This window comes from Elaeis guineensis, chromosome 6 (genome assembly GCF_000442705.2).
Source record: "Elaeis guineensis isolate ETL-2024a chromosome 6, EG11, whole genome shotgun sequence".
NCBI lineage: Eukaryota > Viridiplantae > Streptophyta > Magnoliopsida > Arecales > Arecaceae > Elaeis > Elaeis guineensis.
This window is the reverse complement of record NC_025998.2, coordinates 118,853,715-118,925,803: the sequence shown is the minus strand read 5'-3', so window position 1 is coordinate 118,925,803 and position 72,089 is coordinate 118,853,715. Positions and strand designations below refer to the sequence as shown.

Genomic DNA, 72,089 nt, shown 5'->3' with positions numbered 1-72,089 from the left:
GCAATATTTATTATAGATTATTAAATTTCTCTTAATTAATTATAGTACATAAATTTTAATACTCTGCTTGGAATTATATATATTAAAATGAGACAACCCAACTACATGTCAAACGGAGGCTAACCAACATAGTTGCCCCATTTTAATATATATATATATATATATATATATATATATATATATATATATATATATATTAAAATGGGGCAACTATGTTGGTTAGCCTCCGTTTGACATGTAGTTGGGCCTTTTGGATGCCATGTGTCCAGAAAATCGCATGGAGAGGAGAAGAAAATTTGGAGATTCGGATCGAGAAGGACAAAGCGGCCATAAAGATGAGGACATCGTCAATGAAGGGGGAGAATTCGCGGATGAAGACCTCCAGCCTGCATTCGACCGTCACCCAAGGCTCGCTAATGACGAGCTTCCCTATCGGCAACCATCCCATCCTAAATAATAAAAAAAATAAAAAATAGAAAAGATGAGAGGAAGGACCTGTCGAATCTAGATAAACCAGTGGTCCTCCCTCTTGATTGTTGGGGAATATATGCCGGAGCCTAGGAGAGATGGCGGCAGTCCGCTGATCCAGACTTGTTCCGATGGCCGTCGATCATATTTTTGGGAGAAGCAGCCACAGTTTAACGCCTCCCTCCATCGATCTCCTAATGATCGATAGATCGCAAGCACAACTGTCGGAAAACTAGCTAAGAGCCTTGACAAGAGGGCGGTATTCCATTGATCGCGTGTTTTCGACGATCGTCAATTGAGATGCAATGGAGTGGAATGATGTTTCGGGCAGTCTTCTTTAACCGATCTCCCTCAAGACCGACAGTCATCGGGATGCCAATGGTTGGGAGAAGGCTATTGGTGGTTGGGAAGGCCTGATGACTCATCGATGGAGGTTAATCGAGAGTTTGATCAGCGGCCATGGGGGTTTTGGGTGATGATCGGGAAAAACAGAAGGGAGGAGAAAGATCTAACGGATTTGGGGTTTTGGGTTCACACCTGAAATCCAAAATTCAGTCGACCCATTTGCTTTAAAACGGGATGGATTCAGATTTTTAGATTTTAGAAATCTAGATCCATTAATCCATTAGTTCGTTAATAATTGACTTGATCAAACCACATTGAGTTAGTTTGACTTGGTTTGGGGTTATTTTATAATTTAGCCCCTGATGAAGAATTTATTATATAATATTTTTTTTTCAATTATTTTGCGAGCAGAGAGGGAGGCGATGGAGCCATGGGGAAGAAAGGAGAAAGAAAAAAAAATATTTTTTAAAAATAAAATATAATATATAAAAATAATATCATGTAATACCTTAATTATATTTTATAATAAAATATTATAAAAAAATACTATTGTAAAACTCTCTCTCTATATATATATAAAATAAACTCTCGATCGACAGTCATGGGGGTTTTGGGTGGTAATCGGGAAAGAAAGAAGGGAGGAGGAGAAGGGCCTAACAGATTTGGGGTTTTGTGTTCACACCCAAAATCGAAAATCCAGTTGATCTATTTGCTTTAAAAGGGGGTGGATTCGGATTTTCGAATTTTAAAAACCGAATCCATTAATCCATCAGCCTATTAATAATTGACTTGATCAGACCACATTTAGTTGGTTTGATTTGGTTTGGGGTTGTTTTGCGATTTAGCCTCTGATCAAGAATTTATTATATAATATTTTTTTTTAATTGTTTTGCGAGTAGAGAGAGAGGCGGTGGAGCCGCGGGGAAGAAAAGAGAAAGCAAAAAAAATATTTTTTAAAATAAAATATAATATATAAAAATAAAATTGTGTAATACCTTAACTATATTTTATAATAAAATATTATAAAAAAGTACTATTGCAAGACTCAAAAAATATATATATATATAAATAAAAATTTTATATAATAATAAAATATAATAAATAAAAATATTATTTTAAAATAATATATTTATTAAATAAAAATATGTGTGGATTTATATAATTGTGTATGCTAGACATGTACGTAGGCATGTATTATTGGTTAATTATTAGAAAGAAATAATTATATATTTATTTTAAAATTATTATTTAAAAAAATAATTATATACTGTATATCGTATTGAGTTTTAAGTTAGTATTGATAATTATATTTTAATAACCTGCGTGCATGCTGTTATTGAGATACCTTTTGGATTCTTATCAAAAAATAAAAAAAAAATCTTTTGGATACACGCGGCACTTGGTGCAAATACGTACAAACTGCAGGATAACTATTCCAACCAAAAAGAATTGGGGCGTTTAATGCTTTCCTGGTCCATGACAGTCCGACAAGGTCCACCATAACGCGTTTCCAACGTACCTCACCTTGGAGTGCATCTAATGGGAAATCTGAATCCCACCAAATTTTTGGTGGTCTGGATGGTGGTGTCTCTCGATCAGGACCACCATTCAGCTAGGTGGTCCATATTGACTTTCTAGTAAACGCCAGCACCTAACCCTAATATGCAATTGCTTATAAAACAACTTTTTCTGTTAGATTATTCAAAATATTCCTTTTTTTTTCTGAAAAATGAATAACTCAAAATAATTAGGAAGAATGATAGGTCTGTATTTACAGTTTGATCCTTTCAAAAGGCAGTCTTATTATATTATAGCCACAGTATCTAATTTTTAAACTCAGATATTTTATTTACTTATCAGTTCTTATATCGGTTTTGCACGCGTTAAGTGATCAGTTTTGCTTATTAATTTGCTCTAATATCACTAGCAGCAATGGTGATGACGGATTTCAACTTTTTTTCTGAAAAAATAATAAAGTACCTGAGCAAAATTCATCTTATTCATGCAATAGAAATCATTTGCTCTCTCTTAAATATTTATTTGTGACGTTGACGGCAAATTTTTTTTATCAAGATTCAGTTCACATAAACTTGCTTCTGTGAGAATTTGTATAACATAATTTAGTAGTCGAATAAGGAGGCCAAAAAATATAGAAATCATGCAAGGTGGGATCTTATTCCTCTACTATTCTAGAAGAAGAACAAGAAGAAACAGAATAGGAAGAAAGATCTTATATATGTTTCTATAAGCACTGCCTGCTTGAACAATGCAACATGGTTGCTACATTCATCTTAAAATTAATCTAGGACTCATCGTCTCGAAAAATCTCTGCGAACCCTCATAAAACCACTATATATGGATAATTCTCCAAATGGACTACTTTAGAAATACAATCTAATCTCTTACCTTTACGGGTACTTGAATGGCAAAGGATGATAGTTCTATCTCTATCAATTCATGAAGTTGCCTAGATATTTCTAGGAAGGAGTACAACCAGGATCTTGAAGTCAGAATAAGAACATCAAAAGCTCTGGAAGAGAAATAACTCCTGTTTTTGTTTTTTTTTTTGTTTTTTTTTTTTTTTGACAAGTTGGGAGAGAAATAATTCATGCTAATCTATTTCCATCGAAAGATTTCAAAACTGTCCGATCATCCAACTTCTATAACAATGAAATCGAGGAACAAATGTGATTTGATGAATCACAGCATATAAGAAAGCAACCAGCCAGCAGTTTATATTCCATTGTCATATTTAGGAACCAAAAAAAAAAAAATGTCCCAAGCCACCAAGAACCCCATGCATGTTCCATAGTCATCTGCCTTGGTCTGTCATCAAATCACTCTTTTGGTTCCTCAACATCAACAAAATATCAAATCTAACAAGCACATGAAAGAAAACCACAACACCAAATAGAAACACAAAACCATTAAAACATGTTGTAGAACAAAACATATGCAAAAGTTTTTAAACACATCACAACATCCAAAGAACCACAACAGTGTTCACAGAGATTATCCCACTACTCCATAAAAGCCTACCTAGCTCTGGAGCCTTTTCTACAATACCAAGAAACTACTACTAACAACTATACTAATTAAACACCGATAGTGGCATGAAAGCAGCATTGCGAGAATCCACGACCACCATGGCAACATCGTCGTCGCTGGCCTGACCACCATGCACTACCACATGGCCATACTGGTAGATTGGATAATCTGAACTGCCCAAATTCTTGGGATTCAGATGAGGATGCATCATGGTATTTGCTGCCGATGCCGTCGCCGCCGCCACCAGCGGCGGCCGCTTCCTCTTCCTCTTATCGTAAGTGACCCCTCTCGCCTTCGCCTGGGAGTCTTTTACTTCCCTGAGGTAGAGCCTCACCGCCCTGGCGCCGAAGGGGTTGGCCTCCCGGTGGCCGCCATTCTCCTCGAAGGCGGCGCGGAGGCGGCCGACGAGAGCGTCGAGGCTGCCCCAGGCCTGGCGGAGCGGGCAGGGGCAAGGGCCGGGGGGGCAGGGGTGGCCGAAGAAGGGGCAGCCGGCGGTGTGGACCTTGGTCTTGCCGAACTGGTCCAGGTAGCGCAGGAACTCGAGTACGTGAGCGCCGCTGCACCGCGAGAGCGCCAGCGGCGGGCGGTGGTTCCTGAGGTACTGCCCGAACGTGTTCCAGTCTCGCCGCTTCTGCGACTCGTAGCGGCTCGGCCGCCCTTCGCCGGCGCCGGCATTGCTCGAGCTGTCGGAATTGGAGACGGAGGTGGCGGCCGACATTCTTGCAGTGTTTTTTTTTTTTTTTTTTTTTGCAAGTACTTCTGGGGGTATTTTAAAGTTAGAGTTTCAGGGGGAAACGGAAAGGAAGGATCGGAATGGTGTCGTGGATGCAATTTTTTTTTCCAAGTACTTCCTGGGGTATTATAAAGTTAGAGTTTTAGGGGGAAACGGAAAGGAAGGATCGGCATAGTGTCGTGGGTGCAATAGGAGTGAGTGTTTGGGATGGAACGAAGATTAAATGATGGAGGGCTTGTAGAAAACAAAGGTTTTGGTGGAAATGGAAGATGGGTATGGTTCAAGAAGAAGAAGAAGGACAAGAAGGGGATTTTTGGAGATGAGAGGAAGTGAGATGTGGGTCAAGAAGAAGGGAAGATGGGTGCGGTTGAACCAGAAGAACAAGAAGAAGAAGGGGGCTTTTGGAGATGAGAGGAAGTGAGAGATAAGAAAGCTTTTGGTGGAAAGGAAAGATGGGTGTAGGTCAAGAAGAGAAAGAAGGAGAGAGAGAGCGGGGCGGCGGCGCTTGACTGGAGATGAGAAGAAGAGATGGGGTTGTCTACAATGGAGAGATATGGTACTTATGGTGATAGAGGGAGAACTACGCAGTGACTCTCTATCGCTACGTACTGAATAAGTATGCATCAATATAGCATATGCTATGAAAATTGTATGTAAATTTCGTCCATAATTTAGTAATTGTACGTCCAAGCCCGTAGACTTAGAGAGCGACTGGTCAAAAGATAAGTAAACGCAGAAAACAAGCCAGGAAGACGTATGTGGACAGGAAAACGGGACCCACGACGTAGGCAACCGTGTCGTTTCCGCCGGATGTGCCATCCGACGGTCACGTACTTAAACGGATACGAGATCTCCCGTGGTACCCAAAAAAATATCATACGATACTATGTGCGTATTGAAACATCTATTTTTTATTTGAAACTGAACACAGATCAAATTTAATCGGATTAAAAAAAAAAATTTATTAAATTAAATTTAATTAAATTAAAAAAATTCAATCTACTATCGATTATTTATCATGTATAAATCATTTGAACTCGAAATAAGTGATTTGTAGTAGGTTTAAATAGATTGTATCGGTTTGGATTTTAATATTGATTCAATATTGATTTAAGTCTAATATGATCTATTTAAATTAATTAATTAATTTATTTATTAATTTAATATAAAAAAATCTAAACTTTTAGAATGAAGTCTAAATGAAGTATTGAAGTTTAAATTACACCGTCCCAAAATGAAAGTGAGTTTATGAAATACTAAATTGATTGGATTTGATTTCATACAGATTAAAAGTATAGAAATCGAATCCAACCATAAATAATCGATTTTTTATAAATTATCTCAACCGATTCCATCTGGTTAATTATATTTTTTGGCTGACTAAAACTGATAGTTATTGGGATGAATTGGATGGGTTTCTTCAGATTTGGTTATTTGCCCAACCCTATTTCTTGCTCAAAATAAAATTTCATCAACTTAATTTGTATCTCCAAAGGCATTGGGCTATGCAAGCAATGAAGATAGATCATTGCTATTCCACTTCCATGATTGTAAACCAAATCGTGCTTTAGAGTAATGGCTGCTAGAACATTATAATATTTTTCAAGGGCTCAGATAATGTTTGGAAAATGTATAAAATAATATAGTTATTGTTCTACTGTAAAATGGTTACCATATGGCGAAAGTAATAGTTGTTTTTGGATTTTTACATTATGTAAAACCTTTTTTTCCTCGATGAACATTTACAAACAGCCATAAGTCCCAGTCAAGGACAAATAATAGTAAATGAAACTTAATTTTATTCAAACAACTCAAGAATTTGTTGTTACAATCAACTATATCTCATGCACTAGTTTATTTTTGGTTTTTGCTTTTGGATAAGTTTTTTTTTTTTGGTAATAACGATAAGGTTTATTGTTAGTATATTATATATCATGACTTTGAATTTTCAAGACCAAGTTATGATTGGGTTTTCTAATGTTCCTGCCTCATTGTGAGTTGTGACTAACTTTTAAAAGCAAAAATAAATTAACTCTAGCGCGCATCTGGCACGCACAATGTATCTGAGAGGATCAAATATGGGATCCTTATACATTTTTAGATTGTTTCCTTCATAAATCATGATTGGTGGAACTTATGGAAAGAAATGCAAAAGTCTCAAAGTTCGACTTAGACATCTAAACGCTAAGACTTTCCCGTTACAGTAGTGGAGATAATAATGACCTATAGATAGCGAAAGCTGATGGTTCGCAAATAGAGCATATAGCTAGGAATTTGCAGGGAAGACCTTTTAGTTAGAGTAGAACGTTGATGGTGATAACTGATATTGCATTCATATTAATTCCTCATTGAAAGTATAATTGGTTAAAAACATGTCTTAACAATTTTGTTCTTGTGAGCTTGTTCTGTATGGATTCCATGTTCTTGCAAGATTGTTCATGTAAGGTCAAGTAATAATGAAAGGGTCCAGTCACCATGGTTTTCTTTCTTTCAATGATTAGCTTCTTAAACATACACTTTTGACAAATTAAATCACAAGATTGATAACATAAAAAGGATTAACTGCAATAAAGAAAACTTTGCAAGAAGAAAAATAATTGGGTTCATATATGTTTTTCAAAATGATTCATTTTGTCTTTTGATATAAGTGGAATATTTCTTCACCATGGGACACAAATATCCTTAGCCCTTATTGTGCTAGCATAAGTGCCCCTTTTATGCTTGCATTACTTTTTTCTTTAAGATAACAGAAAAGGATTTCTGTCCCACACCCTTGCTATGCTTGTACAATTACATGCATATATTACCCAAAATTTTAAAGAATCAACTGCCAAAACTTAGGGAATGGTGACTGTCAAATTTAAACTGAGTCATTTTACAAGAAAAGTTGCACAAGTTTTAAACATCATTTACACATATCCTGAATATAAGTTGTACATAATTTTCAATTGCTAAACCAAGTAAATAGGTGGGTGTGCTAGCGTAATCAAGACCAAGGGCATAAAATGTGATAATGAAAAATCAAATCATTCATGCAAAAAGCAGGGCATGAGTTTATTTTATTATTTTTTTGGGTGTTGGTGCGTGTCTATAAGTGTTGCAAATATTGGAATCAACTACAACTTTTTTCATGATATGCCTTTGAATAGTATTTTTTGTACTAATATTCAAATCCTAAACAGATTTGGAAGTTAAAAAGCATCGAAGAGGCCTAGATAAAGTAGGCATTAATTCCTTTCATCTTGCAAAGAGAAGGGAAAAAGGAGATAGACTAACATTTTTTTTTGAAGTATAAGAACTAATAGTAAGTTTCAAACCTTCATTTGAAATGTGATATTTTTGTCTAAAAAATTAAAAAAAAAAAATGAAGAATTGTTGACCCTCAAAAAATATGGGTCCTCTTTTTTAAAAAAATTGAATTTACAAGAGGTTGTCTCCCCTCTTGGATTAAGTTTGCTTTAGTTTAACCGCCGTTTTAGTTATGCACAAGACTTTTGCAACTTTTGGATTATAAAAGAGGAGGTTGCCACGCCAGACTAAATTTGACGTTCAATCTCAAATGACATGCTATTGAAGGAACGAAGTAGTGGGAATGAGAGATCATTGCGTTCAAAGTTTTAAAATTTATTCAATTTTTTTACAGGATAAGGGAGAGTTTCTCTGTCATCCCACTAATGCAGTCCCGAACATGACTACTAGTTGAAGAGGAGAAAAAAAAAAAAAAAAGCACCAGGATAAGAGAGATATGAGTGGAAGAACTACTCCATGAGATTATTGTTGATCAAAAAAAATTCAAGTATGCTATCAAGCTAATTAATTTTAGACTGCCTTATTAAGGGTGACATTAAAAAAAGAAAAATGCAGGAAAGAAACTTTTGAAAATGGAAACTTTCTACTTCAGGGAATCTATTGATCCTTGAAATAATGGAATTTGACGAACTCTAGACTCATCAACTGTGTCATTGGCTATTCTGATGAATACTCCTTTTTTTTTTTTTTTTTTTTTGTGGATGAATACTACTTAGAATTGTCCATTTGTGATGTCAATTACGGCATTTACCATTCTTGAATTGAAAGAACCTTGCTTTGGACAAAAAAAAAAAAAAAAAAGGGGGGGAATGAAAAGCTTGCTACATTACGGACATTAGATGATATAACTCCGAAGGCCAAGTGAATGCCACAGCAGATTAGTTTGCCCAGCAAGGAAACGATAACAAGGATTATAGGACATGGCGGGATAGGGAGAGGAAGGGGGGTAAAAGCCTGCGTTCTTCTTCAGAGAAAACAAGATTAACATCATATAGCTAGGTACGTACATGTTAAAGTCATAGCTAGGTACATGATAAAGTCGGTGCACTGAATAGATCCAACAATCCCTGTGAATCATGTCCACGTTGCTGAAGGAACACTCAAGATTCATGAGGACCACTTGAATCCGCTTCATGGCCGGTTAACGTGTCATGCATCTGCAACCATCTTCCATTGGGGCCGGTACCGGCAAGGCAAGCTAGAACCACGTCCCATTTGGGAATTTCTATGAATAACGATAAAGGTGCACCAAAAAAAAAAAAAAAAAAATTGTGACAACGTTCAACAAATAATGCAAGAAATCATATAAATGTCGTAATATCACCGTATCGATATTTTTAACAAACATCGGATACATACCGTTTCAGTGAGCATCGTTAGTTTTTTTGGTGACAGTACTTACAAATATTGATATTTTATTTATGATGATGATTTATTACGATATTATACAAATATCACAAAAATATGTGTTATTATGATATTTTAAAATATTATTATAAAATATAATATCTGTTGATCACAAGTTTATAAAGATGTTTATAAATGTCAACTTAAGAGATTTATGGCAATGTTTAACAAATGTCACTTTTAATAATTTATTACGACACTTATATATGTTGATTTAGATTATTGACATTGATGTATATGAAATAAGTAACGACGATTGTATATGTCACTATAAATATGTATACCAACATGTACAGAAATGTTGATATAAATAATTTATTATGATATTTTTTAATCATCACTTTATAATTTTAGAGTAGATATAATATATTATTTTATTGTACTTATAATAACATTTGTAAACATCATTTTAATTATTTTTAATTAATTATTTTTTTAATTTATATTTATCATTAATCATACAATCTATTTGTAAAATATAGTAATGAATCAAATACTTCATTATTGAATACAAACTACACAGGCAATCAAATTTTACAAAATCAAAATCAATATAATCAAAGACCATTGAGTCAAAACAATCCAAATATTCATTTATGACCCAACTTATAATAAAGTACCACATTGATACAATAGGCTTTGCATTACAAAAGTCAAAACAAAGTACCCACATGTTGATATAATAAAGTTGTGCATTACAAAATCTAATATCTATAGTTTGCTTTATCGCACACTACTGACATAAAGCATCACCATAAATAAATTATTCTAATCAATCTTCATCACCTGTGAAATAGCAAATCAACTTATTAGTTATTTAAATATATATATGAAGTATATTCAACTTGCTCTTCATTTGTATTGTACCAATTGAGAATAAAAATAATAAATTACTTGTTACTCAAAACTAATGAACTCACCTCTAAATGTAGTAAATCTTTAATCAGTAGCAGAATGTGGAGATTGTAGTTGAACACTTGCATAGGCCAAACTACCAGTATTAAGAATCTATAATAGTTTTCAAAATTAATATTATCAATCAACATTCTTTACATATATATTATTATATATACTAACTAAAAAAATTATTCAACATACAAAGGATTCAACATACAAAGGGGTGTGACTATACCTGTCCAATGTGTTCGACACTTGAACCTAATAAAAAATCAGATAGACTAGCATGCATAGATTTCAAAATATTTTGAAACAACAGCGGAAATAAATCTATATTAAACTCTTTAACCCACATGTTATCGATCTAATTTACATCTGTCCGAGCTTTGGATCTAAAACATACATATAATCTGAAAATTAAAAATTAAAATTGAGATCGGATCTTAATACCTTGCGCGGGTTGAATTACACAGCAACGATGTTCATGGATCTGAAGGTTCTTGAGCCGCATACGTATCCGGTCTCTATAGACATCCATCGGGATCAATCTTGAACCTTTCTTCTTGTTGTAGATCTTTTTTCTCCAAGTAGGATCTTAATCTTTTGAACATTTGATCAATTTTTGATCTTGGACCGTAAACTCAATACTTGAATAGCAATCTTTCTCCTCGTTCTTGATGTAAATGCAATCACCTTCTTCAACTTGGGCATGTGAGAAGATGGGATGCCCAACTCTTAGGCATTGGAAAGAGAAGAAGAAGGAGAGATGGCGTGAAGAAGGAGAGAGAGATTTGAAATCTCAAAAATTCAATTAAAATCCTTAGAGACTATCTCATTAAATAGGTCTTTTCTTGATTTCAAATTATTATCCAATCAGGTTAAAAAGGTTAGTTCTTATCTTATAAGGTCATTTGCCTTTTAATTTGATTTTCTTTCCAAAAAAATCAGACCCAATTAAAAAGATCCTTATCACAAATGTCAAGTAGATGTGGTGTCCTTATCTTATAAGGCAAGATGAGGGACGCCACTTGATTTATAAGGTAGGTAGTTGGAGTGCCAACTCTTAACACCCCCTTAGGATTTTAAGTGCTTAAGAGAGGGGGTGTAGCCCCTCTCTCTCTCCTTTTATGCCTAAACAAAAGAAGGGTGGGCCACTCTTTCTTTCATCCACCTACTCCAAGGTATGCGCCCTTGGTCTTTCCCAAAAGGGAGACATGTGCCTACTCTTTCTTTTCAATGAATCCTCGCCATAAAAGAAAAATCAAGGGAGAAGATAAAAAGATTTGTATGCCAACTAATTGGCTTGATCCAATCTTTTTGGGCCCACAAATAGATGTCCAGCTAAATCCAAATCAAAATGGATTTAAATTAAGTTCAAGGCTATGGATTTGATTCAATCTTTATTTAATAAGGAATCAAAGTTTCGAGAAAAATTGGATTTAATCATGTGCTAGCATGATTCTCTTAAACTCAATAGGATTTCACTAAATCCTAATCCAATTAGAACTTCATAAGTTCAATTGGTTAATTCAAGATTAAATCTCTTAATATGTGACCTCATAGATTCTATTCTACCTCATAGTGAGATATATTGTGATTTCCATCACAATATCATCAAAACTTCTTTCGATGGATTGGAACAATTCCAACTCTATCTTTAAGGATCATTGATTATCAAGACAATGCCCGATGAGTCCCACAATCCACCAGTGATACCTAACAGTATGTACTGACAATCCAGTAGAATGAAAGTTTAAATCTCTAGATATAGTTATCATGTGATTTAATCATTCTATCGTGAGTCTTGACTTGACGGAGATCATAAAAAACTCATCAGACCTCATCGTCAGTCATATGCTAGATTGGCTCAATTCGAGTTTACTTATGAATTTCGTAAAAATTCTTTTCCAGTATTCACACTTGCTTTGGCCAAAGATTTTCTGAACTCAATCTCATAAACAGTATAAGATTTCTCTTTTTTTATCAAGGTCGATAGATTCTTTTTAGGTGCATCCTACTTCTAATAGCGAATTTGAACCTACTATAGCTAACATACACATCATGAAAAACTCATAAATCGAGTTTACTTGTGAATTTTGTAAAAACTCTTTTTCAGTATTCACACTTACTTTGGTCAAAGACTTTCTGAACTCAGTCTCATAAATCGTATAGGATTTTTTCTTTTTTATCAAGGTCGATAGATTCTTTTTAGGTGCATCCTACTTCTAACAGCAAATTTGAACCTACTATAGCTAACATACACAGTAAGATCCCAAATGGCTAGAGATCAAGAGAATATGTAGTCAAAATAGCCTTGCTATGAATAGTCGATGATATCACAGGTCAAATGATCGCTCATATTATTACAGCATCGAGACAATCAAAGATGAGTGAGTAGATATCCAAGTAGTTTTTTGTATTGGTCACGCTCAGTGCAAGTTATTTTCTAATAACCACCTGCACTCTCACCTCAGTGTCCCTACACTGCAGATCTGAGACTAATTTGCCCAAAAGAGAGGTGATCCATGCATCGATCTTTAAATGGATTGATCACTGTCCTCCGTGATGATCATTTGATCGAAAGTATTTAAAAACTAATCACTAATTAATATATGTTTCAAATCTCAATACTTTGAGAATATACAAAAATCATCATTATTAATTTCTAGGATAAATCATGGACACATAAATATGATTGAAAATAAAAATATCTTTTATTAATAATAAAAGTGTTACAAGTATAAAGTTAAATCTTGAAATTACATAATGTGTTAGCTAACAATTGGCTTCTAGGGCACCTGTCTAACAAACTTTCACTTGACCTAAAGCCAATTGGCCATATACCTAAGATTCATCTTCTCAAGATGAGCTTCGGTCTTCTACTGACTGAGAGGTTTGGTCAGCCTGCCATATTTTACATGAAGTCAACTTTTTACATCTTGATGAACTTCTTCTTGAGGTATTCGTGTATGACATAGAATCGCTGCTCTATGTACTTGACTTTTAATGAGATCTGGTCTCCTTAGCAAGAGCTATGGCATCATTGTTGTTGCAATACAATACAATCGTAACTGATGGCAACATATCTAGCTCCGCAATGAACTTTTTGAACCAGAAAGCTTCTTTAGCAGCTTTAGAGGCGGCGATGTACTCGACTTTCATGATCAAATCTGTAATGACCGGCTACTTGGAACTCTTCCAACTAACTGATCCTCCATTACACAAAAAAATATATCACGATGTAGATTTTTTATCATTGACATCAGTCATGAAGTCTGAATCGATGTATCCCTCTACTTTCAGCTCTGATACTCCACCAAAGATCAAGAATAAATCCATAGTTCTTCTCAAGTACTTAAGGATAGTTTTCATAGCAATCCAGTGTTCTTCAACCGAATTTGCTTGATATCTGCTTATGACACTCACGACAATGGCTATATCAGGTCATGTACATAACATGACATATATGAGACTCTCTATTGCCAAAGTATAAGGGATCTTGCTCATGTGCTGAACCTCCTCAGGTGTGTCAGGGCACATCTTCTTGGAGAGATGAATGGCATGTCTAAGGGGCAAGAGTCTCCTCTTAGAGTTTTTCATATTGAACCTCTTCAACACCTCCTCTATGTACATTCGCTATGAGAGTCCTATCATTCTCTTAGATCTATCCCTATAGACCTTTATACCAAGAATGTAGGAAGCTTCTCCTAGGTATTTCATGGCGAATTCTTTTGACAACTATACTTTGATCGATGTCAGCATAAAAATATCATTTCCAATCATGAGGATGTCATCTACGTACAATATAAAAAATGTGATAGCACTCCCACTGATCTTTTTATACTCACATGGCTTTTCTTCATTTTTGATGAAATCAAATATTTTGATCACATCATTAAAATGAGTGTTCCAACTCCGAGATGCATGTTTGAGTCCATATATAGATCTTTATAGCTTGCAGATCTTGTGATCATATCACTAGATGTAAAATCGAAAGATTACTATATATAGATATCTTCCCCAAGATATCTATTTAGGAGGGTAGTTTTCACATCTATCTGTCAAATTTCATAATCATAAAAAAGCTGCAATCACAAGCAGAGTTTGAATAGATTTTAGCATGGCCACGAATGAAAAGATTTTCTGATCGCATTGACTTTAACCTTTTGTAATTAGTCTTGCCTTATAGGTCTCTACCTTACCATCTGATCCAATTTTTTTTTTTTATAAATCTATTTACACTCAATAGGTACAATATGTTTAAGTGAATCTACTAAGGACCAAATCTGATTGAAATATATGGAGTCAATCTCTGACTTTATTGCTTCTATTCATTTCTCAAAGTCAATATCTAATATTGCCTCATCGTAGGTCTTAAGATCATTCCTAATGTCTCTAATATTGCCTTATCGTAGGTCTTGGAATCATTTCTAATATCCCTATCTCTCACAAGGAATACTTTCTCTAGATCTTCTGTAAGAATATCCAAGTATCTTTTAAGAGGATGGGAGATCCTACTTGATCTATGAGGTGGAGAAGGTACCACATCTACTGACTTACTATTGGGTTCAGGTTCTTAGACTCGATGCTCTTTAGAGACCTTCTCTTCGAGCTCAATCCTCCTACCACTATCTCCATCTTAGATAAATTTTTTTTCTAAGAAGATGGCATGACGGCTCACAATCACATTGCGATCCTCAGGAAGATAGAAATAGTATCCCATGATTTTCTTAGGATATCCTATAAAGCAAGCCCTAAAAGATCTAGCCTTAAACTTGTCCGTCTGCGGTCGCTTGACATGGACCAGACATCCCTAAATATTGAGGTACCCAAGAGTCAACTTCTTACCATGCCATAACTCGTATGGAGTGGTAGAAACGGATTTAGAGGAAACCTGATTCAAAAGATGAATTGTAGAAAGTAGTGCATGTCCCTAGAGAAAGATAGGAAGGACTGTGAAGCTCATTATAGATTGGACCATATCTAATAGGGTCCGATTCTTCCTTTTAAATATCTCATTGAGCTGAGACATCTCTGGAGGTATCTACTATGAGACTATGCTGTTATTCTTGAGATAGATCCAAAATTTTTCACTATGATATTTTCTTTCTTAATCTGATCGAAGAACCTTTATGGATTTCTCGGTCTACTTTTCTACTTCATGTCTGAACTCTATAAACTTTTCAAAGACTTCAGACTTATGATGCATCAAATATACAAAATCATACAGTGAATAATCATCGATAAAAATTATGAAGTAGACATAGCCACTCCTGGCTTGTATATCGAATGGATCGCACATGTCAGTGTATACCATGGTTAATATCTCAGAGGTCTTTTTTTTTATCCCACAAAAGGTAGCTTAGCTATTTTTTCTGAAAGACAGGACTCACAAATCAGATAAGACTCGAAAGTCAATGGCTCGAGAAGTCCATCTTTCTCCAGTTTATTGAGTCTGTTCCCTCCTGTATAGCTTAGCCTAAGGTGCCATAGATATTTTTGGCTAATCCTATCTCCAAGTCTCTTAGATCCTACGATATTCACAGTTTGCTTGTCAATGTTAACACTCACATCCATATATAAATGATAAAGACCATCAATCAATAAAACACGTGCAACAACTTTATTTTTAAAATAAATTGCATACATATCTTTATTAAAATAAAAATTATAATTATCTTGTGCCAGCATAGATATGAAAATTAAATTCCTACTGGCTACAGGTACATAATAGCAGTCTTTTAAAATTGAACTAATTTCTAATGGTAATTACAGAGGATAGGTCCCGACAGTCATAGTAGCAACCTTTGCTCCATTATTTATTCGGAGAGTGATCTTACCTTTTCTCAGCCTTTAATTTCTTCAAGATCCTGTATAGAAGTGCATAAATGAGCACCTAAACCAGAATCTAAAATTCAACTAGAAGAAAAAAAAATCGTTAAATTAATTTTAATTATGAGCAAGTCAAATATACCTTCAGAAGGTCTATTCTTCTTCCTGTTCTTCACAGTCGTCAGGTATGTCGGACAGTTCCTACTCCAATAGCCTTCGACATTGCAATGAAAATACTTTTCTTTGTCATTAGCCTTATTCGGAACCTACTTTTTGGGCTTGACCTCATTCTTTTGCTTCTTCACAGGCTTCTTCTTTTTCTTAAAAGAAGACTTTCTCTTAGAGGAAGCTCACTCCACAGTCAGAACTGTATCTCTTGAACTTTTCAAGGTGCCCTCAGCTGGTACCAATATGTTCAGTAATTCGAACAAAGTGCTATCAATCTTATTCATATGGTATTTCATAATGAACTATCCATACGAATCAGAAAGAGACTAAAGGATCAAATCTACTTGCAATTCTTTGTCCATGTTCATCCTGAGCTTCTGAAACTCTTCGATGTCCTTGATTATTGTTAGACAATGATTATTGACGGATTGCCCATCACGTATTTTTACTCTGAATAATCTTCAAGAGATCTCAAAGTGAGCTATGCGACTCTGCTCACCATACAACTCTTGCAGATAAGTCAGCATCTTCTTGACAGTCCTCATGTCTTCATGCTATTACTGAAGATCAATGGACATGGATACTAGAATATAACACTTCATTTTATTATTCTAATCCACCCACTTTTCAAGTGTGGCTCGTTGATCAGGAGATGGACGAGCTAGTAACACAGATGCATCTTGATCTAGGATATGGGTTAGTTTTTTGGAACTGAAAATGATTCTCAAATTTTAGAGTCAATTTTTGTAGTTCATTTCGGTCAACCTGTTTGTGTCAAAAATATGAGCTAAAAGATTGAAACTCGACATGATTATCTACAGAGAGAATAATTTTTAGTTAGATATTTGTACTTATTATATATTTGTTCTAAGAACTTTAAAAAATAAACAAGGCTCTCACTATTTTCTCAAATCTTCCACACTCCTCGAATAGAGAAATAAAAATCTATATGCGATCGATTTCTAATTGGTACTGCGGTTTCACTGATCCACACGCACCTCACCTAACAGTTATTGATGAGCATAGATGAATGAGTAGACAACACATTTTTCATTGCTTCACTACGCAAGATCAGCGAGTTTGGTCTCTAAATTTTGTGGCCTCACCTAACAATTATTAGCACATTTCTTAGTTAAGTCAGATCCACCATTCACCAGCGGATGTAAAGCCGTCATTGAGATGCTCACCTAATAGTTATTGGATCCAACCCCATCTCTACCTCGAGATATTAAATGTTAATAGAATGGTTGTACCTTTTCGATGCAACCGAACTATTATAAACAGTCGAGAACGATCAACGTCAGGAAGGCACCTGCATCTCTACAATGATGGAAGACCTTTAGACTTAATATTTAGTGAAGAGATTTATATTTAAGTCTCTTTTAAATCAGCAGATATGATATTCGATTGATCAAGTTCAGGTCAGCACATCTATATGTCTGACCATCCTAATCGGTATGGATGAACTCGACTCAACAAGTAACCTAGTATAAAACTAAATCTTCCAAAACAGTCAAATAAGTTAAGATGAGTGGGGGTCCCTCCGTTGCTTTTCTTAGATACTAATGAATTGGTTAGATCAAACAACGAAACCAATTAAATAACTACTATCTAGATACTTGCCTTAGACTTCAAATTGATCGATTAGAATCGATCAGGTTAACCTATTAAAACAGGTCCTAACTACGGAGTCAAATTAGATCTTAAGTTAATCAACTTACATCAAAATATGAATTGATGCGACCAACTATAACTAAAACCGACTTTGAGCCCCTTTGACCTAATCCTAACCAACAATTGATTAGGTTCAATCAATTGCTCAAAATTGATAATGAATTTTAGTCTGATCTAATTAATTGATCCTAATTATAGTTAGATTACTAAATTTAATTTGTTCAACCCATACCCACATATAATAATATAATTTTTAGATTCTAAAAATATTTTTTTTAGATTATGTTTCATTACATGCATTAGTGACTTATGATCTTGAAATAGTTTCAGATCTAAACCTAATATCATATATCATATATATGAAGTTTTAAATCTAAACTATAAATATATATCACATATATATTAATTTTTAAATCTAAAACTAAATTTACACATATCAAATATATGTATAATCAGATCTAAAATAATAATTAAAATACTTTAAAAATATTTTTCAAAAAATCGGTTCGCATCAAACTAGGACAATCTTTTCAATATAAGGGATAAACCCTATATCAGAATAACTTTATATCAGTTCAATGCGAACTTTTAATCATTCTAATTTTAAATCTAATATAAATAAAGATATATTACATATATCTATTTTCAGATCTAAAAGATTCATCTAAATATTTCAAAAATAATTTTTAAAATTGATCAATCTTATGCTAGGATAATCTTTTCAATATAGGAGTTTAATCCTATATCAGGACAACCTTATACCAGTACAAGATTAATTTTAAACCATTCAAACTTTTAGATCTAATCCAAAAATTAGATAGTATATGTCTTAAAAATCAGTGGCTCTAATACCATTGCTAGAAAATCAAATAGACTGGCATGCATAGATTTTAAAATATTTTAAAATAGTAGCAAAAATAGATCTAGATTAAACCCTTTAACCCCACATGCTATAGATCTAATCTACATCAATCCGAGCTCTGGATCTAAGATATGCATATAATCTAAAAATTAAAAATTAAAATTGAGATCAGATCTCAATACCTTGCACGAGTTGAATTACACCGTAATTGATGATCTTGGATTTGAAGGTTCTTGAGCCGCACACGTGTCCGACCTCCGCAGATATCCATTGAGATCAACATTGAATCTTTCTTTTCATTGTAGATCCTTCTTCTCCAAGTAGGATCTCAATCTTTTGAACCTTTAATCAACCTTTGATCTTTGACTGCGAACTCAATACTTGAACAGCAGCCTTTCTCCTCATTCTTGATGTAGAAGCAATCACCCTCTTTAATTTGGACATGTGAGAAAATGGGATGCCCAACTCTTGGGTGTTGGAAAGAGAGAAAGAAGGAGAGATGACGTGGAGAAGGAGAGAAGGATTTGAAATCTCAAAAATTCAATTACCTAAAATCCTAGGGGACTATCTCTTTAAATAGATCTTTTTTTGATTCCAAATCATTATCCAATCAGGTTAAAAAGATTAGTTCTTATCTCATAAGGTCACTTACCTTTCAATTTGATTTTTTTTCAAAAAAATCAGACCTAATTGGAAAGGTCCTTGCCTCAAATGTCAAGTGGATGTGGCATCCTTATCTTATAAGATAAGATGAGGGACGCCCCTTGATTTATAAGGCATGTAGTTGGGGTGCCAACTCTTGGCACCCCCTTAGGATTTTAAATGCTCAAGAGAGGGGGCGTGGCCCCTCTCTTTCTCTCCTTTCACACCTAAACAAAAGAGGGGTAGGCCCCTCTTTCTTTCATCTACCCACTCCAAGGTATGTGCCCTTGGTCTTTCCGAAAAGGGAGGCATGCACCTCCTCTTTCTTTCCAATTAATCCTCGCCACAAAAGAAAAATCAAGAGAGAAGATAAGAAGATTTGTTGGCCAACTAATTGGCTCGATCTAATCCTTTTGGGTCTACAAATAGGTGCCTAGCTAATTTTAAATCAAAATAGATTTAGATTAGGTTCAAAGCTCTGGTTTTGATCGAATCCTTATCTAATAAGGAATCGAAGTCCAGATAAGAATTGAGTTTAAGCATGTGCTAGAATAGTTCTCTTAAATCTAATAAGATTTCAGTGAATCCTAACCGAATTAGAATTTCATAAGTTCAATTGGTTAATTCAAGATTAAATCTCTTAATGTGTGATCCCATAGGTTCCATTCTATTTGACAGTGAGATATATTGTGATATCCATTACAATATCATCGAAACTTCTTTCGATGGATTGAAATAATTTTAATTCTACTTTTTGAGGATCATCGATCATCAAGATGATGCCTGATGAGTCTCACAATCTACCAGTGATACCTAGCAGTATGTAGTAAAAATTTAGTAGAATGAAAGTTTGAACCCTTAGGTACAGTTATCATGTGATTCAATCTTTCTATCATGAGTTCTGACTTGACGGAGGTCATGAAAAACTCGTCAGACCCCATTGTCAGTCATATACTAGATTGGCTCGATTCAAATTCACTTGTGAATTCCATAAATTTTTTTTTTTTAGTATTCACACTTACTTTGATCAAAGATTTTCTGAACTCAGTCTGACAAATCACATAAGATTTTTTTTTATCAAGATCGATAGATTCTTTCTAGGTACATCTTACTCCTAACAGCAAATCTCAACTTACTATAGCTAACATACACAATAAGATCTCGAATGGTTAGGGACTAAGAGAACGTGCAGTCAAACTCAATAGCCTCGCTGTGAATAGCTGATGACATTGCAGGTCAAAAGACCACTCATACTACTGCAGCATCAAGTCAACCACTGATGAGTAAGTAGACATCCGAGTGGTTTGTCATGTTGGTCACGCTCAGTGCAAGTTGTCTTGGTTGTATCCATTTGGATTCATAATAGCCACCGTTGGATATCACAATCTCATAATGAATTATGAATTTTGATTCTCCTTCCAAGAAATAACTACTTAAATATTTCAGAGACTCCAATTTTCCTAAGAATGACCTAAAATGAAGTCATTCAAAAAATTATTTTTGGCAAATAGAATCCAACTTCAGTCTCAATTAAGAATCCTATCTTTCACCTAATTTCAATATAACGCTCGAGCAGAACCAAAGAAGTATGATTATAAACTTACAATATTTATAAATGACAATCTTAGACAGATGAAAATATTCTGTAGAGGCAAATGGGGATTCATCAAAGACTCATACATATCTATTTCATCAACATCATCAACATAATGCTATTAACAGTTTATAGATTCTATGTTGCGGAAGCAAATGGCATAGGCACTACAATCATAGTTGATCAAATCTGGCAATGCTATCACCACTAATGACTCCAACTTGACTCAATAAAAACATTTTTAGCATTGGCATGAATTGCTCTATTCTAGCTTAGTGTCAAAAGAATTCTCATCTTCTGAAGTAGCATGCTTTAGATCCTTGTTTTTTTTCTCATGCTTCTGAAGATTGGAGCTCCAATATTGCCAATTCCATGTATTTCTTCATGAACCTGACTCATCAAAAATTTTTCTGTAGCCACCCAACTGATATTTGTAGGAAGAAACATACAAATATTGCGGATATTTTTTCTATTCCATTGAAATGTTCTAGGGTAATGAATGAAGAATCGATAGAAACCTTTGCAAAATCATAAAATTTCATGCATTAAGCACTAAGTGTAGTAAACTAAATATGCATTTAATGATTGAACTTTGCAATCAGTGATGACTGATGATCTAGTCATGAACTTTGTTTTTGATAAAAAGGGAAGCAGTAGGGAACTGCTACCTAACTTTTATTAGAAGAAAAGATTACAAGAATGTACAAGATGAATAAGAAAACTAAAGGCAAAAAAAAGAGAAAAATGGCAAAGAGGAGAGCATGCAAGAAGATAAGGTGTCCTACTCTCAGTTACAGATTTACGCACATCCCAGCTTTAGTTCAAGTAGAGCACCTAGCACAAGAACTCTTACGACAAAAGCCAACTCTAATATCCACTTTCAACACACATCTTTAGTTTGTAGAGGTCATCTTCATGGTACCGAGGTTATCCATTAGAAGAAAAATACATCAAAGAAAAGAGTCTAGTCCAAACAAGAGCATGAGCGATGATCATTTTTCTTTTGAAGATGAGCTCTTAGGAGGGGAAATCTCCTAGTTTCGAGGGCATAGATAGTATTTCCTCTTAATCTAAGGGGAATCTGACTAGCTTCGAGGGTATCTCAATGGCCACTATGATGGTTTCCTCACCTACTCAAGAAGTCATGGTTTTCTCTTCTTCCCTAGAGGGAAAATCACTTGAGACTGAAGGAAAAGATAAGATTTCCTCATTGGTGGGAAATTGATTGGTTTTGATGGATTTTCAGCACGATCAAGGAGGACTTCTTCAACTGATCTTTGAACCAAAGACCAAAGAGAGTCCTCTTGTTTGAACCCCAAAAGGTCCCGACTTTGTGGGCATCACAGGTGAGGGATTCTCCTCCTCCAGATGCTGGGCATTCGACTGGGCCTACTCGATCATGGTCCTAGATTGTGCAAGGCCCTAGACACTTCAAATCGCAATCTTCAAGGGCTACGAAGGAAGAAGTGGCATTACTAGAGAAGAAATTTATAGAGGTGGTTGTGTTTTTACAAAAGATATCCAAAACTCATTGGAACGGTGGCAGCATGCTCTGGTGAGTAAGTTCTTAGGACGTGGGTTTCCACTGGAGTTTGTACAAAGAAAGATGAAGAACCACTGGAATTTTATTGAAGATATTCAAGTATCTCTTCTCCCTGATGGTCTTTTCTTGTTTGTTTGTCCTACTAAAGAAGTTAAGAACAGAATCTTGGAACATGGCCCCTAGTCCTAAGCTGGTCAAATCTTTGCTTTGGAACCCTAGCATTTGGGTTTTGGCCATCTTGAAATGCGCTTACCAAGGCAAGGATCTGAGGTCGATTACCGGATCTCCTGCTTGAGTTATGGGAGGCTGAGAAAATCACTAGAATTATTGCTTAAGTGGGCCTTCCATTGCATTTAGACACTTGGAACTTGAATTCAACCTTGATGGGTTATGCTTATGTGTGTGTTTTGATTGATCTCACCAAGCCTGTCGGTCATGGAGCAAGGATTAAGGTTCATGATACATGTCTCTGGCAGCAGTTCATATATGAAGAGTTACCAGAGATATATTATGGGTGTGGGTGTATTGGAAAGACCTTGGAATCCTGTGGCTGCCTGAACACTACTAGACCTCAAGCCATCTTATTGTTTGGTCCCTAGATCCATGCAGTTAGGATACTGGTCCCCTTTATGGTTGGCCAACAACCTTCTAAACCTGCTCTACTTGATGGACAGCTTGATCATGGTTGGACTCAACCCAAGAAACCTGTCAAAAACTCCCCCCCAAAGGATGTAGTGGCTATAAATGTTGATAAGGCCCCCATTAATTTAGTATTTTCTTTCTTGATGAATTTGAATTCTGAGGAGACCACGAAACCTCAATCCATGAAGATCACTAAATCTTTAGTATTTGCTGCTCAACCTTTAGGATCTGATCTGATTATTGGCAAGAGAAAGTGCTCTCCTCCTAAGAATTAGAAAAAATCTGGACCAAATAAGGATCATGATTCACTACCTAAATCTAAATTGATTATTGATTCACAGGATGATGGGCATGAATCGCCTACCTGATTTACTCAACAAGAATCTATGCCAAAACAATGGGGGTTGGTGGTTAAAGTTTGGAGACAAGTGGGATCACATCATGTAGAAGAGCATAAGGATAACGTGCTTGAACCTTCACATCAATTGACCTCATAGTCGGAAAAGATTGCAGATCTTAAACATGGGGATGTTGTCCGTAGGTTAAAGTCTATTTTAGAAGGTCAATCTACCACTTTTCAATCTATGGAGGATAAGGAGATAGCTAGTGCTTTGAAGGATCTCTTAGGTTTTTTTAGTGTATTTTAATTAATCTAATTGATTAAAATAAAACTTCACATGATATTTGATTAATCTCATTAATCAAGTAGGGTTGGTAAAGATGATATTAGATCTAATCTAATCATCTTACACAATAGAATAAATGAATTTAAACTATCCAACCCATTATGTGCAAGAACAAATCCAATATCAATATAAAATATCTCGATCTACATACGAGAAAAAGAATAGCATAATAAGAAAAATAATTTTTCTATTATACCTTTGCATGGGTAGATGATCTCCGTAAGTGATGATCGTGAATTTGTTTCTTTCCTCATAGCTATGCAAGTATCTGGTCTCTACGAGTATCCACACAAAGTAGAAGACTGATTAGCAACCAACTGGCTCTCCAGGATGTTGGCTCCCTTGCAAAACCTCTGTTTGATGGAAGATCTTTCTCAATTTCTTGAGAAGATCAGCAGGACTAGAGCTTCTTCAATACCTCTTTACTGAAATCTGATTTTTAGCAAATAAGAGAGAAGATGGAGATGCTCAAGCATGGAGGAGAGGGAGAGGAATAGCTGGGGCGGCAACCTAGGGGCTTGGGAGAGGAATCTTAGGCATGGAAACTCTTTCTAACCCTTGATGCTATAGCCACTTATTTATAAAAGCAAAACCCTAAGTGGTGCCCCAAGCAAACAAGAAAAATTATCTTTCTGCAAGAGCCATTGATGGCTAGGATTCTCAGAGAGAGAACCCCAAGTGTGCCGCCCCCTCTTAATGAACCAAAAGCATTCTTTTTTAGGGTTGGGCGGCTAGGGTTTCTTAAACCCTAGTGTTGGCACTCCAACTTGCCCCTTTTGACCTCTTGTTATAGCACCTAGGGTTTCATTCAAGAAACCCTCGGGCATGGGTCCTGATGACTAGTCTAAAATCAAGTCAAAATTGATTATATGATGCACCTAAACTCTTTTAGTTGCATATGATCTTGATCTAAATTTTATTGAATCTAAATCTCTATTTGATTCAATTTGAATTCAGCCATAATTAATTTGATCTAATCAAATTTAAAATATGCAATATTTGCACATTAGTTCTCCTTGAATTTTGCTAACCTTTAGTAGTTAAGTTCTTACAATTTGTAACAATTACAAATTAATCTAATCCTCGATCACATTGATAATTTGGATTATAACCATCTGATCAGTCTCAAACTTCTAATGTGTGTGATCCCATAGGTTCTATTTTATCTAGTGGTGAGTCATATTATGATCTTCATCACAGTATCATTGAAACTTCTTTTAATGGATTAAAATATTTTTAATTTTTTTCATCAAAAAATTATTTGATTATCTATCTGGTTTTCTATGGATCCCACAATCCATCAATGTTACTTAGCAGCATATGGTGGTAGGCCAGTAGAATGGAATGAAATGAACTTCTAGGTATAGTTACCATATGATATAGTCTTTCTATCAGGGTTCCGACTAAATGGAGGTTATGGATAACTCGTCAAACTATAACATCTGTCATATATAAAATTTACTTGACTTAAGTTCCTGATGTGAAGTATGTAAAAACTCTTTTTCACTATTCACTCTATCCTGATCAAGATTTTTTGAACTCAATCTTATAAATTACATAGGACCATCTTTCTTGTCTACTAAGGATGATAAATTTTATCTTGATACATACCTATTCCTACATTGAATCTACTATAGCCAACATACAGCATAGGGATCTATATGGATAGGGACTGAATTTATGTACAGTTAAACTATAGCAGTCTCATTATGAATAGCAAAGACATATCAGGTTTAAGGACTAGTCACACTACTGTAGCATTGAGTAAATCATTGACTAGTGGATAGCCATCCAAATAACTTCTGATAATGATCACGCTCGGTATCTTTATTCTCTAATAAATATCGATACTTTCACTCCAGTGTCTCTACACTATAGATTCGAGACTCATCTATCCTAAAAAAAATGACTTGTGCATAGATCAGAGTATCGATCAGATCAATCACCATCTCCATGATTATTCTTTGATTAGGAGTATTTAAGAATTAATCGTTAATGACACATGCATTAAATTTTTAATACTTAAAAATATGTGACATCATTTTATTAATTCTTTAGACGATTCATGAACACAAAAATATAACATGAATGAAAAAATAATCTAATTTTATTAATTTTAAAAATATAATTACAAAACATATGTCCCTAAAATATTTACAAGTATCAACCTAATTGACTTCTAGGACATACATCTAACATGTTCAACCTTCATCTCATTTTTAATCTTCCTCTGAGTCACTTGACTTGACTCATCATCAATCCTAGTTGTTTTCATGAAAATGTTATTTTGAAATTGTAGAGGAGCGGCAAAACCTTCCTTTGTAAATTATGTAAAAACTTTAATCCATTATCATGATCCTGATATTGTTTGTTTCTTAAAAACTAGGTTAGATTTATAGCCTTCTCTTTGTATTCAGCGAGTGATCAATCCGCAATGGGATATTTATTGTGTTCCTAGCATTGATCTCTTGGGTGGTATTGCTATTGCTTGGCATAAAAATCTCAAAACTCTTCACCTTTTCCATACTAACTGAAAAATTATCTTTAGGATTATCTCGTTGCCTAATACTAGGATTTTGGTTATAGCTTATGCTAGCACTAATAGTATAGAGCGGTGAATGATCTGATCTCAGGTTCAAACTATATTAACTTTGGAGATTCAATTGTTGTTGGTTGGTGATTTTAAGTATATTTTATCTAGGGAAGACAAATGTAGGGATAAACCTTTTAGGGTTGACAGAGAGATTTGAGAATTTTGATCATTTCTAAATACTATAGATTTATTAGATCTTGACTATCCAGGACCTAAATTTATATGGTGCAATAATAGATTGGATTTAGCCTATGTTTGGGAGTGTATTGATGGGGCATTTACATCTGAAACTTGGATGGATTTGTATTCTGCAACCATAGTGCATTATTTATCTCATTTTGCTTTAGATCATTGTCTCATGCTTCTAAATATTACTAATTAGCAATCTCGGGGCCCTATCCCTTTTGATTTGAGAAATTTTGGATGTCTTATGATGGTTGCTATGATGCCATTCAGCGTGCTTGGTAAGATTTTTTGAATCTTCACCAGATATAGGCTTTCCTTGCTACTTGAAAATATTCGTCATGGTCTTTCTCATTGGAAGCATCGATTGGGTAATATCTTCATTTATGCTTATCACCTGTATGATTAAATTTCTTATCTCCAAATGCAAGAGGCTATGCGCAGGGGGTTTACCTTTACATTTACATCATACCATGCTATCTCTTTTATCTGAATATCAAAAAACCCTACATCGGTAAGAGATCTTGTGGCATCAAAAATCTAGGCTTAATTGGTTACATGAGGGAGATGCAAACACAAGTGTTTTTCATCGCTCTACTATTATGCATCGTAGGTGTAATAAAATCAATGCCATGAAGGACTTCCATAATCAATGACATATTAACTTGCCCAATATTACTAGGATCCTTGTTTCTCATTTTATAGAACGTTGGACAGTTGATTCTGACCTTGGGCATATTGACTTGCAGTTAGTCTCGCTAACAGTTATGCATCTCAAAATGCTAAGTTGATTGAGCCTATCTCTGACAATGAGATCGAATGTGCCTTGTTTGGTATGCATCTTGACAAAGCACCTGATCCTGATGACTTTCCTCCCTTCTTTTTTTTATTGATACTAGTCTATTATAAAAGCTAAGGTCATCCTAGCTGTTTGTTTTTTTTTTTGCTGATGTTTCTATGCTTGAAACCTGGAAACATACATACATTATTCTTATTCCCAAAAAGCCTAATCTTTCTTATCCTACTGATGACTGACTAATTAGCTTATGTAACATTATTTATAAGTTGATTGCTAAAATCTTAGTGAATAAACTCAAAATTAATCTATCATTCTTAGTGTCACTACAAAAAAACTGAGATACACCCATGTGAAAGATACATGGGTAAAGGCCTAAAAAATATGGGGATACAGCTACACCCACATTGGTACACACATTTGGTTAAATATGGGTATGTCCGGCATAGGTGTAGTTTATACTCACGTTGTTTCTTTCCGTGTGTGCATTCTCTTACTTTACCCACGTAACATCCAACAAAGGTAAGAGTGTATATGTGGATATAGACCTAATGTATACCCTCCTTTATTAAATATGGATAACTAAATATACATGAATCAGAATTCATAGGAGTTACCAAAGTGTGAGTATAAATGGACCTCTACTATCAATAATAAAATATAGATATATAATCAACTTTTAGACGTTACTGTCTTATCCAATTTCAAAATATGGATTACCTGTAATAATAAATAAAAATAAAAATGGTGCATTGGTAACTACATCCTATACTACTTAATAATATATGAAGACTAGTAACTTCAAAGAGATAAAATAATTATAAATAAGATAATCTTTACCATTGTATTAAAGAGAACTGAACATACATAGGTGTAGTCTCAAAAAAATTATCCCAACAACCTTTTTAGTTTCATCAAAACTCAAAGAACAAGACCATACACCATTAGATTTTTGAATATGAAAAAAAGTAAATATTAAAACTCAAAATATAGAATAAACAAGTTCTAGCTGATCTCCTGCACTTTATACATAAGTTCTAAGCTCACTTTTGCTGCACCAAAAAGAGAATAAAGTAAACTTGAATTGATGACATCAAAAAGTTAACTTTGCAAAATCTGAGAGTTCATTAACCTATGAAGCCATCAGTAAGATAATCTCCATCTTTCCTTGGCACCATCCATCATATCCCTGACCTGAATCTGTAAAAGAATATATATATATATATATATATATGTATGTATGTATGTATGTATGTATGTATGTATGTATGTACGTACGTACGTATGTGTGTGTATCTATCATTTTAGAGCTTAAGTCACTATTAGAAACTACTGATGTATCAAAAGAATAAAAGGAATGCATTTCTTTATAATTTGATGTATCATCTTCAGATCCTGTTCTCTCAGGATGAGCCCTTCCCTTCAACACTAAGATCAAAAATAAATTATCAGAAACTATAATCATCAGAAATACTAACACACCCATAACTCTATGTTGTAGAATTATGTTAATATTTTATCAGAGTATGGCCACCAGATAGTGCTATAATATCTTTGTCTAACAGAGTCATCCAATAAAACACTTCCCTCAAATGAGATACCCCTACATTACATTGACCCATATAAGTTGTCATAAACTACCAACCATCAGAAATTTAAAGACAAGTATAACTGCATTCTTAGAAAACACCTGTATAGCTAATTGGGAAAAATAGCTTCGCAGTTAAGCCTATGGTTGTTTGATCATCCAAGGACCATCTCATAATTAAACATTCAGTAAAATAAGAGAGAACTTAAGACTATTCAAACATAATGATAAGAGCAGAATACAAAAGGTTTGCTTGGGTTAAGCTAAAAGCAAAATTCAGAATAAGGATGAAAGAATGCCATAGATTTGAAGAAACTTTCCTGTGTTACATCCCTAATAAATTCCACACCAAGTAGTCTTTCCTACTTAATGATATCAATATAATTTTGCATTACATTTTAGTCTTGAATAAACTAACTCTCATAGTATCTTCAACAACGTCTATTTATAAAATTAATTTTGTTATACACTACAATGGTCACCTAATATGAAGGTGCTAGTTGATTGAATATTTTTACAGAATTGCTATTTCAGACATACCTTTCTTTCAGGGACAAAGTCAATGGTCGGACCACCCCTCACTTCAACAGCAACAACTCCAGCAAGCTGGTAATGACACTCGAAATAATTATTTTCAATGCACCAATATAGAGAAAAACCATAACAAACCCACAACTAGCAGGGCTTATCCTGGAAAAATAGTGGACAGCACTGTTAAACTCATTCATCTGTCATGCCTATCAATTACTACTTCCCATGTCAACTATACTTTTTGACATCCTTTCTGACATTGCTAAATGTGAACCACAAATATATCACATTCAATATAAACAGATTAGCGGACATCACAAGCAAAGTGATCAGATGTTCCAATATATTTAATTGAATACTAATAGTATATAGTAAAAGGTTCTAATACTTAAATAATGTGCTTATTTAGAGTTCTTAACTGTCATACAGAAAGATATTTTTATTGCTCCAAGTATTCTGGCACTATTAGATCAAACCTAAAACATAATATACAGAGGATAATCAACATATTTTAAAGAGAGTACTTTAGCAAATTCTTTAGTTCCAAAATCAAGGGACATCCTACTTGTGGGCAAAAAGACCATATCAGAGAGCATATAGTAAACTAAGCTGGAACATCAGCCCTGCTGATACTTATCACTATTTAGTCAGGATGGGTTTCGTATTACAATCAATTTTTTTTTTCTCTTTTGATCACTATCGTATTACCTCAACTCAAAAATAGATGGGGCAAAAATTCAATTTACTAAGTATGTTCAAAAGTAGATATACTCTGATAGGCAAAAAAAAAAAAGATCTAAACAAAAGGCTTTTATAACTTATTTAAAGTGAAATAGAATATAATTTAAAGTTCATTTGAAAATATATACAAGTTTAGGGGAAAAAATATGCAGATATCACCTGGTAAAGGTCTGCATATGTAATCTTTGGATGCTTTGCTTTCACCGGCTCTAAAATAGGTAACAAAAACAAAGTGAGCATTCGAGTTTTCAATTGATTTGAAACTATTGTCTTTCTTTATGATTTTCGAAAGTGGCATGATAAACTTCTTTGAAATGAGAAGAGTGAAGAATAGTAGCAGAACTTAATATCCATTAAATATGAATTGAGAAAGTTTAATATAAAAATATAAATGATTGTTACAGAACTTGAGAAATGGAAGATTAAAACAACCATACAAGGCCAAAATTCTCGTTAAAATTTTTTATATTGTAAAGAAAAAAAAGGTATTGCAATTGAAGGTGCTCAACTACATCATGCTGAAGCATACAAAGAGAAGAGCTTCCAATATTAATTCTTGACTCTTCCATCCAATGGTGTCCACCTTTTACCCCATCTATTGTTGCATATTCAACTTCCCAAAGCCGTCCTGCCTCTCTTCTCTTGCATACATTACCATTCTCTTTCAAAGTTCTTTTCCCAAGTAAATTTACTATATACTAGCTTTTCTAAAAGAAGAGTTAGAATAAGCGAAAATGTTGAATGGAGAATTAACCAATTTAGGATGCAGATAGTTCATTTTTATATGCTAATGATAAGATGATGATTATACATAAAATCTAGTTGAGCAAATAACCATTCGAGAAATTTAAAAATGAGCAGATTGGATCATCAATAATTTCAAATTGATGTGTGGATATTGAAAAACCTTATAATGAAAAATATTACTTTATTATATTTTCTCACTACTCTTGCATTTTAAAAATAAAAAAATAAAACAACAGGAAATTGAGATGCATTCATTATTGTAAAACATTATTTCCATGATTATATCCAGTAAGAGGTGGAAAAAATAATGGGTGAAATGTAGCGAGCATATTAAAATGGAATTACTTACCCAAAAGGTCTACAGCTATTTTCAAACCAGCATTTGAACCATGGCTATACTCTTCCTCTATCCTAATTGAACCATTTGGACCACCTGTTTTTGTCTTTTTATCATAGGTGCCAGCATCATGCCATCTATTAAAGGAAAGGAAAAAGAAGAAGAAACTCATGTTAGACATTAGATTATCAAAAGAGTATAGGTGCACAATTTCGTAAACCGCCGTCCTCGTTAGAGCTGTTGGTTGAGTGTAGTATTGATTAAGAGTATGGTAGTTGGCATTGTAACAATACTGCAATCCTTCTTTATTGAAGTATAAGAGGAACATATAACTTATTAAAAAGTTTCTAACTGTTCCACTAATCTTCTGATGTTCCTTGTTCATAATAGCAAAATCATATCATTCCTCTTAGGATCAATGCAATGATGCTGTTGATAAATTATAATTATCTACTCTCAGGTGACATCAATCTCGGCGGTATTATTCTAAACTCAGAGTGAAGAAGATAATAGACATCAATGAAACCACACGAGATTCTTCATAACATCTTGATTTATACCAAGGTGACCAAAGCCTCAACCACCTAATACTAGGCATACTATTAAGACAAACATCATTTTAGGGAAAAGAAAATCAACAGAGCAGAACTGCTTATCCAACCATCAGGCAAAAAAAAACCTGCCAACAGAAACATCGCATAAAACCAAGAAATAAAAGACTTAAACTTCTGCAAGAATACATAAAGAACAAGAGAAAGAGAGCAAGAGAGAAGGAAGAAGAAGTGAAGGAAACAAAGATGAAGAAAACGCACCATATGCAGGCCTTCTACCAAAAGATAAAAGCTTTACCCTTCCCTGCTACCTTCAATTTGGAGAGAGGGGGGAGAGGGAGCCGTGATCCCCATTCCCACTACCTTCAATTTAGAGAGAGAGAGAGATCGTGGATGCAGTGCTCATCATCATCGACGACCTCCATCGATGACCGCCGCCTTCATCGCCGTTCACGTCAGGCCTAGGACCTTCACCTAGAGAACAGAGAAAATAGGATTAGAGCATGTCAATTTGAGAGAAATAAAGAGAGAGAACGAAAAGGAAGTAGAAAGCAGAGAGTAGAGAGAACAGATGATCGCCGTCTCCACCGTCATTTATACCGTCGCCACTCTTACTGCCTCTATTGCAGTAGAACTAGGGAGTGGAGAATGGGGCTCCTGGATCAGACGACATGGAGAGAGGTTGTGGCAACAGTAGGATCAGGTCGGAGTGCTGGCAAGAAACCTCCACAGCTGGCAAAAGAATCCTAGGTGACGGAGAGAGCTATATACAAGGTTCAACAAAAAGAGAATTAAAAAAAAAAAAAAGAAACTAATAATTTAAGCCACAAACCTTGCAAGCAGTCGTAGTTCTCGGCCTTCTTCCTAATGACATCAAGAACGGTGTCGATGAGCTCAGCACCCTCGATGTCGTGCCTCTTGGTCTTGTTGTTTCTGACCTCGGACTGGCCGAACACGAAGTTGTCCGGGTGGATGCCTGGCTGAAGGGCTCGGATCTCAGTGAATCCATGGTCCCTAGCTCTAGATCCATAAGCATAGCCTTAAGGATGTATCGCCCCCTGCTCGCCTCATTGTGGTAGACGTTGATCTACTCGAGCTAGAGGTCGAAATCGTTGGAGTACTTCTCGGTCTGGTCAATCCCATGCTCGTAGTAGATCACCTCCCAGAACTTGGCTTTGATCTGGTTCCCACATTGCTCGCCCTGGATGTGGAGGATCTCCCTCATATTTTCCATTGAGCGCCACCCTCATGTGGTGGGTCTCTGACGATCGAGCTTCAGTTCAGGCGAGGAGGCGGCAGTGGTGGAGGATGGGTATGAATGGATGGGAGCTAAGAGCAGAGATAATTGAGAGCTTGTAGAGGGATTTATTTAGAGGTCGGGGTTCCTGTTGGTGGGCTGCTTTTTTTTCTTTTTCTCTTTTTTATTTTGATCCTCCTCTCCTGACGCCAATCACTTTCCGTCAATACTTAGTATATTTTTAGCAGATTCGAGTTATCCATGTTTATCCATTAGAAAATTTAATTTATTCATATTTAATCATTGAAATATAAGTTAAAAATTAATTATAGCATTTTCACGTTAGACAAATGTAGGTATACACAATCTTTTTTTTCAGAATTTGATCTTTTACCTACATATGTACTTTACGTAACTAAAAAACATAGGTGTACGTGGCTTTTCTTGTAGTGTGTCCCCTAAACAAGGTGCTATTGTTCAAGGTCATCAAATTACTTCAAATATTTTATTTGCTTAAGAGTTGATATACTCATTGACTAGGGCCCTACGTTCTTATTGTTTAATGATGCTTAAACTAGATATGGAAAAAGAATATAATCATGTGCATTGGAATTTTTTGTTTTATCTGCTGCATCAATAACGATTTCATCTTTAATTTGTAAGCTGGATTCAAGCTATTGTTTTTAACCCTCAATTTGCTTTATTTGTCAATGGATCACCTATGCCTTGGTTCTCGGAAACTTGGGGCCTTAGACAAGGTTGCCAATTGTCCCTGTATCTTTTTATATTATGCTCCCAATTTTTGTCTACTCTATTACACGATATGGTTCATAATCATTTACTTGAAGCTTATTCCCTGTGCGAAGGTCCTACCATTTCTCATGTTCTTTATGTAGATGATTCTCCTCATTGCACGAGTCATGACTAACGAAGCTGCTTCTCTTGCTGTTCTTTTAGATATTTATACAAATTATTAATTATTGTAAATCACGTATCACTTTTAGTCCATCCACCCCACGTACCATCAGAAGACAAATGCGAAGGATTTTTAATATATCCGAGTGTCAAGTTCCATGGCAATATCTCCGTGTTTTTTATCTCTCCGCATCCTTTACGATGGCTTGACTTTCAGGATCTTTTCCAAAAAAAGACTACTCATTTAGATTCTTGGAAATTGAGGACTCTCTTATTTGCATGCCGACTTACGTTGGTTAATCCTATTCTCTCTAATATACCTTTATATGTCCTCATGTTTCTTCATGTTCCTTTGTCTGTTATTAATCCTCTTGAAAAGGAGTTTAGAGCTTTTCTTTGGGGTCACTGAACTGATCATCATGGTTTTCATAGAGTTGTCTGGGCTCAGGTGTGTCTTCCTAACAATGAGGGTGGATTGGATATTGTTCCTTTGTGGACCAGGAGATTCCAATGTTTGTGTAAGCATGCTGCCCAATTACTCTTACATCCGGACATCCTTTGGGCCAAGTTAGTCAATGCTAAATACAAGTTTTCAAGATCTTGGCTGAACTATTCTGCTCCTCAAAATGTTTCACCTATATGGCATAAAATATTTGGTGCTGCAAACTATGTGCAATTCCAAGTTCAATGGTTGATAGGTGAGGGCCAGTATATTAATGTCTGTTTAGATCCTTGGATTTCTATTCAACCATTAATTTCCATTCTGGCTTTTCTTAATATTGATACTCAAAGGATGGAATCAAAGATTACTGATTTAATTAATTCTAATCGACATTGGAATGTAGAAAAATTGAATCAACTTTTTTCGGGCCGGGGAAATTGCAAATCAAATCACGACTATCCCTATTGCCTTTGGCCATTGGACTGATCAGCTGGTTTGGGGAAAAGAAAGTTGCTTGAGGTTTCTTTAAAAGATATGTCTAATCTATCTGTTCAATTATGGTGTTCTTCTTGAATTTCTGTGCAGCCTTGCTTTCGGATATGGAGATTGAATACATCCCCTTGAGTTCGCCTCTTTTGGTGGCAATTAAGTTGGAATCAGTGACCTTCCAAAGAGTACTTTGTTCATTGCAGTATTCTGTATGGCAATTTATTATATTGTGATTTACATTCTGATGTCATTGAGAGTGATTCTCATATAGTCCTCTATTGTCTTATTGCTCATCAATGTTAGACTATTTTAAATCAAATGATTAGCTTGTCCTTGCCTATCATCTCCTTGCAAGATTTGTTTAACTACATGGCCCGACCCATGGTTCCCGCTTCTTATAAAGCTTTAATTCTGTGCTTTGTTTGGCGTCTCTGGCAAGAGCATAATAATAGAATTTTCAACAATGTTACTCAAACTGTTGATCAAATTGTTAGGCATGCTGTTTCAATGGATATATACTTTGAGGGTTCCAAAGAGGCACTGGGGTAGTTGTTCAATCATCCATTCCTGTTTTCAAACACCACACATAGTCCCGTGGCCACCCCCTCCCTCTAGAACACTTAAAGTAAATTTTGATGCTTCAGTTGGACTAAGTAAAGCAGCTGTAGGTCTTGTTATCAGAGATCATAATGCTAGGTTAGTTTAAGCAGGAGGTAAGATGGTATCTCATACTTCTGTTGCTTTCGCTGAGTTAACTACAGCTTGTCTTGGTTTTAAAAATGCAGAGCTGCTTTTTCATACAACTCACATCATACTAGAAGGTGATTTAACAATGGCAGTATCATGGATATTTGAGGTCGGTTCACATGAATACAGTCATCTCCCTCTAATTCAGGATATCCATGCTTGGAAAAATTCTTATTCCTCCTTCCAGGAAGGTCATGATATATATCGGGAGGCAAACCAAGTTACGGATTACTTGGCTAATAAAGCATTGCAGGGTGAGTTTACTTGGAATTCTATACAAGTTGATTCTACTTGTTCCTATCTCCTCAATGCGGATGGATATAGTATTACTTTCTTTAGATACTAACAACCTCATGCAGACATTTGGGTGATCCAAGGCATATACTTTCAGTGCTCAAGCTGGTGAAGTTTAACTCACTTTGTTCACCACATGATTGGGAAATGGCATTCTCTTATATTTCTGTGAACTTATTTGTTTCTGATACAGGTTTATCTCTGGAGTACATGAGAGTACTTCTTTATATGGTGCCCTTATTGGTACCTGATTTTCTAACAGACTCACTCCACGAGTATCAAAGGGCACCTATTTATATGTTGAAATTACATCTATAGATACAAAATGCCAGCTTTCCTTTCTCTTCTCCTAACCTTGTTCCACCCTTCTTCCCCCTACCAGCATATTCTCCTGCTGCTTTGCAGCTCATCTTCCCATGGCTTCAGTCTTCCTCTTATTCTTCATCCCATGTACCTACCAATGTTCTCATTCAGATACTAATTCACTACTTATGGGTTGGTGATAATAGATATGTGTGGCATCTCAGTGGTATGGAGCATTATGTTTGTGTTGGGATATACCGACCGACCCCTTTTAAGCCGACTCACCCTCGGGCCTGTCCGACCGACGCCCGACTCTACCGACCGCACCGACCGACGACTGCCGACAGTAGCTGCCGACATTCTCCAACCGAAGGTGTGTCGATCGGGCAGACCCATTCTGTTTCCGACTAGTCGAGCGGCGGAGCCTAGATTACCGACTCACTGTCAGGCGGGGGTGACAGCCGACGTTCGACTCTCGCAATGCGTCAGACCAGCCGACGGTGTCCCCGGGTCTTCACCCGACGTCCCGCAGCCGAATATCGATGTATGGTCGGTCAGCTTCCCCAAACGCCGTACGACTGCTATGGGCTGCTGTCCTGACAAGGACATGCGACGTGGCCGCCCTGGGGGCATCATCCTGCCAAGGACATAGGTCAGCCCCAGAGATTTGACAGCCCACGGTGATTTGTCAGTCCGCGGCGACTCTGACAGCCTCCGGTGATTTGACAACTCCCCGGTTGTCTGCGCCATTAATGGCGGAACCACGCCGCGCTCTACTATAAAACGGAGAAGGCAACAGTATTGGGGGAGGAAGTTTTTCTAAGCTCCTTGGCTCTCTCTCTCTCCCTAGTTCTCTCCCGCTGAGCCCCTGATTCTTTTCTACTGTTGCCTAGTCTCCTCTCTGACTTGACCGTCGGAGGGTCCCTACCGGAGGTATCTCCGGTCAGTGTGGACTTCTCTTGCAGGTGCTCGTTCCCGGCGACCAGACGATGAGGGGATTGACCGCAACAGGTTTGGCATGCCAGGAAGGGGGGATCACGACCTCCACAGAGTTTGAAAAATCCTTTCGAGATGACAAGAATCAGGGCTCAGCGATCGAGAGCCACCGGATCGATGAGGCACTCTTCCCGTCGGGAAGAGGCCTCTCCTCCACCCTCCATGGCGAAATCCAGCTCTTCGCATCCTGTGGTGACTACGGAGGCGCAGATCGCGGCGATCGTGCAGCAGATGACTGTGCTGACGGATGCAGTCAAAAATCTTCAACAACAACCAACCCGGTTGCCGCACTCACCGGCGGAGCAACCAACGGTGCACCCGATGCCATCCAGGAGCAGCCGCCGACGTCCGTGTCGGTCTCCATCTCCTCCTCAGGAGCAGCCGTCTCAGCATTCCCATCGAGAAGGAGAGAGGCGGCCACAGCGTGACACCCACCGGTCTCGGCGTCCCTCTCCTTCCCAGCTGGAGCGAGCGAGGAAGGAGAAGCGGCCGCGGACACTGTCCGCCTCCCTCTCAGATTCATCGGGAGATTCGACCCCTGGGGTCTCCCAACACCGATGGATCGACGACTATGAACGTAGGTTCGAAGAAATTGACCATCGACTTGCCCAGCTCTAGGTGGACGGACAGAAGTCTTTGAACGACGTCGACTTCCAAACCGCCCAACCTCTCTCCTGACTCATCCTCGACGAGCCGATTCCTAGTCGGTTCAAGATGCCTCATGTGGAGCCTTACGATGGCTCCACCGACCCAGTTGACCATCTGGAGAACTACAAGGATCTCATGATGATCCAAAGGGCAACCGATGCCCTCCTCTGCATCGGCTTCCCTGCCACACTTTGCAAAGCTGCCAAGACTTGGTACTCCGACCTCCGCTCAGGAAGTATCCACTCCTTCGGACAGCTCGAGCATTCTATCGTGATCCATTTTAGCACCAGTCGGAAGCCGCCACGAACCTTGGACAGCATTTTCTCCCTCAAGCAGGAAGAAAATGAGATGCTCCGATACTTCGTGACGCGATTCAACGCGGCCATGTTTGAGGTTCGGGACCTCAACGAAGACATGGCTATCTCAGCCATGAAGAGGAGGCTGAGAGGGTCCCGATTTACATACTCCTTAGACAAGACCCTCCCCCGGACATATGCCGAACTACTGGAGCGTGCGTACAAATACATGCATGTAGACGAAGGAGCTTCCGACCGGTGCCTGACCGAGACCAAGGGCCTGAAGGAGAAGCGAAGAAAAGGTCGGGCTCCTGCCGAGCCTAGCGGGCCCCCGACCGACAAACAGGTCTCACCCCAGCGACAGAGCCTAAGATCACCCCGACGGCGGAGTCCGGGGCCGATGCGTCGCAGGTATGACTCCTATACTCCTCTCTCTGCTCCTCGTGCGCAGATTTTGATGGAGATCGAAGGAGAGGAATATCTGCGACGGCCTCTGCCTTTGAAGGCAAAGGGCCTCGACCGACGAAAATACTGTCGATTTCATCGGGGCCACGGCCACAACACCGAATAGTGCATCCAACTCAAGGATGAAATCGAGGCCCTCATACACTGAGGGTATCTCAAAAAATTTCGAAGGAGCCCGCCGACTCGACCCGTCCCCGACCGACGACCCCAACCGACTGAAGAGGCAGCGAACAACCAGCCCATGGTCAAGGTCATCAACATGATCTCCAAACGACTGGACTGAGGGACGACTGCTGGAGGGGAGTTGATGAAGAAGCTGCACCAAGATGATGTAATTACTTTTACAGATGAAGATGCTCGGAGAATCCAAACTCTTCATGACGATGCTGTTGTTGTCTCGGCAACAATAGCAAATTATGATGTAAGAAAGATCCTTGTTGATAATGAAAGTTTGACTAATGTTTTGTTCTACTCGACCTTCTCCCGAATGCGACTGTCGGCTGATCGGCTCAAGAGGTTCTCTACACCCCTAGCAGGTTTTGCTGGAGATGCTGTCACGGTGGAAGGAGAAATTACTCTTCCCGTGACAACTGAATCCGAACCACGATAAAGTACCATCCACCTAACCTTTGCGGTCGTCCAAGTATCTTCGGCCTACAACGCTATACTTGGAAGACCCAGACTAAACACCCTCAGAGCGATAGTCTCGACGTACCACCTGCTGGTTCGATTTTCGACCAAAAATGGAGTCGAGGAGATACGCGGGGATCAATAGCTCGCTCGACGATGCTTCCAAATCTTTGCTCGAAGCAATGAATCGAAGGACTCCCTGACGGTCGACAAGTTAGACCAATGAGGAGAGGAAGAACAGGGTGAACCGGCCGAACAGCTGGTTTCCATCCCAATAGCAGAGAATCCCGAACGAGTGATCTGAGTCGGATCCCAATTATCGGACCCTGAGCAACGGTAGCTAATAGAGCTGTTGAAGGCCAATGCCGACGTATTCGCTTGGTCAACAGCGGATATGTCCGACATCCCCCCGGAGATGATGACTCACCGACTCAACATCGACCCTGGAATGAGGTCGGTGAGGCAGAAGAAGCGGTCTTTTGCTCCCGAAAGACAGAAGGCCATCGACGAGGAAGTGGACAAGCTACTCGAGGTGGGCTTCATTAGAGAAACCACGTACCCCGACTGGCTCGCCAATGTTGTCATGGTGAAAAAAGCTAACGGGAGGTGGAGGATCTGCATCGACTATACTGACCTGAATCGTGCATGCCCGAAGGACAGCTTCCCACTTCCAAAAATCGACCAGCTGGTAGACGCGACATCTGGCCATCGACTGCTCAGCTTCATGAATGCCTTTGCCGGATACAATCAGATCCGGATGGCACCCGAAGACGAGGAGCACACAGCCTTCGTGATCGCTAAGGGCCTTTACAGCTACAAAGTAATGCCCTTCGGATTGAAAAATATCGGAGCCACCTACCAGCGACTCATCAATAAGGTCTTCAAAGATCAAATCGGCATGCAACATGGAGGTGTACGTGGTCGATATGCTGGTGAAGAGCGCGCAGACTTCAGATCATGTCCAAGATCTTGAAGAAATTTTTCGCACTATTCGACGACACCGGATGAGGCTGAATCCGACTAAGTGCGCCTTCGGGGTGACTTCGAAGAAGTTCCTCGGGTTCCTTATTTCTCAACGGAGAATTGAGGCCAACCCCAAGAAGATAAAGACGATCATCGACATGCGGCACCCGGACACCAAAAAAGAGGTATAGCAGCTTAATGGAAGGATCATCATGCTCAGTCGATTCATCTCTCGGTCGGCTGAGAGATGCTTCCCGTTCTTCAAAACCCTGAGGCAGACGAAGGACTTCTCTTGGCCGGATGAGTGCCGGCAGGCCTTCGAGGATCTAAAGAGATATCTGGCCTCCCTGCCGCTGCTTGTAAAGCCAAAAGTCAAAGAAATATTGTACCTCTACTTGGCAACCTCCCCAGAGGCGGTTAGCTCGGTGTTCGTCCGGGAGAACGAGAGCCGAATTCACCAGCCCATATACTACACCAGCAAAGTACTCCACGAAGCTGAAGCTCGGTATTCAAAGGTAGAGAAAATGATATTCGCCTTGATCGTGTATGCACAACAACTCCGTCTGTATTTCCAAGCATACGCTATCATGGTTCTCACCGACCAGCCCCTGAGGGCGATCTTGCGTCGCCCCGACACATCAGGACGACTGGCAAAATAGACGGTGAAGCTGAGTTAGTTCGACATTCAGTACCGACCACGACCTGCTTTGAAAGTCCAGATTTTGGCCGACTTTATTGCGGAGTCCCCGACAACCGACCAAGAATTGGAAGCCGGGAGCTCCAAAGAGGCTGCAACCTCTGAACGTGACCCCGGGTCGACCTGGGTATTGCACATCGACGGAGCTTCCAATGCTCGAGAGAGCGGGGTCGGGTTTCTGCTCACCAACTCGGAGGGAGTGGTTACCAAGTATGTCCTCCGATTCAACTTCAAAGCCTCCAATAATCAAGCCGAGTATGAAGCGCTCCTCGCTGGCTTGAGAGTAGTGAAGGAGCTCGGGATCGACAGCCTCAGAGTCTTCTCCGACTCCCAGCTGATCGTGGGACAAGTCAAAGATGAATTCGAGGTGCGGGACCCGATCGTGGCAAAATATTTTCAGAAGGTGAGAGATCTCATGGCACACCTCAAGTACTTCGAGATCTCCCACATTTCCAGGTCGGAGAACGCTCGGGCCGACGCACTCTCCAAGCTTGTGACATCAGCCTACGATACTTTGGGCCGGACACTTGTGGAGAGTCTCGAGCAACCGAGCATTGACAGGGCCGAGGAGGTGCTGCAACTGGTGATCGAACCAAACTGGATGGATCCGATCGTTCAGTATCTGACCGACGGAACCAGCCCTGAAGACCCTACGGAAGCCAAACGACTCCGGTGGGCGGCCTCTCAATATGTAATGATGGATGGCCGACTCTACAAAAGGTTGTTCTTCCTTCCCTTGTTGAGGTGCCTGGGACCGATTGATGCGGACTACGCGCTCAGAGAGGTGCATGAAGGGATCTACGAAAATCACTTGGGAGGCAAACCCTTGACCTACAAGATCCTACGGCAGGGTTACTATTGGCCCACCATGAAAAAGGATGCGACTGAGTTGGTTCAGAGGTGTGAGCCATGTCAGAGGTGTTGGAAAATATATCCCAAAAAGCCAATCGTCAAGCTGTTGACGGTTGAGCAACTAAGTATTGTAATTGATTTGTTAATAAATAAAATATATTTGGCATTTTCATCATAAGTTTTCATCTTCAAATGAACTTCGTTGTTATGATGAAGTCCTTAGGACTATTTAGATTCGATAAAGAGAGGATTTATCGATTAGTCCTTAAAACAGTTCACGACCAAATGATAGGCTGTTAATAAGGACGACAGCTTCTATCGAGCATAGGTCGCTGTAGGCCATATGGGTTGGTTGTCCTCTTAACCAAAGAGTGTGGAGACACTGGTATGGCATATAGGTGAGATATACTGGTACATCATCATTGAACGTGACCAACTCCAGAGTATTCTGCTGTCGAGAATGTCTCTGATGGGATATAGGTATAAGTATCCCTTAGACTTGAGATCGCCTCAGTGACTTGCAAGCAACTCACTGTGCTTTGGTACTGGACTAACTGAATTTCTAATTCAGGGACGGAAGGCTTCTGGGCACAGTCAAGTACTTGCGAAGTCAGAGTGCGATCGAGATGGGATTGACCACTCCAAGAGTTAGAGAAGAATGAGTCGCTGTATTTCAATTTAGCAAAACCTTGGCCAGGGTAATCCATCAGATGGATTTGATATTTTGAAATACAATGTGGACAACCTGATCAGAGTTGACAGTTGAACTTTGGGGTGTCCTATGATCATTTTGGTCAAGGGGATGAATTATATGAAAACTATATCCGCATGGGTTCTAAGGATGTTGTTCTACACATTCGACCTATCCGATCGTCGGGTACCATTGCTAGATGGTCACTTCGATTAGTATAAAAATTTATTTCTGTACTACCGGCTTAGGTTCGGACCTATGAGGTCACACACATTAGAGTTCATGATCCGATCGGATGGTTGATCAACGATTAAGAATCGTTCTAGGGTTAAATGATCAATACGATTGACATTTAACCCAGTGCAAGTGTTGCAGGAGGATCAATTAGCAATTCGATTGCTAATTGGCTTAATTTGATTAAGTCAATAGATTGAGATTAAGTCTAATTAAATATGATTTAATTAGATTTGGTTTGAGCTTGATTGGATCAAGTCCAATTGGTTTATTGGATAAGCCAAGTGCAAGAAAAAACTAGTCCTAGTTCAACTAGGCTTGGGTCAATCTAATTTCTAATTTGATTAAAAAATTAAATCAGATTTAAATCTAATTTAATATGATTAAATTAGGTTCTTAATTGGGTTAAGACCTATTTTAATTGGGTTGATCTAATTTTGGTTTGATTTGGTTTGAGAAACCAAATTAAAACAAGTCATAAGATAGAATCCTAGTAAGACTAGGATTCCACCTTGCACCACGTAAGCCTTCCCCACGCCCTCTCTCTCATTCAACGCCAATCTCCTCTTATTTTGAATGACAAAAGCCCTCTTCCAGGTCTCTCTCATGTTCACAAAATGTCTCCTCTCTTCTTTCTTATATGGAAGGTGGTTTGGATCAAATCAAAAAGGAATAAGTTTGGATTTTGAATTCTATGAGATAGAGTTTTAGAAATCCAAAACTCTTTCAATTTTGCACCGAATTTATCCAATTTTTTTTTAAAATTTTTATGGATTTTAGGGTATACATTGTGCACCCTTTGCTAGTAATCCATGCATGAAAATATGAAGGAGGTGCTCAAGAGTTGGGCGCCCCTTAACTTGCCATGTTTGGATAAGCCTTGACTAGGTATTTGACCTAGATAAGGAATCTATCATATCTCTCTATATAAGATGAGTTTCTTCATAAAATTTCTGAAGAAGATAGAGATTTGAGAGACCTTTAGGCCATCCAAAAATCAGAGAGAAATACCTTTGGGTCGTGGAGATATAAAAGATACAAGTTAGGATGTCTAGAGAGAGAAATGAGAAGAAGAAGAGGGTCTTCTTCTAGGGTTGTTTGTTTTCATATCTTTCCTTCCTCCATCTTGAGTTTCCTGAGAGCATCTCAGATCTGAAACTTCTTCTTCTACTTTTCATCTTTGAAAGAGTCCAAATCAAGAAGAAGGAGGCACCTGATCAACCATCAAAGAAGGATCAGCGCAGTACTAGCATACTATGCTGATTTCCTGAAGCAAGACTTCTGATCGAGATTCGTGGGCTCGTGTGGACGACTCCTAGAGGCCGGATGCATGTGCGGCTTGCAACATCATCCTCAAGCCTGGATCAGCGAGGTTAGAACGTCTAACTTGCAAGGTAATATATCTGATCTATTGTTTAATACATACATTAGATGTAGTATAGAAACATGTTGATATGATCAACATGTAGTTCATGCTATATTTATATATTTTAATTTTTGATTTAATGCTATGTAATAATCATGTAATAAGATCTTAGATCTAGAAATTTTCTGATTTTAAAAAATAATTTTGATTTATTTTAGTCTTCCGCTGTATGATCTTGAAAAAGTTTCAAGATCTAACCCTGAAACCCTAGATCTGGTTCCTACAATTGGTATCAGAGCCTAAGTTCTTTATTATATGATTATTTATACATACTTAAATTATTTCTTAGATTAGATCTAATTTATAATCTGATTATTAAATCTAAAATTAAAATTTTAGATCAATCACAAACTGCAAGGTTGTCCTGCTGTAAGGTTTACCCCTTACAGTGCAAAGGTTGTCCTAGTTTGTGTAGATCTATCTTTAATCATAAATTTGTTAGATATGATCTAGATTAAATTTATAATTTATTAGATTTAAAAGATATTTAAATCTGAAATAAAATCTCTTTGTTAATAATTTTTGTGCAAAGAAATTATTTAAAGTTGAAATTGTTTCAATTACATGAACCTGTTTAGATTAGATCTAAAGTAGTTTCATGTTTATTTTACTTGTATCTTGATTATGAATCAAACATACAATATGGTTGGTAGAATCATATTGTAAAATTATTTTACAAATATAAAAATTATTTTTTGAAAAGTCGAACCCAACCCTCAGCCCAAAACTTAATTAAGAATTAAGAAGTTGTTTGATTATGTTCTAGGATTGTGAATTGAAGAACCTAAGACACAAACCATAACACATTGGGTTAATGGGTTAGTGAAAATTAGGTCCATTAATTGGGTTAGACCTATGGTTAGATTAAAGATGGACTTAATTAGAGAATTGACTAAATCTAATCAATTATTGTCTTAGATTAGGTCAAGGATTCTCTAGATCAATTACAATAGTTGTAGTTGGTCAAGTCCATATCTTTAACGAGAACCAAATGGACTTGATTCTTGGCTAAGCGGTCTAGCACGAACTGTTAGGTTGATCTAATCGAAACTAATTAAACCAGTTGGTGTCTAAGGTAAACCAGACCGGTGGTTTTTAATTGGGAGCCCGCTTACCTGGCCATTTCTGATGGTGCCTAAGGCAAGCTTTGGCAGACCCTCCCACTGATCGAACTTACCTGGCCTCTTGGTGAAATTATGTTTTGATCGGATCACTTGACTATTCGAGCTGACCCATGTCAGCTAGGTAAATCAGTGTGACTGATTTAGGTGCTCCTAGACTAGCCCTTTTAATGGTCTCCCTTAAGCTAACTTGGTGAAGCCAGTGGGAGGATCATGATAAGCTGGTTCATCTGACCTCATCCTTTGAATTATTTAAATCCTCTAAAATTATTAGGTCCTTAAAATGACAAAGTTATGGAGATAACTGAGTCATAGCCTCCCATTAAGGTGTTTGATAATGAGTCCATTAACTCAATAATCATTGCAGACCCAAAGGCTTGGTGCTTGTTGACTAATGGAATTATCACTCATCATATGACGACTTGGAAGTATCTCTCTAATGGTGGTTAGGTGAGCCAACCAAAGTTGGGCTTAATCATTCGTTGGTTAGATACACCAAGTATGATCATGTTAATGGTTGGACCTAATCGGATCCTTACAGTGGAGGCCAAAGCCTACTGATTAGGTTTCTGGGGCAAAATTAAAATTACTAGAAATTATTTAGAGAAACAATTGGTTATGAACCTACCCTTAGATGTACATGGGTTGGCCAACCAAAGTTGGGCTTGTGTGCAGTCTAAGTGGATTCTAGTACCCACTAAAGAATTAGGGTAATTCCTCGAATTGGAGGTAGAGGCTACCAATTCGAATAAAATAATAGGAGAAACCTTTTGATTAAAGTTCAAATCTTTAAGTTTAATGAATCAATTACTAATTAGGTTATGGTTTTCCTTTGTGCAAATATGGCCACTTCCCTATTGCTCCGATCATTGTTGGACAATGATAAGTTGGTGGGACCCACTTCGGTAGCTGGTACCGAAAGTTGAAGATAGTCCTGGAGTATGAACGGATCCTATATGTGATAATGGATCCTGCACCTGAGGAGCCAGCTGTCAATGCACGTAGAACAGTCAGAGACACTTACCAGAAGTGGCTCAGTGATCGAACCACGGTGCGCTATATCATGCTGGCTACCATGAGCGACGAGTTCAGTCGCAGATTTGAGACGGCTCAGCCAAAGGATATGCTTCAAGTGTTGGAGGATGCCTTTGGCACACCCGATGACATGGAGAGGCACAAGACTAGTTGTGCCATCTTCAATGCCAAAATGCGGGATAGTGCCTCTGTCATTGATCATGTATTGTACATGATCGAGCTGATGGAACGATTGAGCAAGCTCGGCTTTCCCTTGCATGAGCAACTTGAGAAAGATGCAATACTGAACTCGCTGCCCAAGTTTTATCTCCCATTCTTCACTCATTATAGAATGACAAAGCCTGAAGTAAACTACCACGGATTACTGGGGTTGCTTTAGAACTTTGAGAAGGATCACCAACTCCTGGTTCTCGACCTTTTGAGAAAGAGAAGAAGAACAAGAAGAAGAAAGTAAAGAAGGTGCAAGTTCAGGCTGGGACATCTGTGCAGGGCCAGACCAGAAAGATCAAGCCTGATAAGAGTCTATTCTACTGGCAAGCATCCTAGATTAGATAGTGTGTCAGATATCTACTTATGGCACTGTAGGCTAGGTCATATAAACAAGAATAGAATAAACATGTTGACTCAAGAGGAAATCTTCGAAGTCAGTGATTGTGAATCACTTCCAACCTGTAAGTTCTATCTTCTTGATAAAATGACCAAATCACCTTTTACTGAAAAAGGTGAGAGAGCTACTGAGCTCTTGGGCCTAATACATACTGATGTATGCGGGCCTATGAGCACAAGTGCTAGAGGTAGATATTTCTACTTCATAACTTTCACGGATGATCTATCCAGATATGGATATGTCTATCTGATGAAACATAAGTCGGATTCATTTGAAATGTTCAAACGATTTCGAAGTGAAGTAGAAAAATAAACTAGGAAGAGTATTAAAACTCTTTGATTTGATCGAGGAGGAGAATACATTTCTAGTGAATTTTTCACATATCTAGGAGAGAATAAGATTCTCTCCCAATGGACTCCTCCAGAAACACCACAGCATAATGGTGTATCTGAAAGGAGGAATCAGACTCTGTTAGACATGGTCCGATCCATGATGGGTTTTGCTAGCTTGCCGATATCCTTCTAGGGATATGCACTCGAATCGATCTGTTATTTGTTAAATAGGGTTCCAAGTAAGTCTGTAATTAAGACTCCATATGAGATATGGACAGGACGTAAGCCAGTACTTTCACACCTTAGGGTCTGGGGGTGCCCGACCTATGTCAAATGATTAGTTACAGACAAACTTGGATCTAGGTCTGACAAATGCTCATTCATAGGGTACCCCAAAGAGACAAAAGGATATTTTTTCTACCATGCTGATGAACAAAAGGTGTTCGTCAGCCTTAAGGCAATCTTTTTAGAAAAGGAGTTCCTTGGTGAAGGAATCGTTGCCTCTAAGGTTGAACTTGATGAAGTTCAACAGGTAGAAGGACCGACACCAATAGCTGAACCTGAGTCGGATATGATTAGATCAGATCTGGAGCCCAATGTACCTGCACCATTAAGGCGATCTGATAGAGTACCGCATCAGCCGGACAGATACTACGATTTTTTGGTCCGGGACGGTGATCCCATTGAACTTGATGAGAATAATGAGGATCCGATCACCTATATGGATGCAATGCAGAGACCTGATTCCGAGAAATGGCTTGAAGTCATGAAATCCGAAATGGAGTCCATGAAGGTCAACGATGTATGGACATTGGTTGACCCACCTGAAGGGGTTAAACCCATTGGGTGTAAATGGATCTTCAAAAGGAAGAGGGGCGCAGACGGAAAGGTGGAGACCTATAAAGCCCGTCTGGTTGCCAAGGGGTATCGTCAACGTTATGGTATTGACTATGACGAGATATTTTTCCCTATGGCAATGCTCAAATCCATTCGGATAATACTTGCAATAGCTGTCCATCTGGATTATGAGATCTGACAGATGGATGTAAAGACAGCTTTCCTGAATGGAGAGCTGACCGAAGAGGTGTATATGATACAACCTGAGGGGTTTACATCAACAGATGAGTCCAAGGTGTGCAAGCTTCAGAGATCCATTTATGGATTGAAGCAAGCTTCTCGGAGTTGGAACATGCATTTTGATAAGGTGATCAAAACGTATGGCTTCATTAAGAATGGAGAAGAGCCCTGCATCTATAAATGGGCAAATGGTCCAGTTGTGGTATTCCTTATCTTGTACGTGAATGATATTCTCTTAATTGGGAATGACATCCCCGCACTACAGGGAATAAAAGTTTGGTTGTCATCACAGTTCTCCATGAAGGACTTGGGTGAAGCATCTTACATCCTAGGGATGAAGATCTATAAGGATAGATCTAAAATGATGCTTGAGTTATCCCAGTCCATATACATAGACACTGTGCTGAAGAGGTTCAGTATGGAGAATTCTAAGAAGGGCTATCTACCGATAGGCCATGAAATTTCTCTCTCTAAGAAGGATTGTCTGACAACTTCTGAAGAGAGAGAGCGTATGAGTAGAGTCCCATATGCTTCAGCCGTGGGATCTATCATGTACGCCATGATATGTACAAGACCAGATGTGGCATACTCACTAGGAGAGTGAGTAGATATCAATCTGATCCTGAAGAAAATTACTGAAAAGTGGTTAAAGCCATCCTTAAGTATTTGAGAAATACTAAGGACCAATGGTTGGTTTATGGCGAGTCAGATCTGAAACTTGTGGGGTTCACAGACTCTAGCTTCCAATCTGACCATGATGATAGCAGGAGCGTGTCGGATTATATCCATCTGCTGGAAGAGTTCCAAGCAGCATACTATGGCAGACTCTATTTGTGAAGTGGGATACATCACAGCATCGGATGTCGTGAAGGAAGCTGTGTGGCTAAGAAAATCCATCACTGAGCTCGGAGTAGCACCCTCCCTTGATGGTCCAGTCCTGCTCTACTGCGACAGCACTGGTGCCATAGCTCAGGCAAAGGAACCCAAAGCACATCAGCTGACGAAGCACATCTTGCGCCGCTTCCACCTGGTCCGAGAGATCATGGATCGAGGTAACGTCGACCTTCAGAAGATCGACGGAAAGGAGAACCTGACCGACCCCTTTACTAAAGCCCTGGCGATAAAGGAGTTCGATAACCACAAGTCGAAGATGGGTATTAGATACTGTGCCGAGTGACTTTAGGACAAGTGGGAGTTATTGGGAAATGTGTCCCAAAAAGTCAATCGTCAAGCTGTTGACGGTTGAGCAACTAAGTATTGTAATTGATTTGTTAATAAATAAAATATATTTGGCATTTTCATCATAAGTTTTCATCTTCAAATGAACTCCATTGTTATGATGAAGTCCTTAGGACTATTTAGATTCGATAAAGAGAGGATTTATCGATTAGTCCTTAAAATAGTTCACGACCAAATGATAGGCTGTTAATAAGGACGATAGCTTCTATCGAGCATAGGTCGCTGTAGGCCATATGGGTTGGTTGTCCTCTTAACCAAAGATTGTGGAGACACTGGTATGGCATACAGGTGAGATGTACTAGTACATCATCATTGAACGTGACCAACTCCAGAGTATTCTGCTGTCGAGAATGTCTCTGATGGGATATAGGTATAAGTATCCCTTAGACTTGAGATCGCCTCAGTGACTTGCAAGCAACTCACTGTGCTTTGGTACTGGACTAACTGAATTTCTAATTCAGAGATGGAAGGCTTCTGGGCACAGTCAAGTACTTGCAAAGTCAGAGTATGATCGAGATGGGATTGACCACTCCAAGAGTTGGAGAAGAATGAGTCGCTGTATTTCAATTTAGCAAAACCTTGGCCAGGATAATCCATCAAATAGATTTAATATTTTGAAATACAATGTGGACAACCTGATCAGAGTTGACAGTTGAACTTTGGGGTGTCCTATGATCATTTTGGTCAAGGGGATGAATTATATGAAAACTATATCCGCATGGGTTCTAAGGATGTTGTTCTACACATTCGACCTATCCGGTCGTCGGGTACCATTACTAGATGATCACTTCGATTGGTATAAAAATTTATTCCTGTACTACCGACTTAGGTTCGGACCTATGAGGTCACACACATTAGAGTTCATGATCCGATCGGATGGTTGATCAACGATTAAGAATCGTTCTAGGGTTAAATGATCAATACGATTGACATTTAACCCAGTGCAAGTGTTGCAGGAGGATCGATTAGCAATTCGATTGCTAATTGGCTTAATTTGATTAAGCCAATGGGCTGAGATTAAGTCTAATTAAATATAATTTAATTAGATTTGGTTTGGGCTTGATTGGATCAAGTCCAATTAGTTTATTGGATAAGCCAAGTGCAAGAAAAAACTAGTCCTAGTTCAACTAGGACTTGGGTCAATCTAATTTCTAATTTGATTAGAAAATTAAATCAGATTTAAATCTAATTTAATCTGATTAAATTAGGTTCATAATTGGGTTAAGACCTATTTTAATTGGGTTGATCTAATTTTGGTTTGATTTGGTTTGAGAAACCAAATTAAAACAAGTCATAAGATAGAATCCTAGTAAGACTAGGATTCCACCTTGCACCACATAAGCCTTCCCCACGCCCTCTCTCTCATTCAACGCTAATCTCCTCTTATTTTATGCGACAAAAGCCCTCTTCCAGGTCTCTTCCACGTTCACAAAAGGTCTCCTCTCTTCTTTCTTACATGGAAGATGGTTTGGATCAAATCAAAAAGGAATAAGTTTAAATTTCGAATTCTATGAGATAGAGTTTTAGAAATCCAAAACTCTTTCAATTTTGCACCGAATTTATCCAAATTTTTTTTGAAATTTTTGTGGCTTTTAGGGTATACATTGTACACCCTTTGCTGGTGATCCATGCATGAAAACATGAAGGAGGTGCTCAAGAGTTGGGCGCCCCTTAACTTGCCATGTTTGGATAAGCCTTGACTAGGTATTTGACCTAGACAAGGACTCTATCATATCTCTCTATATAAGATGAGTTTCTTTATAAAATTTTTGAAGAAGATAGAGATTTGAGAGACCTTTGGGCCATCCAAAAATCAGAGAGAAATATTTTTAGTTCGTGGAGATATAAAAGACACAAGTTAGGGTGTCTAGAGAGAGAAACGAGAAGAAGAAGAGGGTCTTCTTCTTGGGTTGTTTGTTTTCATATATTTCCTTCCTCCATCTTGAGTTTCCTGAGAGCGTCTCAGATCTGAAAATCCTCCTTCTACTTTTCATCTTTGGAAGAGTCCAAATCAAGAAGAAGGAGACACCTGAGTCCAAATGGGGAAGGCAACAGTGTTGGTGGAGGGGGAGGTTTTTCTAAGCTCCTGGGCTTTCTCTCTCTCTCTCCCTAGCTCTCTCCCGCTGAGCCCCTGATTCTTTTCTACTGTTGCCTAGTCTCCTCTCTGACTTGACCGTCGGAGGGTCTCCACCGGAGGTATCTCCGGTTAGTGTGAACTTCTTTTGCAGGTGCTCGTTCCCGACGATTAGGCGATGAGGGGATTGGCCGCAACAGTTTGCATTGGGAAGCATATGGAAACTTATAGCTTAGATGGTAAACATAAAATTGAGATGGGGTTATTGGAGACTGTAACACATCAATAGGTACTGGGTGTTCAAAAATCTCAGATTTGATGGTCTTTCTTGCTTCATGGCACTTTTCACTAGAGATCATATTCTTCTCAAATTAGAGCCACCTTTATAGCTATTGTGTTATTGATAGATTATAGTGCAGTTACTTCTGCAAACCTGCATCACTTCATCCGTCTATGGATTACATACTTCAGTTTGGGATACTTGTTGTAGATGCTCAACTGGCTCTGGCTTACTTTATTATGGGATATGTATACATTGCTTTTTACTTACCAGGGTCATCAGTGCATTAAATAGCTGCTTTTCGTATGAACCAACTCTTTCACGCTTTTTTTGAAGGTATACAGTTTCATCCTTGGGATTCAGGTTTTGTTGATGTTGTTAGGTATTATTTCTCAGTACAGTCTATTTCACTCAAGACGGTGGTCCTGTTGCATGCTATAGATATTGGGTTTTCTTGCAAGCAACTCAGTTTTTAGTATCTACAAAAGATTGTTATCACTGGGATTTCTGTTCGACATGGTACTTTGCAAGTCATCATCATTACTTTTCCTAGATTCTACATCTCTTCTGAACATAACCTCTTTTCTGGTGCTCAAATATTGAATCTTTTACAAGAATTATCTCTACCACGGCTACAATACATGATTTTGGCTTCATCTCTGTTCCTCATCCAAGTTGTATCTTTATTGTTGCTACAACACATGGTTTCAACTTCATCTTTGATTTTGATACAAATTATGCTTTTGCCGCAAGTGTTTATACTAACCTTTATGTCTCCACATCATTCGTCTTCTACAGCTATATCAGTACAGCAAACAGGCTACTCTATCCTTTCTTTTTGTTTCAGCCAGCATTACTTCAACAAAATGTCATTTCGTACATTTATTGGTGCGCTTCACTGGGCTAATTTTGGTGGCTATTTTACTTTTGATAATTTTGGACTCTTTTGTGACTTCTGGTTCCACTCTGGACTATCCTTTCTATGTGTTTGTAGATACTTCTTGTTTCATGTATTAATATAGCACTGCCCTTCTTTTACCCAAAAAAAATTCATAAGCGTAAGCAGAATCCTTTGCAAAATAGAATAAACAGAGCAGATTTTTTTGAAAAGTATCTTGTTGTTCCTCTCTCTCTCTCTCCAAATTTTTGAATAAAAGATAGCTATAAATTGACCTATCACCTTTCTTTCAGAGGTTGCCAATTTAGCTCTTCTCCATTTAGTCCAAAAGCATTGAAGATAGGGCAGACACCCAAATACCTTTAGCTGTATTTTTAGAGCAATCTAAATACTACGAGCAAATAGGCATTCCATCAATAGATGAGAGATACATTCAACGATGCCCCGTATAGAATACAACCACAACTAATTGACCCATCTTTTTTTTAGAAAATATCAGTAATATGTGGTCTGCTGTAAAGAGCCAGCCACAAGAATGCCTTCATGTTCTCCGGCATAACTGTTGTCCAGAGAGTACTATACTAAGGGCAAATAAGTCCTCCGTTGTTAAAAAATTTATAAAAGGATTTCATAGTATAAATATCAGATTTGGAGAGTTTCCATGAAGGCACGTCTGCAATCTTTGATGGTCTGATCATAGCTAGTCTAGCTTGAAGCAACTTTAGTTGTCTTCTTTACGGTAGCGAAAGAGGTCCATTGAGCTTGATACGCCAAGCCAAAGATGTCCATGACCATTGTGAGGCAACCAAGCAATTGGGCTTACCAGATTTTCTAGCACAAGGTAGCCATAAATTGATCCATCACCTTTCTTCAAAGGTCGGGAATTTAGCTCTTCTCCATTTAGTCTAGAAGCAATGAAGATAGGGTGGACATCCAAAAATCTTTAGCTATATTTTTAGAGCAGTCCACATACTATGAATAAACAAACATTTGATCAATACACGAGAGATGGATTCAACTGATGCCCCATATAGAATACAACCAGAGCTCATCGACCAACCTTCTCTTTAGAAAATCTCACCAATATGCAATTTATTACGAACAGCTTGATATAAGAACACCTTCAGCTTCTTCGGCATAATTGCTTTCCAGAGAATTTTGCAGTAACGGCAAACAAGTCCTTCGTTCTTGAGAAATTTATAAGAGGATTCTATAGTGTAATATTAGATTTGGAGAGCTTTCACAAAGATACATTCGTAACTCTTGACGGCCTGATCATAGCTAGGCTAGCTTGAAGCAATTCCAATTGTCTTCTTGCAGTAGGAAAAGAGGTTTGTTGAGCTTGATATACCAAGCCAAAGATCTCCAAGGCCATTGTGAGGCAATCGAGCAATTGGACTTATATACAATACTGTAGAGATTCTCAAACAAAGAGAAGAGAGGCATTAATGTGTACCACTTATCTTCCCAAAAACTAATATTAGATCCATTACTAAGGTTAAAGAAAAGGTAATTTCATAAGGCATAAAGTTATTTGCAAATGCATCTCCAAGTATGAGACATTCTTTTCATGTTTTGCTTATCTCGTATCCCCATCTTCCTCCCAAAAACTAATATTAGATCCATTACTAAGGTTAAAGAAAAGGCAATTTCAGAAGGTATAAAGTTATTTGCAAATGCATCTCCAAGTATGAGACATCCTCTTCATGTTTTGCTTATCTCGTGTCCCCATCTTCCTCCTTGGAAGATAAGCACATTTAATTTGCAGCCACCAAGGAGATTTTGAATCCAGAATAAATTTTCATGCCCATTTTGCTAAAAGAGCAAGGTTGAACCATTCTAAGTTTTTGATATTTAAACTATCATGCTCCTTTGACCAATAAAATTGTCCCAATTGGCGAGATGATGGAAATCACTAACACTATCATATCCTACCATAAAAAAGCACGCCGCCACCTATCAGTATGATAAAGCACCCATTTTGACAGCTTAAAGATAGAGATGTAGTAACTGTTAACCAAGCACAAATGGACTATAAAAATTCATGCTAATAGATTGCAAATTGGGGTATAGCTCATTAGTTCCACTTGTCCTCTATTAGGGAGGAAAATCTAGGCTCAAACGATAAGAAGTGGTTCCTAAGATTTTAGCCTGGGTGATTATATCTAGTGTTCTCTTGCTGTAATCTATAACAAAGGAGAGAGGGGCGGGAGGAGCTGCTAGAAGAGAGGGAAGTTTGTTTAGAATTGATGGATGAAGCAAGAGGACAATGTATAAAGATGACAAGTGGTGAAAAATCTTTGATTTAACCAACCTTCAATAAAAAATTTACTCTAATATGCAAATTAGCATAACTTAGAGCAACAGCACTTGTTTTAGTCATCTTATGTATTTACATCTTTTTTTTAGACATTAACTCATCAGTTAACTCATTAGCATATAAAATCACTTGATGGACAATGATAAACTCAAGTTAAACTTTAATCCAGCATTGGTTTAGAAGATTATTCTAATGAGACTCAATCTCAAACAAAAACATAATAATTTGATTAAATGCATGGTCATATCGACAGTTGATATAGGCTTTCAAAGTCTAAGTCTAATAATATCATATACAGGCCTAAAAGGAAATAGTCAGTTTTGTCTTTGCAACGATAAAAGGTAAGCTAACCTTGACCTAATATATAAAAAATAGTTGTATCAATCCTCACTTTGATTTTAGTTAAGTTATGAACCCTTATATTGAGGCATGGAGCTAGTTGAATTTGAGGCTTCTTTAGAAAAAGAAGTGAGCCCCTATCTCCTGTTATTTAGGTATATGCTTCCTTTTCTTATTATGCATGATAGAATCATTTTCAATGACATCAAGTAGGCTTTGGTGTACTGGATACAATAGATGAAAGTTACAGCGCCGTTCCACATCCATGCGACTTAAGAAGGTGCCATACCATAGTTCTCCCATGTCAAATATATTCCATGAGCCAATTATTTGAATGCCTTAGAATATAATCAAAAGATGTTATAAATGCTACAATACAGGGAACGTTGAGCTATAGGGTATGTTATAAATGCTACATTATCTCCATGATCATTTGTAATTTGGATGCATCAGATGTAGAGTTTAAAGAAAAGGGCACGAGTTCTTATGATCTTTGTAGTTATATAAGGATACTTTATGAATCAAAATGGATAAAAATCAAGACAAAAGTTCATTCACAATAAAATATTTTTTTCATGTGTTGGTAAAAGAGTTTTTTTTTTCTATTTTTTTTATTTGTGTGTGTGTGTAGATTGGGAGACTATTTTATCAATCAAGTCAGGGGTATCACACATATGCTTGAGGATTTTATAGCTTGTACGTATCTTTCTATTTTTTATTTAGATCTGATTCATTTATCTATAAAACTATTTACTCCATCTAGATATTTTTGTAGCAGCTCTAGCAGTTAGTTTTGAAAAATCTTACTCCCGATCTCTTTCACATATGAATGCCTAATTTAGAAGGAAAAAATATGGATCAATATCTTAGTTTCTGTTCAAACATTGATTTAATTCAACTTCATATCCCAAGAAATATATATTATCTAGAATGAAAAAGAAAAACAAAGTCTTTGTATTAAAGCTATGTACTGAGAAATGACAGATATATATATATATATATATAATCTTTTAACAAGGTAGTGCATTTTCCATGGATAGCTCATCATTGATGAGACATCAGCTTATGATCGAGGATTAATTTTAGCATAATCTAAAAGTAACAAAGTATCAAGCATCATTTATATCTCAAGTAATTAATTAGATGATTGTTTTAAATGCTCAATCTTTGGATAATAATGTCAAAAAAAAGGTGCCTATTTTAAGAGAATGCTTAATAGAAATGGATCAAAGTCTAACTATTTCATCACCAATTTCATTGTCCATTGAACATAAAAGATGACTATTTCTTTTGAAAAATAGAGACTAAAGTTATCTCTAATCAGAGAAATTTATGGAGAGTCACCAATTATGTTTCAAAAGCTTCAGATAACAATGTCAAAGAAAAGGTGATTGTTTTAAGAGAATGCTTAACAACAACAAATCAAAGTGTAACTAGTTCATCACTAATGCCATTGTCCACTAATACAGAAGATGATTATTGCTTTTGAGAAAGAGAGATGGAAGTGGGTCTAACCAAAGAAATTTGAGGAGGGTAAACCATAACTCATGTTTCAATCATTAATCAACGAAAATATATCTCTTAGAATGTCTAAAGTTATTCAAAGTTTAAAACATTAATTTTTGATCTTTTTTTTCTTTTAAATTTTAGGGTCATAAGTTTGATATTGAAGGCCACCTCATTATTAAAGATATATATGTCTAGTGTATTGGTCAAGGAAAACAAAAGCTTCTATAATAGCTTGAGAGGAAAATTTTAAAACTTTTAAATATTCATAGTTTATTTTGTCCCATGGGTTGATATTAACAAAAGAAACAACTAGTAATTTCATAAATTGGTCATGTATCAACTCAAGTAGATCCGATAATATATAATTTATAAGATCTTTATAATCCATTTAACCAATGACATGCTTGCTTTCCAAAGATAGATAAGAATGAAGAATTAATTTGAATTTTCAAAATATCTTTGGAGCTAAATCATACACTCGTATAAGGCTTCTAAGAATACTTAGTATCCCCTATTTGTCTCATAATCAAATTGATATATAGAAAAGATAGATACTTTTAGAATAATAAAATATGCTAGTAAAAAAATTCAAATATACAATTCAATAGCTAATGTAAGATAAGTTTGTCTTAACTCTTAACCCTAAATTTTCTTAGAATAAAAAAAACACCTAACCCTAGAAAAAAAATTTAGAAAAATATCTCTAGATTCCTTTGGAGTATGGTAACATATGTAACCACATGCATGTCCTGATAGTTCATCATTTTTAGTAATTTAAAAAAAATAACTCAGTAATTTAAAAAAAATAACTCAAACATAATCCTTTTAAATATTTGAAGAAAACATGTTAGTATTTGCATAACTGAAAAATAAAGAAAAAAATATTAAGCACATTAGAACATACAAAAACATGAAAAACAAAAAAATTATCAATTTGTCATTTTGATAGGAATAGTAGGTAATGAGTTTTGGTCTTTTCTTATCTAGGAGAAAGTTATGCTTGTAAGTGGTTTGTATGATGTGTAATTGACCTAATTATTTTTTAATAATTTTAGAGTCAAGAAAAAAATAGATTGTAGTTCCGATCATAGAAATCATGTCTGAATTCATAAATGTATGAGCTGGAATGGCGGTTGAACTTTAATCCTAGAACTATTATATGCATATAGTATGCTACAAACCAGCAAGCTTATGCAATTTCCTACAAAAAGGATTCCTTATTTCTCTATATCTAAATTCTAATAATATTAATTTTAGATTAATAAAATGCAAGGATATTTTGTACTCATCCATAGGCGAGAGAAAATTTTTGTGATTTTTTTATTTTTAATTAATTAACTATTCCATCCTAACAACTCTATATAATAGTAACTCCCTTCGGAGAGAATGGCTCTTCATCCCCAGAGCCTAGGTTTTCTATAAAAAGGGTATCCTTTGGAGAATCCAACATAGCTTGGGCAGCCCTAGGCCGAAGCTCTATATGGCTAAAAATCTAGAGCAAATTTATATAAAGGTGAACCCTATTGTGGTGTAGAGAGAGCTTCTTTAGTCCCATATCGATTATGAATCAAGAAAAAATATGGCTTATATGGATTGAAACCTTCTCTCCCAACATGAGACATCTTTTAAAGGACAAAATCGTGAGGCTTTAAATAATCAAAGCCCATTGAAGTCTAAAGGCCCACTGAAGCCTAAAGATGGTCATAAGTCAAAGCGGACATTACCTCACATATGCGGAAGCGGAGGCATAAGCCAACCATTTGAGCTATTCGACCCTTTGACCCATGACCATAACATTGGCGCCGTCTGTAGGATTGCCTCTTATCCACACATACTCCCTCTTGACTGGAGGGTTGTGTTGTAGTGTAGAGAAGGCTTCTTTAGTCCCACATCAGTTATGAGTCAAGAGAGAATATGGCTTATATGGATTGGAACCTTCTTTCTCAACGTGAGACACTTTTTAAAGGACAAAACCGTGAGGCTCTAAATGATCAAGGCCCATTGAAGCCTAAAGGCCCACTGAAGCCTAAAGATGGTCATGAGTCAAAGCGGACAATACCTCACGTATGCGGAGGCGGAGGCATAAGCCAACCATTTGAGCCATTCGACCCCTTGACCCATGACTATAACAGACCTTAAGATTCAGATAAGGGTCTAGGTGTAATGATGTAAATGGACTTCACCTATATTAGCATGTAAATTTCATTCCAACTATGTACAAATTCTATAAACAAGGTTATCCATCCAATGTATATCTTATGATGTAGCTAACAAAATATTTAATTAAGGCTGCTTGGGAGGCCATTGAAAATAACTACTTGGCAAGCCATTTATGGTATCAAACATGCATAATAATGGAAGAATTAGAGATTATAGATGTGAATAGATTTCTTGCCATTATCTTTTTCGAGCATATCTCAATCTGTTTAAATTTTTAGGGCTGTCCAACTTTAATAAAGTGACACAGTGTGAATATATAATTGAATGACCTCTGTAGTGCAAATTCTGCACATCAAAATATCCAAACTCTTATAATAGAAGTCCTTATATTTAACTCTAATTCAAATTCTTTATACCTTTGATAATGGAGTATGAAAAACCTAGTTATATTATAATTATATATTGATGCATGACCAAAAGTTTGGTAGGCATATCCTTGGAATATTTAAAATTATGAAATGATGAATTGGGTGGAAGGGATAAGCTATAATGCTAACTCATAAATTATTTTCTTAAATAATTTTTATTAATGTCACAATTTTTTTATTTTTCTTTTTGTAATTCATTAAAGAGTTGCATAATAAGGATTGGCCTCCACAAAACCTTTATTTGAATGACTTTAATTCAAGAGGAGGAAAGATGGAAAAAAAAAAAGCTTCTTTGTCATATGAATTAAGCTAAACGTATATGTGCATGTAAATGAAAAGAATTTAAATACTGTAGGTCTGGCAAGTAATAGTATCTAACGATCAACTATTCATACAACATACGAAAAATAATTAGGGGTTTTAGTCTATCATATAATTTTTTTGTCTCTCAAACTTCTCACCTCTCGTACCTGTCTCCATGTTCTCCTCTCATTGTTTTCCAATCTCATTTCCCTTCAAACCTTTATTCCACCTATGCTTGTGTGATTTGAATGGACAAAATAAAATTGTTAAATTGTGAAAATGAATTCAACACCAAATGGCTCTCAACGGAGGAAGGGAAGAGATAGAGGATTGAGAGCGCTTGCTAGTGGGTGATTGCATCAAACCTCATATGCCTTTTGAAATTTTTTTTGAGCGCACTGCAAGCATTGGTGTTGAAGGGTTGGGATGGAGACTTAGGTTGGAGCAGAGAGTGATACTGATCGATCTTGTTAAAATCAGCAAGAGAGACTGATCATGGCTGAAGGTTGCTTAGGTTCTGCCTCGACAGTCGATGTGGACCTTACATCAAATCTTGGAGGAAGAAGTCAAGAAGGTTCGGCGATATTTTACTAAGATTTTGAAATTCTCTGAGACAGAGATAGAAGAATTAGGACGGCAGCGAGAGAAGCTCGCTGTATCTACCTAGAGCCTGGGTTGGAAAGTTTCAATGGAATGGGTGGCAAAGGAGGTTCGGAAGAAAAGGCAAGTTACAATACCACATTGAATCATTTTCCTTTGCTAAGGACCGTCTTCTCCTTCAATTTCAGTTGAGAGCTAATTGTGAGGCCATAGTCAATGGTGGCCCCTGGTTTATGGTAGGGCAACTAATGGCGATGGAGGCTTAGATGCCTAACTTCATCCCTAGAGTGAAGATGATACATCGATGGTGGTATGGTTGAGACTCCCTTGTCTTCAATCAAGTATTGGAAGACTTCTGCCATACTCAGCATTATGGTGGAGGTAGGGAGGCCATTTGCAATGGATGACCTCATCGATCCACTTTAGAAGGTGGGATACATTCTGGGTTGAGATCGATTCTAGGGAGCCATTAAAGTATCCATAAGAGGAAGGAAGGATGTCTTTTGGCAAACATTTATGTATGAAAACATACCCATCGTTTGCTATCAATATTTCTAGCTAGGGCATGTTGACGATAATTATCTTTTCCTCAACTAATCCCAACTCAGAAGGGAATGATTGTCCACTCGAATCGAAGAATTTCGTTAAAGTTGGAGATGATAGTGGAAACCAGAGGTCTCCATATCTAATGGCAGTGGAAGGCAGGGTGATCCAAGCCTAGACAACATTGGGGATGATACTTTGACTCTTGGTGGCCAGCTAAGAACTAGCCCATGGTTGATCACTTCTTAGATTCGATAATTGCAAGCACCTAGTGTTAGATGTATGCCCTATAAGTCAGATTGGCTGACACATGTACATATTCTAGAAGCATCATTTTATAATTTAAATTTTTAAAATAAATAAAATTTGAATTATTTTTTATTCATATTCTGTTTAAATTGTGTCCATAAATCATTCGAAGAATTAACGGATGATGACACATATTTTTAAGAGTTGAGAATTTGAGATACGTGTCATTAGTGGTTAATTCCTAAATACTTCTGATCGATAGATCGTCATAGGATTGGTGACTGATCCATACAGATCGATATATAGATCGTTTCTTTTCATAGATAGATAAGTCTCGAATCGACAGTATGAGGATACTGGAGCGAGAGTACAGATGCTTGATAGAGATCAAGAGTACTGAGCGTAACCAATACAAGAAGTCACTAGGATGGCTACCCACTCATCAATGACTTGCTCAAAGTTACTGTGGTGTAGATAGTTCTTTGATCTGTGATGCCTCAGCTATTCACAGTAGGATTGCTGTAGTTTGACTGCACCAATACTTGATTACCTAGTTATTCAAAATCTTGAGGTGTATATTGGCTACAGTAGGTCCATTATAGGAATAGGATGCGCACCAAGATAGGATCTGTCAATCCTGATAGATAGGGAGAGATCCTATGCAGTTCATGAGACTGAGTTCTAAAATCCATGACCATGGTAGGTGAATCATAGAAAGGAGTTTTCACAAGATTTTATATGGATTTGAGTCAATTGAATCTGACATATGACGAACGAACAGATTTGATGAGTTATCCTTGACCTATGTCCTATTGAGACTCATGATAAAAAAATCAAACTATACAATAACTGCACCTAAAGATTCAATATTCTATTTTATTAGATTGCTACTACATACTACTAGATGTCATTGATGGATCATGAGACTCATCGATAATCATCTTGATAATCGATGATCCTTGATGGTAAGATTTGAAATCATTCCAATCCATTGAAAGATTTCAATGATATTATGATGGAGATCATAATATATCTCATTACTAGATAGAATAGATCTTATGAGGTCATACACAAAAAAGATCTTTATCCAATCAGATGATTGATTAGTGATTATGAATAGTTATTGGATCTAATCATCAATATGATTGATGATTAATCCAGCGCAAGAGTTGCAATAAAGTAATTCACTAAGAGTTAGTGAATTATAAGAGGATTAATTAACAATTGGATTGCTAATTAGCTCAATTTGATTGAGCAATAGGGATGGGATCAAGTGTAATTGAATTAGATTCAATTTGATTTGATTTGGATTTGATGAGATCAAGCCTAATTGAGTTATGAGATAATCTAATTGTAAGGAAGATCAATTTCTGATTTGATCAGGATTTGGATTCAATTAATTTCTAATTGGATTGAGATTTTATTAAGAAGATTGAGTTTTTAATTAAATTAGATTCTCTTCTCTCTTTGGGTCTAACTAAATTGGATTTGGATTTGGACCAAATTAGATTAACCAAGAGTCCAAACTGGATTGGACTTCTCCCCTTGCGCCACACCCCTCATGGTGCCATTTATGTTTCATGCACAACTTTATTTTTGCATAAAGAAAGTCCACACCAATCTTTTGTTAACACCCTCCTTTCTTCTCTTTTGGATTAGGATTAAATTGATTTTAATATGAATTTGAATTGGTTTTCAAATTTGAGTTCAAGTTGGATCAAGTTTGATCTTATCAAAACCCTAAGTTACCTTATCTTTCCACCCTCTTTTGGATGCCAATTAAAAAGGGCTTTTCTTTTGTGCATGAGAAGGATGAGAAATCTGATTTTCCATAATGAAAACATCAGAAAAGGGGCATCATATCTGAAGGGGGTGTGAGAAAAAAAAAGAGAGAGGCATCGGCACCCTTCTAGGTGTGAGAAAAAAGGAAGAAGAGAATAAGAGAAGAAAGGATTCTTCTCTAGGGTTTTTCTTGGTTCTCTTTAAGCATATCTTTAAGAGAAAAGAGAGAGAAGTCTCTCTTTATCCTCCTTCGTATCAATCAGTCTCCTTCTTCGCAGAGAGACTGAGAAGAAGAAAGTTAAAGAAGATCTGCATCAATTGTCAAGAGATGACTTTTACAAAAGAGCTAGCACTCCGATGAAATTAGGAGCCTCTGATCGGATTAGAGGCTTCGTGTAGATATTCATAGAGATCGAATACATGTATAGCTTGTTGAGGACCTTATCAGATTACCACGATCATCAGATTGTGGTAAAAGACTACCCACGCAAAGGTATAGAGATCGGATCTTCAATTTTTGATATTTTTTAAATTTGATTTTTATTTTTAGCATCTTAATCTTGCATGTGATAGATCTTAGAGTAGCATTAGATTAGATCTAATGTGTGCATGATAGATTAAATCAGATTTAATCAGATTTGAATTTTTTTTGCTGCTAATTTTTTTTTTAAATTTCAGTATGCATAGGAGATTAGATTTTCTAAAAATTTTTTCGAGTGATATCATAGTTAGGTTGTTTCACATGCATTAGATTAAGATCTGATAATCAGATTTATAGATCTAAAAATTTTTGGTTAAAGTTTGAGATCGTTCTGATATAAATTTATTCTAGAACGATTGTTGAACATTTTGTGATAATGTGTTGATCAAAATTTTTAGATCTGATTTTTATGAGATTATGATCGGATTTTATGTGATGTATGAGATGTATATCATGAAATGATCATATTAGATCTATATTCCATGAGATGTATAGATCTGAAATACATATTTTATGATCTGATTTTTATATGATACATGAAATGTATGCTTGATCTATGTAGCATGAGATATGTATATTTAGATTTAAAAATTAGATTTAATAATTAGATTAGATCTAATTTATAACTTGTGATGGATTAGATCCTGCTAATACATGAGATGTATGAAATTTTTTATGTATGTGTGATATGTGTGGATATAAATTAAATTCTTAGTAGCCTAGTACTCTTCGAGAATCATAGTAAAGACCGTCTTGCTATATAAGACTATGGTGGAAGGGGTGCCTGTACAAATAAAAAAAATTATAAAAAGAAAGAATTTACTATCATGCAAAACTCTAGATCCAAAATTATTAAGGATCTAAACATGAATTTGAATTTATATAATTATGTATGAGATGCATAATTAAATATTTAGATATGAAAGTAATTTTGACATCTAAACTAAATCTGATTTCATAATATACTTAATTAAGATCTGAAATTGAGAATTAAGGATATAAAATTAAGGCAATTAGATTTTGTGTGGTTCATCAATACATATAGTGGTCGCACCATATCACTACAACCCTTGATGTAGGGTATATCGTGAACTCAAATTGAAAATGATTGTGATTGCAATTCGTAGTGGAAAACTGAAGCATACTCAATCTCAAATTGGTAGACTAATTTGATGTCTAAGACAAGAATATAGATAGTGATTATTTAATTAGGACTATTGCCACAGGCAACAGGGAGCCTCTCATACATCTTATCTTATCTGATCATTTTGGACATCAATTTTGATTTTATGATGCTTAAAATTGAGTCCACTTCAATTTGCGTTGCACTATGAGACTGATTGGATGAGACCAAATCATGATCACTTTAGTAGATCCAATTTAATTATGGATGTACATGAGATGTAGTAAATAATTAAATCTAAAAGATCTAAATTAAAAACCTCTTCAATAATATTAAGTCGAGAGATCTTCCATCATTGTAGTGCTGTATCCTCTCTGATGTTAATTGTTCTCGACTGGATACAGTAGTTTAGTTGCATCAGAGAAGAAGTAATCACTCTATTTATAGCAGGTTGGAGATGGGGTTGGGCCCAAAATCTGTCAGATGAGAGTCCAATGATGGCTTCACTCATGCTCAAAAGTGGATCTGACTTAACTAAGGATGAGGTTAAGATCTGTCAGGTGAGGTTTCAGAATTTAGAGACCATGTCTGCTACAATTTACTTGAGAAGTATTGGGCAAGAGTTGTCCATCCATTAGTTGACACATTCATCAAGATCTATCAGATGAGGTGGTGTGCTAATCAGTGGGACCGTAGTACCCACTAGGAACCTTAACTCGTGAAAAAATTTTTGCTTCCCAATCTGAGGAGTGTTGGGATCGAAAGAAATAGTGGGAGCTAAGTTTATTTTTAAAATAATTTTTTTAAAGTAAACTAAAATCAATTACAAAAGTCTAACTAGAAACTTCTTTTCTCTGTAGAAAATTATTTGCCTCAAGTAGTCTAGTCTGTATCTTAGAAATCAACTAATTGCCAGGTTCCAACTATAAGGATTGGCTAAAGAACTTGAAAGGTGTTTTAAGTTTCAAAAAAATCGATTGTGTTTTAGACTAGAACATGCCAATAGGGATCTTGAAGAGTTCAAGAGGCATACCTTTAGAAGATATGTCAGATCTGCTCGTGATCGAGACTAACCTAACGGTTTCTTCTACTACCAATTGAATAATAGACTCTGATTCTAGTGTACATTTATGTACTTTAATATAGAATCTTAAGAAATGTAGAAGGTTAAGGCTAAGAAAAATAACCCTATGGGTAGGCAATAGAGCAAGAGTTGCTACTGTGGCCGTAGAAACTTATCCTTTTCGACTACCTTTTGATTTCTATCTAGAACTAAGGGACTATTACTGTGTAACTAATGTAAGTAAAAATTTGATTTCTATTTCATGCTTAGCACATAATGATTATGAAATTAGTTTCAATAAGGACCATTGTATCATTTATTTTGAAAATAAAATAATTACACATGGTCACTTAATCAACAGTCTCTACCATTTGCATATTGATGTAGATGAATCAGTTAACTTATCCAAGCAAACTATGAGTACTGTTGGATCTAAGAGATCCAAAAATGAGGTTAACCTAAAGTACATATGGCACCTTAGGCTAGATCATATCAGAGAAGAAAGGATTAACAGACTGGTGAAAGATGATCTTATAGACTCATTCTCAGATGAGTTGATTCCAGTCTGTGAATTCTATCTTTAGAAAAAAAAAGATCAAACCATCCTTTATAGGATATGGGAAAAGGATCATTGAGGTACTAGCTCTGATACATAGTGATATGTGCGGCCCATTTGATGTGCCGGTCAAAGAAGGATATCTCTATTTCATCATCTTTATCGATGATTTTTCATGATACGAGTGCATATTTCTTATGAGATACAAATTTGAAGCCTTTAAAAAATTCAAAGAATTTAGATGTGAGGTAGAGAAGCAAATTGAAAAATCACTTAAGATACTTTGATCAGATCAAGGAGGAGAATATCTGAGTAAAATTTTTTTTTGATTATCTTAAAAAAAATAATATAATCTCTCAATGAACTCCATCTAAAATATCTCAGCTTAACAAAATTTTAGAATGAAGAAATCGGACCCTATTGAATATGGTTTGATCCATGATGAGCTTCACCGACCTCTCTTTATTTGGAGATATGCCTTAATGACTGCCAATTACTTAATTAATAGGATTCTCTCTAAATCCATTCCTACTACACCATGTGAGATATGGCATGGTAAGAAGCCGAATTTTGGTTATCTCAAAATTTAGGGATGTTCGATTTATGTCAAATAACAACAAGTAGACAAGTTAGAGGTCGGATCTATGACAGTTCGTTTTATAAGATACCCAAAAGAGTCTTTGGGATACTATTTTTATCTTCTAAAGAATCACAATGTGATTGTGAGCCAGCATGCCAAATTTTAAAAAAAAAGATTTTATCTAAGATAGAGGTATGGGAAGAAAATTTAGTTCGAAAAAAGTATCTCTGAAGAGCAGCGAGTCATAGAACCAAAGGAACCCATTCCACCTCGTAGATCCACTAGGATCTCACGTCCTCCTGAAAGATACATGGGTATGCTGGAAGAAGATGTAGAGAAAATATTTCTTATAGATGATATGGACCATGTTGATGATCCTAAAATCTATGACGAAGCGATGTCAGACATTGAGTCCGAGAAATAGTTGAAAGTGATGAGGTCAGAAATTGACTAAATGCATACCAACCAGGTCTGGATCTTAGTAGATCCATTAGTAGAAATAGTTTTTATTGGGTCTAAATAGATCTTTAAGAGAACGATTGGTTCAGATGGAAAGATAAAGACCTTTAAAGTGAGGCTTGTGGTTAAAGATTATAGTCAGCGTGAAGGCATTGACTATTAGGAGACCTTTTTGTCAGTAGCCATACTGAAGTCTATTCAAATACTGCTTGCTGTTGCAGTAGCTTATAACTATGAGATATGGTAGATAGATGTGAAAACTATCTTCCTGAATGGATATCTTAAGAAAAATAGTCTATATGGAGCAGCTTCTAGGTTTCACATTCAGTGATGAAGATCACAAGGTCTGCAAGCTGCAAAGATCCATCTATGAACTAAAACATGCATCTCAGAGTAAGAATACTCAATTTGATGATGCGATCAAATCGTTTGGTTTCATCAACAATGAGAAGGAACCGTACATATTCAAGAAGGTCAGTCAAAGGGCTGTCACATTCTTTGTATTGTACGTAGATGACATCTTCCTAATTGGAAATGACATTCCTATGATGATTTCTGTGAAAGTTTGGTTGTCCAAAAAATTCTCCATGAAAGATCTTGAAGAAGTATTCAATATTTTGAAAATAAAGGTCTATAGAGATGGATCTAAGAGGATGCTAGGCTTGTCATAGTAATTATGCATAAAGAAAGTGCTGAAACTGTTTAGCATGAAAAACTCTAAGAGGGGTCTATTGCCCTTCAGGCATGGAGTTTATCTTTTCAAGAAGATGTGTCCTAGTATACTTGAGGAGATTCAACGTATAAGCAAGATCCCTTATGCTTCTACTATAGGGAGCCTCATGTACGCTATGCTATGTATTCGATCTGATATTACTCTTGTTGTGAATGTTACAAGCAGATATCAGTCGAATCCAAGTGAGAAGTACTAGATTGCTGTGAAGAATATCCTTAAGTACTTGAGAAGAACTAAAGATCTCTTCTTGATCTTTGGAGGAGGAGAATTATGGATACAAGATACACAGACTCAGACTTTATGTCTGACATTAATGATAGAAAGTCTACATCAAGTTTTGTATTTTTATGTAATGTGGTTAGCTGAAAGAGTTTCAAGCAATCGATTATTGCAGATTCCATCATGGAGGTAGAGTACATCGCTACATCGAAGGCTGCTAAGGAAGGATTCTAATTTAAAAAGTTTATTGCGGAGCTGGGTGTTATGCCATCAGATATCGTTCTTATCTTCTGTGATAACAATGGTGCTATAGCACTTGCTAAGGAATCAAGATCTCACCAGAAGTCTAAGCACATCGAGCGATGATTTCATTTGATTCACAAATACCTCGAGAAGAAGTTCGTCGAAACATAAAGAGTGACTCCACAGAGAATGTGGCTGACCAAGCCACTAAGCCAATAAAAGACTGAAACCTACCTTAAGAAGATGGGGTTTAGGTTCATGGCCAATTGACTTTAGGTCAAGTGGAAGTTTGTTAGATGTATGTCCGAGAAATCAGATTGACTGACACATGTATACATTCTAAGAGCATAATTTTGTAATAAAAATTTTTGAAATAAATAAAATTTAAATTACTTTTTCATTCATATTGTATTTAAATTGTGTCCATGAATCGTCTAAGAAATTAACGGATAATGACATATATTCTCAAGAGTTGAGAATTTGAGGTACGTGTCATTAGTGGTTAATTTTTAAATACTCTTGATCGATAGATCATCGTGGAGATGGTGACTGATCCAGATAGATGGGTGCATGGATCATTTTTTTCATGAGTAGACGAGTCTCGAGTCGACAATATGGGGATACTACAGTGAGAGTGCAGGTGCTTGATAGAGATCAAGGATACTAAGTATGACCAACACGAGAAGTCATTAGGATAGTTATCTACTCGTTGATGACTTGCTCAAAGTTGCAGTGGTGTAGATAGTTCTTTGACCTGCAATGTCTCGGTTGTTCACAGTGAGGTTGCTATAGTTTGACTGTACCAACACTTGATTATCTAGCCAATCGAAATTTTGAGGTGTATGTTGACTACAGTCGATCCATTGTAAGAATAAGGTGTGCACCAAGATGAGATCTATCAATCTTGATAAATAGGGAGAGGTCCTATACAGTTTATGAGACTAATCCACTATAACAAAACAGGATATTAGTGATAAAAAAAATTCATCGCTAATAATGAATTTTCGTCGCTAATAGTTATTAGCGACGAAATTATTGTCGCTAATATTTAATCATAAATAATGACATCATTGATAATTTTTTATGATAAAAAAAAATTTCATCATAAATAATTAATTTTATCATTAAAAAAATTATTTTTTTGAAATTTATTTACGATAAAAAATTTTAGTCATAAAAAAAGATAATTTATGATAAAATTTTACATCACTAATAAAAAATAATTATTTATAATAAAATTTTTTTATCATTATTAATTTAATTAAAATTTTTTATGAAAATTAAATTTAAAAAAGTATTAGCGACGTAAATTTTTCATCGCAAATATGATAATTTTTGACTTAAATTTTTATGATTAATAAATAATAAATTAATTGTAATAAAAATATTTCTATCATTATTAATTTAATTAAAAATTTTTATAAAAATTAAATTTAAAAAAATATTAGCGACATAAACTTTTCATCATAAATATAATTATTTATGATGAAAATATTTTCATCGCTATTAATTTAATTAAATTTTTTTATGAAAATTAAATTTAAAAAATATTAATGACATAAATTTTTCATCATAAATATTATAATTTTTGATATAAATTTTTGATGATAATAAATTTTTAATTATTTATGATGAAAAGAGTTTCATCATTATTAATTTAATATAAAATTTTGATATTTTTAAATTTATTAAAAAAATTATTTATGATCAATTTTTCATCACTAATTTATTTTTTGGTGATCAATATTTTATTGAAAATAATTCTGTCACTATAATTTACACATATTTTTTTAAAAATAATTTATGAATATATATTTAATTTATATTTATAATGTTTTTTATAAATTAAAAATAAAAAATTTATTTAATAAATTTATAAATAAATTTTAGTATTTTATTATATTAAATTAAAAATATAAGAGGTCTAAAATAAAAATAAAAAGCTACATAAATAGACCGTCAAGTGTCAGCATCTGCAGAAGGAGAACAGACTAGAGAAGGAGAGCGCTCGGTTCGACCTGTTGCTGACTCATCAACTGCATCATCTGCTCCATCTGCACTATCCGCTCCATCATCTAGATCTGGAGCCACTGATATTCGTCGATGCGTGCAGTCAACTCATCAGCTCGCTGCTCAGTCTGTCTCTACACCTCTGTCAATCGAGCATCGCAGGCAGCATGAATGTCAACCTTGGACGAGCATGAGATTGAGGGAGTAGTGATCCCATGTCCTATACCTCTAATATAACAGGGTCTCATACCAAGCACCTGATCATAGATCTCGTCATCTGTAGGTGCGGTCGAATCCTCAGGGGTAGGCTCGGATGAATCATTCGAATTTAATCTGGTTCTAGTGATTGCATCTGGTAATCCTTTATTTAGTTAGTGGGACTCACATTTCTTTAGGATCTGATGTCTATCATACGGTTATAAAAATTAAAGTTATAGCTATTTTAATTTTGTATTGAAAATCAAACTATGAATGAAAAAAATAATAGAAAAAACTTACAAAAAGCTCTTGACTCTCCGTCATCCACTCTCCTGACCGTCGCTGGTGGATCCTCTAATAGATATCGATCCTACCAAGAAGCTCGCCATTCTCAGTATCTCTCTGTAATTTGAGAATAATTAATTAAAAATTTTTAAATAATTTGAGAGTTAAAATATACTAATTAAAAATTACTTATCATCTGCTCTATGTAACGAGCGAACGACCTCGAACCTCCATAATGCGGTACAGTCTGTCTCATCCGATTCATGATATTCTGGGCATATCTTCTCTGTACAGTTAGCAGTCAAATTAGTAGGTAACAAACTGAATTTAAGAATAAATGATTCAATTATTAAACTTTAAAAAAAAAAGTTTGGATGTGTAATCTGATATGCCGGATCTTCATAATGCCGGTATATGACAGTCCAATCATCCATAGTGATGCTATTATAGGACCGCTGCCACACTGCCTTCACTCTATGATCCTGCATCATATGGTACCAATACTAATGGATGCGATGGCGATACTCCTTGAAATGCAAAGATAAATGAGTGTCCACAGCTCACCGTACACGATCCTTCTCAAAATCAATAATATCAAATGCACCCTATCAATAACAAATATTAGAAGAATATCATGCTAATTAAATATTCATAATATAATTTATTTTACTTATAACTGGATGTAAAAAATCTCTTTCTGAGCTGGTACAATGTGATGCCAATCGAAAAACATTACGGGGGCATAGCTACAGCATATGATGCCCAGCTCGATCTGCCATGGCTCGCACCATCCCCTAATAGCTACACCAGGTGGTATCTCAATATGGAGATGCTGTCTCGGGTGCTCGCATCTCCAATGTTCTAAAGCGAGGTTCTTCGATGGACCTCACCCTCACCTCACTACTGGTGGAGATTGACTTGAAACAATAATAAATAAATTATTAGTATGATAGCTAGCCAAATAAAAAAATTAAAATTTATTATATAAAAGGTATAATAAT

General features: G+C 36.6%; 3 protein-coding genes across 3 annotated transcripts; all 3 read right to left on the bottom strand.

The window, feature by feature from the left end:
• Positions 1-3,834: 3,834 nt before the first annotated feature.
• Positions 3,835-5,081, bottom strand: LOC105046770 (protein G1-like1). Its single transcript, XM_010925479.3, has one exon. The coding sequence runs from the start codon at positions 4,577-4,579 to the stop codon at positions 3,905-3,907; it is 675 nt and encodes a 224-aa protein (XP_010923781.1). The 5' UTR covers positions 4,580-5,081; the 3' UTR covers positions 3,835-3,904.
• A 23,232-nt stretch (positions 5,082-28,313) lies between these two features.
• LOC140858825 (probable L-ascorbate peroxidase 3, peroxisomal) lies at positions 28,314-32,536 on the bottom strand. Its single transcript, XM_073260105.1, has 4 exons — positions 31,379-32,536; positions 30,442-30,491; positions 29,551-29,616; positions 28,314-29,059 (listed from the first exon to the last, which is right to left on the bottom strand). The coding sequence occupies exons 1-4, from the start codon at positions 31,749-31,751 to the stop codon at positions 28,931-28,933; spliced, it is 618 nt and encodes a 205-aa protein (XP_073116206.1). The 5' UTR covers positions 31,752-32,536; the 3' UTR covers positions 28,314-28,930.
• On the bottom strand, positions 31,981-33,151 carry LOC105046775 (tubulin beta-3 chain-like). Its single transcript, XM_073260103.1, has 3 exons — positions 33,039-33,151; positions 32,750-32,937; positions 31,981-32,045 (listed from the first exon to the last, which is right to left on the bottom strand). Exons 1-3 carry the CDS (start codon positions 33,149-33,151, stop codon positions 31,981-31,983), a joined length of 366 nt encoding a protein of 121 aa, XP_073116204.1.
• Positions 33,152-72,089: the final 38,938 nt, after the last annotated feature.

Bases quoted from the DNA above. Each gene is read 5' to 3' on its own strand.
- LOC105046770 (XM_010925479.3), bottom strand. From the start codon at position 4,579: ATGTCGGCCGCCACCTCCGTCTCCAATTCCGACAGCTCGAGCAATGCC.
- LOC140858825 (XM_073260105.1), bottom strand. From the start codon at position 31,751: ATGAACAAGGAACATCAGAAGATTAGTGGAACAGTTAGAAACTTTTTA. The intron at 30,492-31,378 runs GTAAGTAATTCC...TACCTATTTTAG, and splicing joins AATAGCTGTAGACCTTTTGG to AGCCGGTGAAAGCAAAGCAT. The intron at 29,060-29,550 runs GTATGTCTGAAA...GATGGTTGGTAG, and splicing joins ACTTTGTCCCTGAAAGAAAG to TTTATGACAACTTATATGGG.
- LOC105046775 (XM_073260103.1), bottom strand. From the start codon at position 33,151: ATGGAAAATATGAGGGAGATCCTCCACATCCAGGGCGAGCAATGTGGG. The intron at 32,938-33,038 runs GTACTCCAACGA...TTATGGATCTAG, and splicing joins GGGATTGACCAGACCGAGAA to AGCTAGGGACCATGGATTCA. The intron at 32,046-32,749 runs GTTTGTGGCTTA...TTCTGTTGGCAG, and splicing joins GAACTACGACTGCTTGCAAG to GTTTTTTTTTGCCTGATGGT.